The 54,036-nt window shown below is 42.5% G+C and overlaps 1 protein-coding gene and 2 pseudogenes across 1 annotated transcript; all 3 read left to right on the top strand.

The window, feature by feature from the left end:
- Positions 1-3,319, top strand: part of LOC129639470 (endogenous retrovirus group PABLB member 1 Env polyprotein-like) — an 11,168-nt pseudogene extending 7,849 nt beyond the window's left edge.
- Positions 3,320-29,447: 26,128 nt separating this feature from the next.
- Positions 29,448-32,897, top strand: LOC129639492 (germ cell-less protein-like 1). The gene has a single exon (XM_055564644.1). It carries the CDS (start codon positions 30,961-30,963, stop codon positions 32,464-32,466), a length of 1,506 nt encoding a protein of 501 aa, XP_055420619.1. The 5' UTR covers positions 29,448-30,960; the 3' UTR covers positions 32,467-32,897.
- A 7,062-nt stretch (positions 32,898-39,959) lies between these two features.
- Positions 39,960-51,127, top strand: LOC129639464 (endogenous retrovirus group PABLB member 1 Env polyprotein-like; annotated as a pseudogene).
- The last annotated feature ends 2,909 nt before the right edge of the window (positions 51,128-54,036 follow it).

Here is a 54,036-nt window from a genome sequence, read left to right as displayed (position 1 = left end):
CCTAATGACACCCGAGGAACACCGGGTATTAATAACTGTGGGGGGCCAATCAGTCGATTTTCTTTTGGACACTGGGGCACCTTTCTCTGTGCTCACTGAAGCCCCTGGTCTGCTTTCCTCCTGATCCACTACTGTAATGGGACTGTCAGGATGAGCCAAAGGCTATGACTGAAATATTCAGTCATCCTTTAAGCTGCAACCGGGACTCTGTGCTGTTTTCCCACGAGTTTCTGATCATGCCAGAGTCCCCCTCACCCCTTCTCGGGAGGGACAGACTGAGGAAGGTCCAGGCCTCTGTAGTCATGAATATGGAGTCTGCTCTTTCTCTCCCATTGATTGAACAAAATGTAAATCCTAAAGTGTGGGCTGACGGAGGAACTGTGGATCGAGCACAAAATACTGTTCTTGTCCTTATCAAGCTCAAAGACCCTGACCTATTTCCACATCAAAAGCAGTATCCATTAAAGCCCGAGGTTAAGGAATGGGCGAAATCTTACTGTACTGACTTGTCATGATGTAAGTGGGATCTTAAACTCTAAAGTTCAGAGCAACAACGCTCCACCTTTAAAGCTGCTGTAACTCAAGGGGTGTCGAAAGCTCTAGGAATCGAGTATCACTTACACTGTTCCTGGAGACCCTAATCTTCAGAAAAAGTTGAAAAGGCTAATGACATTATTAAGAGACATCTACGTAAATTAACTCAAGAGACACAGGACGATTGGCTTAAAGTTCTACCCATAGCTTTAATGAGGGCTCAGACTGCCCCTAAAAAGGAAGGACCGTCCCCCTTTGAATGTATCTACGGAAGACCCTTCTTATGCACAGACATTGTTATAGACCCTTAGAATTAGAATCAGCCTTAGAATTAACTATGTGACGCAGCTTTCAGCCTTTCAACAGACATTACGGAAACTCTGGGAGGTGACTCCTGACCCAGCCGGAGTCAAACAAGCCTCTGAACCAGGCACCGAGGTCTTGAAAAAGACATTGGGATCTGGAGATCAATCTCTCGAGCCCCTCTGGGAAGGCCCTTGCCAGGTTATTCTTTCTTCTCCCACAGCCCTCAAGGTGCCTGCAATTGATTCCTGGGTGCACCACACTCAAGTTAAGAAGTGGCACCCTGACCAAAACTAAACAATGTCATTTGACGTCTTTATCCTCTAAGCTTTTACCTCTTACTTTTCAGATGGGCCTGACAATCGACATGGGCCTGCTTCTGCTGACTCCAAACGTCCCGAGTCTGCCATTTGACCCTCAAGACAACGCCTTTCTGTCCTGGGCTCATTCTTATGCTGCATTCCACAATCGGTCTAATTGCTGGGTCTGCGGAGTGCTCCCCTCTTCATCAGTTGAAGGGTTCCCATGGTGGGTTTTTCCATTTCAAGGAAAAGACTTTCTTCAACTCTGTGAAAATATCTTCACCAACAACAATCACATGTGATGCCTCTCTTTAATCTGATGACATCTAGCAATCCTAAAATGGACTGGTGTAACACTCTGTACCTTAACTATGGCTATAATGTGACTTTCAACTTTGATCGTACAGCATCTTGATTTAATGTCTATTTTGCTGAACATTAAGAAAGTAAATGGGTCTAGATCTCATGGTTTCCTACCTAATGTTTATCAAATATGGGATGAGGTCATATGGCTAACTCCTGAAAAGGGACGCCTACTACCTAATGCTCCCAAACGCTGGGAACAAATAGAGCCATCCCCAGAGGTTAGCTGACAACTTAATTAAAACGATCGGAAACAATTGGGGGTTTTGCCTCAAGAAATATGCAATGTAATCATTCCTGTGTTTTCCAATTCCAGTTCAGGCCCTCTTTTTGCCTGGCCAGGAACTCATTGGGACTGGATCCCTCAGTCACGCTGGTTTGCTCCAAACAGGACCTATTGGATATGTGGCTCTTATCTATGGGCATGGCTTCCCCCTGGCTGGATAGGGAGGTGCACCCTAGGTCTAGCTTTTACTCGTGGCTTCATATTTTCAGAGCTTCCAGAGAATCCTGCTGATCTGCCACAGCTTAAAACTCGCTGGGCAAGGTCTGTATTTCACTGGTATGATTATCTGGCTGCAATATCCATCCCCTCTCTGGGGACACAGATGTTATGCTACGAGTTGATGCTCTGACTAAGTTAACTCAACAGGCTTTACAAGATTCTCAAAAAGCTAGTTCAGCCCTTAATGCTAAACAAATACAAATTAGAAAGGCGGTTTTACAAAACAGATTGGCCTTAGATATTCTAACAGCCGCACAAGGAGGAACTTGTGCCAGTATTCATACCCAAAGTTGCACACATATACCAGATATGAGTACTAATGCTACTCACATACTAAACACATGAACAAGATGATTCAGGCTATGGATTCTCTCAAAGCTTCAGACACCTCACTTTGGGAAAGGTTAACTAGCTCCCAATGGTAGAAAACTATCTTAATTGTAGTAATTCTAATTGTTCTGTTTTTACTGTTTGCTCCCTGCATCTGCAACTGTGTAACTGGATTTGTTTCTAACCGTCTGAAAGCTTTTAATTTACAAATGGCTGTCCAGGCTCCTAGGAGTGCCATAGCCTCCTTCAACTATTACTTGGGGCCCCTAGATCAGAGACCCTCAATATGAGGGCTAGGAGAATATGTTGCCTCAACAATTTAGGGATGACGCCCCTCAACAGCAGGAAGTAGTTATGGAACAAAAAACGACGCCCCTTTCCCTTGGCTACATCATTCTCCTAAAAGAAAAGCGGGGAATGAGAGAGTCAATTTCTAGGTAGGTTGGTAAAAGTCCGGGATCCCCAAAGAGGAGAGAGCATCTGGTGTTCTCAAAGAGGAGGTAGGGGTCTGGAGTTCTCAAGGAGGAGAAAAGGACAAACGAGTTTGTTTGTTTTATTCATAAAACATTTTTTTTTCCTTAGCCTAGAGCTGATGATTGTACAACAAAACAACTCAGCTTAAACTCTGTACTAAGGATTACATAACAACAATGTATCCTGCTTGAGGATATGTTTCTCCTTCCTGAGGACCTTCTGACTAATCCTGTTATCTTACAATGTACATTATGGGAGTGGGTCTGGTAAGATCTTTCTACTGTTAGTTCTAATCCTGTCATCTTAAAATGTAAATTATGGGAGTTGGTCTAGGAAGACCTTTACAACCTTGAGACATTCTTTTGATTTACTGTAATAACCAATTTAAAAAGTATAGAGCTCCCTTGCTAAGACTAGTGAGGGGGCATTCTCTGTCCCCCTTCTGATGTCTATATCAGAAGCTTTCTCTGTCCCTTTTCATACTTTAATAAAACTCTGCTACACAAAAGCTCTTGAGTGATCAAGCCTGGTCCCTGGTCCCGAAGCTAAATCTTCTTTGGAGATCACGAATCTGCCACCATTCACCGTAAGCTATCCTCTAAACCAGAAGAACAGCTTAGGTTAGGGGCAGGTAGACCCTTCTGAAAAACATCCGTTGCCACTGATGATGAAAAGAAATTGTGTGAAGAGGCTGATAGAAAAAACACCAGTTTTGAAGGGCTCTTCACTGCTCGGGATGGATTTTATGCTGCAGCTATCACCTGAGGGGTACCCTGTAGACCACACAATTACACAGTTCCTGCATGTAATGCCTGAGTATTCCATGCCATCATCTATGAATTCACCTGAGCCACTCACTGATACCATTAAAAGTATTGGCATACTTGCTTGATAAATACAGAAACTCCCAGACAAAAGGCTGTCTCCCATCATCAACTGGAATCATTCTGGCACTAGGGGGAGAACATGCACTGTCACTGCTGAAAACTGCTGCAAGTGGAATCCAGTGGAATCCCAGAAACCTGTACTGTGGCTTTTTGATGTATTAACACATCTGTGAAGATAACTAAAACATCTGATAACTGAATGACATTGTCCTACCTCTCGGGACATTTTGAGTCAGCTTCAGGTAGTAGGGATGGGACATCTTTTCCTATAGATTCCAAGTAGGGCTGTCTTCCTTACACGTTTTTCCCCTCAAGGGCTAGTGACTCCTCATTAAGTCAGTCTTATCACATCTAATCAAAACAGCAGTACCGAGCAGATGATTCAAGCCACGATTAAGGAAAACAAAAAGCCAAAGAACAAGCCTCTTCCAACTCTTCTCAAGAAGTTCCTTTAACTCTAGCTCCTGAGGAGTCTGGCTGAACACATCTATACTATGTCTATATCTATATCTATATCTATATCCATACCCACATCCATATCTATATCTATCTGCATCTTTTTTCTAGATGGTCCAGCAGTGAAAAAGAATTCATCTTGGCCAAGGGGACTCTGAAAGGACTAAAACAGGCATGATGAAAGGTCTCCAATTTCTCCCTTTCTTTCTTCCTTTCCTCTTCCTTCCTTTGCTTTCCTTTCCTCTCTTTTTTTTTCCCCCATCCTTTCCTTCCTTCCTTCCTTCCTTTCCTTTCTACCTCCCCCACTTTGCAAACTTTGGCTACAAGGCTTGCAAAAACTTTTCTCAGAAAATACTGCTCTGTTTTTTGAGGTTGCATCAATCACCGCAAGCAAACAGCACACAACCAGGAACAACCTCCAACTGTGACTTGCAGTTAAAGAAGAAAACTGCTGCCTAATCCAAAACAGCAAGAACATCTTTCTTGCTACCCTATAAAACTCTGACCTTGCTTAAATTGTCACTTACTCTTCATTTGCTCCTTGGTACATGTCAATGGAATACAGCCACATACCTCTATTTGAATCACATATCAGTCTGTTGTAACAGATCTTAAACCTTTCATCTCCACTTGATTATTTTAATAAGAGAAATATATTCCTTGAAATATTTATGAACAAGGGTATTCACTATAGTACTAATTATAGTAGAAATAATTAGGGAAGTAGTTCAATAATTATGCTAAAACATTTGATGGATTTTGGGTATCCATACAATTAATTTTTTCATTGTATTGAATGATAAAAGAGCATTTTAAATTCTTTTTATTCCAAAAGGTAGTGTAGATACAGTATGTATGTGTATGTATGTAGATATGTACCTATATAGATAGCTATATCTATATACCTACATACATGCATGCATTTCTGGAGAAAAGGAGTGAATGAAATGCAGTAACATCTTTGCAGTGATTTTCTCTGGGCAGAGAGATTCTGGGTGGTGAATGCAGTCATCTCAATGCCTCCCCAAAGTTTCTAATTGCCACAGTACATACACTGAGGATGGAGAGACTCTCTCACAGGAGCTCACAGAATGTTAGGATTTCCCTTCCACAGAGTCAAAATTGCAGCATACAAACTGTCAGTAACATTGGCCCAGGTATGATTTACTGCAGGCATGTAAATTTCGAACCTCAGTCCTTGGGGACAGCTCTATTTAGAGAAGAAAGACCACAACAGAAACACTGTAAAGAAGCTTAACAAAGCACAGAGAGAATTCCACCGGGAAAGCAGGCCAGACTCTTCCACAAACATGACCACAGGGCTACAAACACTACTTTTGACTAGTTTCTAGTCTCCCAACCAGGGGCGTGTGCTGAGACGTTAAGGAGAGTAAACCATATAAACTAGCTGGAGCAATTTAAGCTATACATAGGTATTCTGCTTCTGGTCAATATAGAATGACAGCACGAATAGGCATCCCTGTAATATTAATGATAGCAAACAACCTAAGTGTTCAACCTGTCGCACAGAGTCGGACACGACTGAAGCGACTTAGCAACAGCAGCAGCAGCAGCAGCAGCATGACTAAGAGTGAGCAAGGAAGAAGCTGCTATAGGGATAATCGTGCCAGCATGACAACATGTCCCTCGATCTGAGAGGATAGCAACCCATAAAACATTTACAGGGAGGGCAGGAAATGGGTAGATATGAGAAGGATAAAGGCACTAAATCTTCAGCTTTCATACAGGATAGCCAGTATATACTATTCTATTTCTGACAGTAACTGAAAATTAGAGACATAAACAAATTTTGTATACATTAGCAACATGCAGAGGGTGGGTTATGTGAAAACTCAGATTGTTATGATTTAGAGTTTCTGAGTGAGTGAGTCTGAGATGGGTACTGTAAATTCCCAGGTTATGCTGATGCTGCTGGTGCAGGTGCCTTGCACTGAAAACCACTGACCTAAAGACACCAAGAGTAGAGTTAAAGATAGGACGAATATGTGTGTCCATGTGTGTGTGTGTGTGTGTGTGTTCATTTGTATTATTTTTCAGGTTCCACATATAAGTGATATCATGCAGTACTTGACTTTCTCTGACTTATTTCACTAAGTATAATGTTCCCTAGGTCCACCCACGTAGATGCAAATGGCAGAATTTCACCGCTGCTGTGAGCATTAGGATGCATGTATCTTTTTGAATTAATGTTTCTGTATACACCTGAAATTAATATAATATTGTAAATCAACTACATTTAAAAAAAGAGATAGGCTAAGAACCTTACAAATGAGCAGAAAGGGTAAAAAGGAAATTGGCAAAAGCACCAATCATATAAAAAATTGAAGAAAACAAAGAAAACACAAGCATATATAGTATAAAGCAATATGATGTAATAATATGTGTCATGTCATAACTATAGTAGCAATATAGAGAAAAGACAAAGAGGTTAAGAATTTGTCTGTCCATTTTCCCTTGTGAGATTCTGTCTTTTTACTCAGAGAAAAGGATCTGGAATAAATAATTGGCCATAACTTTATCACAATCCAAAAAAAAAAAAAAAAGGGCAAAACAAAAAACCCCTGCTCCAGACAGGGTTCTGAGTCACTAGCCAGGATGAACTCTCGATGGGAGTGAGAGTAACTAGAGATGTCAAGAAGCCTAAATATGGAGCTCACAGCCAACCACATCCAGAAGTCAAGATAAAGAAGACAAGCAAAATCTGAGAAGGTAGGAGGAACACCAGGAAAAAAAATGGTTCTCTAGAAGCCAGGTGAAGAAAAAGTTTCAAGGAGGAAGCAGTGATCAATTGCCTCAAATGCAGCTGAGAGGGTCAAGTAAGATGAAGACCAGGGAAACAGCAATTGGATTTAGCAACAGGGAGGTCGTTTGTGACCCTGATACAAGCAGTTTCAGTGGAGAATTAAGAGAGAAAGCCTGAGTGGAGTATGTTTATGTGAGAATGGGAGGAAAGGATTTGGAGACAGTGAAAATAGATATGCATTTGAAGGATATCTGCCAGAAAGAGGAAGAGAAAAATGGTATGGCAGCTGGGGGGCGTAAGTGGGGGAAGTTACAGCATGTCTGTTTACTGACAAGAATGAAAGAGAAAAAGAAGGAAAGAGAGGGAGTGGGTGGGAGAATTTCTAAAGCAACTTCCTTGGGAAACTGTCAAGTATGAGTGGGACCCCAGTGCATGAGCGGAATGAAATGGCTTTAGATAGAAGCCCTGGAGTTCATTTGAAACACTGGACGAAGTGCCAAGTATCATGAGCACAGGTGGCATGCAATGACAGTGGGAGTTTGTAGACGTTCTTCTCTTATTGCCTCTATGTTTTTAGTGAAGTGGAAAACAAAGTCAGTGGCAGTGAATGAGGATAGGAGAGAGGATGACAGAGGTATGAGGAGAGAGACAATGTAGGAAAGGGTCATCCAAGAGAGCAAGAGAATGAATGAGCTAGGGCATTGGTTCTTAACTCCAGCTTCATGGTAGAATTACCTGGAGAAAGATAGGGGTCTAGTTTCATTCTTTTACATATCCAATTGCCCCAGCGCCATTTATTGAAGAATGACTACTCCATTAAATATTCAATGAATATTCTTGGCTCCCTTCTCAAATAGTAGTTGACCACTGAACTTGTGGTGATCATGATTTCACTATATCTATAAATCAAGTCATTATGCTGGACACTATACATTTATATAGTGCTGTATGTCAAATATATCTCAATGAAACAGAACAAAGACAAGATTTTTTTCAACCAAATACCAAAAAACAAACAAAAGAATCACCTGGAGAGCTGTTAATGGTTTGTACTACCAATTAAATGCAGACTTTCTAGACACAGAGTCAGAGCATTGGTATTACTAAAAGCTCTTATATCTTTTTCTAATATTCAGCCACGATTGGAAAGATCTGGACCAGGAAAGTGTAGTACTATTTTCAGACAACTTTAAAGACCCACTTGAGATTCATGGTCATGGATTTAAGATGGTACCATTCATCACGGTTTCTCTAGCTACATTCAACTGGGCATTGGAGACCTGCAGGTTTTAAGTAGGTATGGAGATGATCTGACAGAAATGGAACTTTGGTATGAGGTAGAGGGTGGGTGACACGGCGGGGGGTGGGGGGGGTGGGGAGGGAGATTTGAGGTTATTTATACATAGGAGAGGTATTTTAATAATTGATCAAAGGCCTGAAACTGGGTAAGGAGGGAAACAAGGACATAAAAAGTGTGAAGAACAGTAAAAATTTGCAGGGCTAATGGAGAGTAGGTCCCATTGGGGGTTGTCGAACTGTCAGTTTCAGGGCACTTGGGAAGTGGGTTGGAGAGAGGAAGTATTTATTGGGACATTGCAATGCTTGAAATTGACATGATTTGCAGTTATTGATGACAGAGTCCAGGGCAGTACTTTCAAAAGAGTGATAATTCCAAAACCTAGTGCATGTTTTGGAAATGTGTATGGGCGGTTTTGAATGTCAAAAGATAGATGTGGGGTGGGGCGGGCGGAAATTCCCTAGCGGTCCAGTGTTTAAGACTCTGAGCTTCCACGGCAAGGATCACGGGTTTGATCCTTGATCGGGGAACTAAGATCCTGTCTGCTGTGCAGTGTGACCAAAAACCAAAAAAAAATTAAAAAATGAGAGAGAGTGGAGGTCGGAGACCACAAACCAATCTCTAAAAAAGAAAGAAAGAAAAAAAAAGATGGGAGGGAATTACTGGTGATCAAGATCAGGGATGTGCAGAACATCCCTTAAGTGGAAGATAACATGGTCATCAAATAGCTTACTGAATACAAGTTGAAGTGAAAAAGCCATTTAAATGCATCCCAAGGTAGAAACAAACTCCATTTTGTGGATAACCGCAAATCATACAGTTTACACAGTTTCAATATGGACTGACATTTCTATATTATATATGAAATGATCATGTAAATCAAGGAAACATTGTATTGTGTTTATTCTTTCACAGTTTCACCAATAACTGTGTACCCGTTCAGAAAATCGTATCTCTGAAAGGCAACTGCAACGTGTGGCGTTGTACTGGAGTAGCCAGTACAGTACACCTGATTTGATATGATTTGGAATTCACAGGAATTTTGTGAATAGGGAGAGGAATAAAGGTATTTGGCCCTCATTTCACATTGGGTAAAATACAGTATCTACCCCACAGTGTCCTTGTGGCTATATATTATTTCCATACCAATCAACATTTTCAACAGTCCTTGGCAAGTAGGAAGACTTAGGCAGGTGTTAGCTGTTATTTATATTATCATCATCACCACTGTCTTTGTAGTCATTATTATTCTAGAGATCCAGAAGGTACGGGTTATTTTGAAGTTTGTGGCAGACACTGTCTCCAAGATGAGACAACTTCTTTTTCTATTCATTTGTCTCCCACCCCTCTTGAACACCAAAGAGGCAAGCCTGAGTATCAGCTGGTGCCTCTTACATAGAAAATGTATAAAGAGGCCCGATGTCAAGACGATACAGGGGGAAGTGCCTAGAAAGAAGAGCGTAAAACAGGCATGAAACAGGAAAAGTCCCCTCTGTTCACTGTTGCACATTCCGAGAGGGCTCAGATTTTATTTATCTTGGAATTCACATCATTCTATTTCCTTCCTCAGGTTTTCTTGCATACAAATTTTCCCATGAAACGTCTGTCCCTGTGCAAAGAATATTTTACTCAAACCCCCTTGTTTTCCTGGAGAACCTCTACCCTTCTTTCAAGCCCAAATTGAAGATGACATTGGTTAAAAGAGAAGAGGAACAACCTCTGGGAAATTATCTATTTCTTAAAAGTAATGAGAAAACTGGCAATCAAACTGCAAGCTTTCTGGTGTTTTAACTTGTCCCGTTTCCATTCCGTCCCCAGCTTCATGGCAACTTTGAGAAACAACAGCCTGAAACTGCAGTGAACACCAACAGCCTGGTAGCTGCCAGAGAGAACAGAACAGGACTGGAATTCCATCCAAGACCCATTCCCAGAAAATTGTTATTATTTGACCTGTCTGGTGATTCCCTGGAAGCCCCGGTGGACAATCACTCACAAGGTTGTCTTTATTTGGTCTGACTCAGAGCTCACCCGATGGGAAACAAATTTTCCCCAGGGACAATCGTCAAAAACTGTTAGAGGCAATAGGACCACAACTGCCTCCAGAAGTAGATAAACAGGTGGAGAAGACAGTAGGATAACCAAAATGTTAAAAGGAAAATTAGAGAATAGATATGTCCATGTAGAGCTTTGATAAGCTCCCATATATTCCTGGGGATGTAGAAGGCTGTGCATAAGATTGTGCCTGTGATCAGGAAAGACATGAAAAGACTGTAAGCTGTCTTATTCAGGCTGACCTTGAAGCTCCTTGCAAGGAGAAAGTGGAAGCTAAGGCAGGATTGTCAATGAAGGGTTGTGACTGAAGGGTTGAAGGTAAGTCCTAACAGGTACACAGAGCCCCATGGCACACTGGGAAACTTATTGATTCCAGGTATTTAAGGAACTCATCTCTGTCTGTCCAGTTGTTAACAGACCACTGGCTAACCATCAGAGCCTTTCGTGGCCACATATGACAAAGAATACAGACTTTACATAACTATTTCAGAAAATCGTCACACAAATAGAACTATGACAATAACAGTGACAAAAACCGGGGTGGGACTGAGGATCAGACATATGATTTTCATGGTTGCCGTAATATGTTATATAAAATATGCAGTTTTCAAGGGGAAAAAAAGAACCTCAGGAGACATACAAAATATATGAAAACAAATTCCAAACACAGGAAAAAGACACACTCAATAGAAACCATTACTGAGGAAGCCCAGACATTGGCCTTACTAGCCAAAGTCTTTAGTCTTCTATTTTAGCATGTAGAAATCTCTAAAATCATCTATTTTAACATGTGCAAAAAGAGAAACTGATGCAAAGAGAGTGATCTGAATCTCTGGACAGGGTGACTGGTGAAGGACTTTCTCTGCCAAAGCCAGCGTGTAAACACTGGAAGAGATGCCGACATCTCCAAATGAGCAGACACCAACACGAGGACACAAAGATCACAAATAATCAGGGAAACATGACAGGAAATGAATAAAGTTCCAATATCTGACCTTAAGGAAATGGAGAATGATGAACTGTCTGACAAAGTATTCAGAATAATCCTCTTAAAGAAATTCAGTGAACTGAAACAAAACACAGATTTTTTTTAAACTAAATGAAATGAGGAAAATAATACATAAACAAAATGAGAGGTGCAACAGAGAAATCAAAACCATTGAAATAACACCAATCAGAAGTCCAAGAGTTAAAGAGTACAATGATGGAACTGAAGAATGCAATAGAGAACTTCAACAGCAGACTCGACCAAGCAGAAGAAAAAGCCAGTGATCTCAAAGACAGGTTATCTGAAATTATCAAGCCAGAGGAATCAAAAAGAAAAAAAGAGAAAGAAACAGGTAAAGATAGCCTAAGTCAATTATTGGATACCATTAAGAGAAAGAATCCATGCATGACTGGAGTCCTGGAAGGAGAGAAAAGGAAGAAAGGAGCAGACAGTTTAATTAAAGAAGTAACAATAACCCTGTATACGAGACAGCAAAAGAGACACTGATGTATAGAACAGTCTTATGGACTCTGTGGGAGAGGGAGAGGGTGGGAAGATTTGGGAGAATGGCATTGAAACATGTAAAATATCATGTATGAAACGAGTTGCCAGTCCAGGTTCGATGCACGATACTGGATGCTTGGGGCTGGTGCACTGGGACGACCCAGAGGGATGGAATGGGGAGGGAGGAGGGAGGAGGGTTCAGGATGGGGAACACATGTATACCTGTGGCGGATTCATTTTGATATTTGACAAAACTAATACAGTTATGTAAAGTTTAAAAATAAAATAAAATTAAAAAAAAAATAATGATGAGAACTTCTCAAATCTGGGGAGAGATCTGGGCATCTAAGTTTATGAATCTCATAAGTCCCCCCCAAAAGACTCAATCTGGAAAGATATTCTCCAAGACATATTGTAATAAGAATGTCTGAAATCAAAGACAAGAGAAAAACCTTGAAAGAAGAAAGAGGGAAAATAATCTTCCCATGAAGGGAACACCCATAAGGCTAGCAGTTGGGGTTTCTCAGCAGAAAACTTGCAGGCCAGGAGAGACTGGGAAGCTATATTTAAAGTGCTAAAGAAAAACACTGCCAAATAAGAATACTCTACCCAGAAAAGTCATTCCTCAGAGATGAAGAAGAGATAAAGCCCTTCCCAGACAGACAAAAACTGCAGGCGTATACCCCACGACTAGACCTGCCCTGCAAGAAACACAAAAGGGAGTTTTTCAATCTGAAACAACAGGATGCTAATTAGTAACATGACAACTTATGAAAAAGCATAAAACTCACTGTAGAGGTAAGAATATAGTCAAATTCAGAAGCCTAATACTGTAACGGGGCTCCACTGGTGGCTCACCAAACAAGAATGTGCTTACTAATGCAGGAGATATGGGTTCAACCTCTGGGTCGGGAAGATCCCATGGAGAAGGACATGGCAACCCACTCCAGTATCCTTGCCTGGAAAAGCCTATGGACAGAGGAGTCTAGTGGACTGCAGTCCATACGGTTGCAAAAGCACTGGACACGACTTTGTGACTAACCACCACCACCACCAAATACTGTAGTACTGGTGCACAAATCACTTTAAACTCTAGTATAGAAGTTAAAAGGCAAACATATCAGAGATATGAAAATCTACTCTAATTTTTCGATGGATTCAGTCCAGTTCAGTTCAGTTGCTGAGTCGTGTCTGACTCTTTGCGACTGCATGAATCACAGCACGCCAGGCCTCCTTGTCCATCACCAACTCCCGGAGTTCACCCAGACTCACGTCCATCGAGTCAGTGATGCCATCCAGCCATCTCATCCTCTGTCGTCCCTTTCTCCTCCTGCCCCCAATCCCTCCCGGCATCAGAGTCTTTTCCAATGAGTCCACTCTTCGCATGAGGTGGCCAAAGTACTGGAGTTTCAGCTTCAGCATCATTCCTTCCAAAGAAATCCCAGGGCTGATCTCCTTCAGAATGGACTGGTTGGATCTCCTTGCAGTCCAAGGGACTCTCAAGAGTCTTCTCCAACATCACAGTTCAAAAGCATCAATTCTTCGGCGCTCAGCCTTCCTCACAGTCCAACTCTCACATCCATACATGGCCACAGGAAAAACCATAGCCTTGACTAGACGGACCTTTGTTGGCAAAGTAATGTCTCTGCTTTTGAATATGCTATCTAGGTTGGTCATAACTTTCCTTCCAAGGAGTAAGCGTCTTTTAATTTCATGGCTGCAGCCACCATCTGCAGTGATTTTGGAGCCCCCAAAAATAAACTCTGACACTACACCACCATATATGAAAGATGTAAACTGTGACATCAATAACATAAAATGTTGGCTGGGGGAGGTGGGTGTGGGGGAGAAGTTGAAGCATAGTGTTTTTGTATGTGATTCAAGTTAACTTGCTAGAGACTTAAAATTGATTCTTACACCTATGCGATGTCTATCAAGAGGCTCTTTAGTTCCTCTTCACTTTCTGCCATTACAGTTGTATCACCTGCATATCTGAGGTTGTTGATATTTCCCCCAGCAATCTTGATTCCAGCTTGTGATTCACCCAGCCCGGCTTTTTGCATGATGCAATCTACATATAAGCTAAATAAGCAGAGTGACAATATACAATCTTTTCACACTCCTCTCCTAATTTTGAACCAGTGAGTTGCTCCATGTTCAGTTCTAACTGTTGCTCCTTGACCCCACATACAGGTTTCTCAGGAGACAGGTAAGACGATCTGGTACTCCATCCCTTTAAAAATGTTCCACAGTTTGCTGTGATCCATACACTTTAGGGTATGCAATGAAGCAGAAGTAGATTTTTTTTTCTGGAATTCCCTTGCTTTCTGCATGATCCAACAAATGTTGGCCATCTGATCTCTGGATCCTCTGCCTCTTTGAAACCCAGTTTGTACATCTGGAAGTTCTTGGTGGAAGCCTAAGTTTGAAGGATTTTGAGCATAACCTTGCTAGAAAGTGAAATGAGCTCAATTGTATGGCAGTTTAAACATGCTTTGGCATTCCCCTTCCTTGGGATTGGAATGGAAAGTGACCTTTTCCAGTCTTGTAGAGACTACGGAGTTTTCCCAAGTTGCTGACCTATTGAGTGCAGTGCTTTAACAGCACCATCTTTTAGGATTTTAATTAGCTCCAAGCTGGAATTCTGTCACCTCCACTAGCTTTGTTCGTAGTAATGCCCACTTGGCTAAAATCCACTTGACTGCACATTCCAGGATGTCGGGCTCTAGGTGAGTGCCCACACCATCGTGGTTTTCCAGGTCATTAAGACCTTTTCTGCATAGTTCTTCTGTGTATTCTTGCCTCCTCTTCTTAATCGCCTCTGCTTCTGTTAGGTCCTTACCGTTTCTGTCTTTTATCATGCCCACCCTTGTTGAAATGGCCCCTGGATATCTCCATTTTTCCTGAAGCGATCTCTAGTCTTTCCTATTCTATCGTTTTCCTCTATTTCATTGCATTGTTCATTTAAGAAGGCCTTCATCTCTCTCTTTGCTCTTCTCTGGAAATCTGCATTCAGTTAGGTATAACTTTCCCTTTCTCCCTTCCTGTTCACTTCTCTTCATTCCTCAGCTATTTGTAAAGCCTCCTCAGACAACCACTTTGCCATTTTTCTTTTTCTTTGGGATGGTTTTGGTCACTGCCTCCTATAATATGAATGCTACAAACTTCTGTCCCTAGTTCTTCAGGCACTCTACCTACCAAACCCAATCCCTTGAATCTATCACACATATGCACCCATGCATGCACAAATGGACATACACACATCTCTTCTTGTGAGAGCACCTCACAACTGCAACTAGCTGTAGAACAACCATCAACAGGAGGATGCTGAACCCACCAGAAGAGATACTCCACATCCAAAGACAAAGAAGAAGCCACACCAAGATGGTGGAGGGGTGCAACCTTGAGTTAAAGCAAATCTGATACCCACCCGGTCGGTGACTCACAAACTGGAAAACAGTAATACCAAAGAAATTCTCACACTGTTGTCAAGGTTGTGAGCCCCACATCCAGCTTCCTAGCCTGGGGGTCCTGCAAAGGGCCTAGGAATCCCCAGGGAATCTGAGTCTGAAGGCCAGCAGGATTTGATTGCCATACTTCAACAGGACTGGGGAAAACAGACTCTACTCTTGGAGCACACATACAAAATCCTGTGTGCACTAGGACCAGGAAAAGAGCAGTGACCCCAGAGGAGACTGAACCAGACCTACCTGCTAATGTTGGAGGGTCTCCTGCAGAGGTATGGGTCAGCATTGGCTCACCACCAGGACTGAAGCCCTGGCAGCAGCAGTCCTGGCAGTGCCCCTTGACAGAAGCCCCCTTGGAGGTCACCATCAGCCCTACCATAGAGCCTGTAGACTCCAGGGCTGGGTCACCTCAGGACAAACAACCAAAAGGGAGGGAGCACAGCTCCACCCATCAGCACAACAGAGAACTGAATTAAAGTTTTACTGAGTATGGCCCTGTCCACTAGATCAGCATCCTGTTTTTTCCCATTCAAGTCGCTCCCATCAGGAAGTTGAGAGTACTTTGGAGAGCAAGGAGATCAAACCAGTCAATCCTAAAGGAAATCAACCCTGAGTATTCATTGGAAGGACTGATGCTGAAGCTGAAGTTCCAATACTTTGGCCACCTGATCTGAAGAGCCGACTCATTGGAAAAGACCCTGATGCTGGGAGAGATTGAGGGCAGGAGGAGAAGGGGACGACAGAGGATGAGATGATTGGATGGTATCACCGACTCAATGGACATGAGTTTGAGCAAACTGCAGGAGACGGTGAAAGACAGAAGCCTGGCATGCTGCAGTCCATGGGGTCGCAAAGAGTTGGACATGACTGAGGGACTGAACAACAGCAATTTAGCCTCATGCACCAGAGGGAAAACAGAGGAAACAAGAAGAACTACAGTCCCACAGGCTCATGAAGGAAAACCGCAATCACAGAAAGTTAATCAAAATGAAAAGGCAAAGAATTATATCCCAGGTGAAGGTACAAGACAAAACCGCAAGAAAAACAACTAACTGGAGTGGAGATAGCCAACCTTCCAGAAAAAGAATTCAGGATAATGTTAGCGAGGATGACCCAGGATCTCAGAAAAAGAATTGAGAAGATGCAAGAAATGTTTGTGGGCTTCCCTGGTGGCTCAGACAGTAAAGCGTCTGCCTGCAATGCGAGAGACCCGGGTTTGATTCCTGGGTTGGGAAGATCCCCTGGAGAAGGAACTGGCAATCCACTTCAGCACTCTTGCCTGGAAAATCCCATAGACGAGGAGCCTGATAGGCTACAGTCCATGGGGTCGCAAAGAGTCGGACACGACTGAGCAACTTCACTTTCACTTTTCACTTTCAAGAAATGTTTACCAAAGACCTAAAAGAACTAAAGAACAAAACAGCAGAAGAACCATACACTGGAAGGAATCAAAAGCAGAATAGCTGAGGCAGAACGGAGAAGTGACCTGGAAGACAAAATGGTGGAAATGACTGCTGCAAAACGGAGTAAAGAAAAACGAATGAGAAGAAATGAAGACAGCCTAAGAGACCTCTGGGAAAACATTAAATGCACCAATATTCATAATATAAGGGTTTCAGATGGAGAAGAGACGGAAAGGACCTGAGAAACTATTTGAAGAGATAATAGTTGAAAACTTTCCTAGTATGGGAAAGGAAATAGTCAACCAAGTCAACAAAGCACAGAGAGTTCCAGGAAGGATAAACCCAAGGAGAAACACAACAAGACACATAGTAATCAAACTGACAGAATTTAAAGACAAAGATAAAATACTAAAAGCAACAAGGGAAAAATGACAAACAACATACAAGCAAACTCCCATCAGGCTATCAGCTGATGTCTCAACAGAAATTGTACAAGCCAGAAGGGATTGGCATGATATATTTAAAGTGATGAAACGGAAGAACCTACAACCAAGAATACTCTACCCAGCAAGACTCTCCTTCAGATTTGATGGAGAAATCTAAAGCTTTACAGACAAGCAAAAGTTAGGAGAATTCACCACCACCAAACTAGATTTACAACAAACACTAAAGGAACTTCTTTCTCTATGCAAGAACAACACGAGAAGGAAAAGACCTGCATAAAATAAACTGCCATTAGGGTGGTGTCATCTGCATATCTGAGGTTATTGCTATTTCTCCCGGAAATCTTAATTCTGGCTTGAGCTTCATCCAACCCAGCATTTTGCATAATGTACTCTGCATAGAGTTTAAATAAGCTGGGTGACAGTATATAACCTTGATGTACTCCTTTCCCAATTTTAAACCAGTCTGTTGTTCTGTGTCAGGTCCCAGCTGTAGCCAGTTTCTCAAGAGGCAGGTTGTTGGGAAGCGTAGTGCAAAATAGCCATAAAAGGAGAAAGTCCTTGGGGAAATGGCGAAGGGCCAGAAATACCCGGCTTTGCACTGCGGACAGAAAAACATCTCCTGCCTTGGGTTATGCTCGGTGCCAAGAGTTAATAGGGATGTTACTTGTGAAAGCGGGTCATGGGATAAGCCCATGAGTCATTTAGAGCGCGCTGTCCTTGAAATGTTTATACTGATTATGTGTTAACTCCGTATGCACTCTGCTGACCATATATTTAAGCTCTTTGTTCCTGCTTCTATAAAAAAGCTTGACTGCAGAAATAAACTTGTCAGTCCTTGCAAGAGACTGTCCAAGTGTCCTTCTTTCAGGTTCGTCACTTCCAAGTCCTGGGGAGAAAATCCCCAACACAGGTAAGGTGGTCTGGTATTCCCATCTCTTTCGGAATTTTCCCCAGTTTGTTGTGATCCACACAGTCAAAGGCTTTAGTGTAGTCAATGAAGCAGAAGTGTATGCATTTCTGGAATTCACTGGCTTTTTCTGTGATCCATCGGATGTTGGCAATTTGATCTCTGGTTCCTCTGCATTTTCAAAATCTAGCTTCTACATCTGGAAGTTGGGTATGGGATTAACAGAAGCAGAAAATATTAAGAAGAGGTGGAAAGAATACACAGAAAAACTATACAAAAAAAAATTCAATGACCCAGATATCAGTCAATGACCCATGGTGTTGTGGTCACTCACCTAGAGCCCGATACCCTGGACTGTGAAGTCAGGTGGGCCTTAGGAAGCATATGACCAACAAAGCTAGTGGAGGTGATGGAATTCCAGCTGAGCTATTTCAAATCCTAAAAGATGATGCTGTGAAACTCCTACAGTCAATAGGCAATGTGGATGGACCTAGAGCATATGATATCACTTGACTTCACAATCCTGGATGTCTGGCTCTAGGTGAGTGACCACACCATCATGACTATCTGGACCATCAAGAGCTTTTTATATAGTTCTTCTGTTTATACTTGGGAACTCTCCTTAATCTCTCCTGCTTCTGTTAGGTCCTTACCATTTCTGTCTTTTACTGTGCTCGTCATTGCATGAAACTTTCCCTTCATACCTTTAATTTTCTTGGAGAGATCTCTAGTCTTTCCCATGCTATTGTTTTCCTCTATTTCTTTGCATCGTTTACTTAAGAAGGCTTTCTTATCTCTCCTTGCTATTCTCTGGAACTTTGCACTCAGTTGGGTGTATCTTTCACTGCCCCCCCACCCCGCTGCCTTTTGCTTCTCTTCTTTTCTCAACTATTTGTAAAGCCTCCTCAGACAATTTCTCTGCCTTCTTACATTTCTTTTTCCCTGGGATGAGTTTGGTCACTTCCTCTTTTACAGTGTTACAAACCTCCATCCATAGTTCTTCAGATACTCTGTCTACCAGATCTAATCTTTTAAATCTATTTGTAAACTCCACTGTATAACCATAAAGGATTTGGTTTAGGCCATACCTGAATGGCTTTGCAGTTTTCCCTACTTTCTTCCATTTAAGCCTGAATTTTACAAAAAGGAGCTCATGATCTGAGCCACAGTCAGCTCCAGGCCTTGTTTTTGCCAACTGTGTACAGCTGCTCTAATTTTGACTGCAAAGCATATAGTCGATCTGATTTCGGTTTTGATCATCTAGTGACGTCCATGCGTAGAGTCATCTCTTATGTTGTTGGAAGAGGGTGTTTGCTATTACCAGTGTGTTCTGACAAAATTCTGTTAGTCTTTGCCCTGCTTCATTTTGTATTCCAAGGCCAAACTTGTCTGTTACTCATGGTATCTCATGCCTTCCTACTTTTGCATTCTAGTCCCCTAGAATAGGACCAATAGGACATCTTTTTTGGGTGTTAGTCCTAGAAGGTCTCACAGGTCTCCATAGAACTGAGCAATTTCAGCTTCTTCAGCATTAGTCGACGGGGCATAGAATTGAATTACTGTGATGTTGAATGGTTTACCATGGAAATGAACCAAGATTATTCTGTTGTTTTGAGATTGCACTCAACTACGGCATTTCAGACTCTTTTGTTGATTAGGAAGGCTACTCCGTTTCTTCTAAGGCATTCTTGCCCACAGTAGTAGATGTAATGGTTATCTGAATTAAATTGGCCCACTTCCAACCATTTTAGTGCTCACTCTTGCCATCTCCTGCTTGACCACTTCCAATTTACCTTGATTCATGGGCCTAATATTCTAAATTCCTAGGCAATACTTTTCTTTACACCATCAGATTTTTTTTTTTTACTTTAACCACCAGACACATCTACAACTAAGTGTCATTTCCACTTTGGCTCAGTCTCTTCATTCTTTCTGGAGCTATTGTTCCCCTCATCCCCAGGAACATATTGGATGCCTTCGAACCTGGGGGGCTCTTCTTCCAGTGTCATATTGTTTTGCCTTTTCATATTCTTCATGGGGGCTCTCAAAGCAAGAATACTGGAGTGATTTGCTGTTGCCTCCTGCAGTGGACCACATTTTATCAGAACTCTCCACTAAGTCTCCACTATGACCCATCCATCTTGGATGCCCCTGTATGGCATGACTCATAGTTTCATTAAGTTATATCCATCTCTTTAAGTATTTTCCACAGTTTGTTGTGATCCACACAGTCAAATCTTTAGTGCAGCCAATGAAGTAGAAGTAGATATTTCTTTCTCAAAGTCCCTTGCTTTTTCCATGATCCAACAAATGTTGGCAATGTGATCTCTGGTTCTTCTGCCTCTTCAAAATCCAGCTTGGACGTCTGGACGTTCTGGGGTTCATATCCTGCTGAAACCTAGCTTGAACGATTTTGAGGGTTACCTTGCCAGCAAGTGAAATGAGCACAATTGTACAGTAGTTTGAACATTCTTTGGCATTGCCCTTCTTTGGGATTGGAATGAACCTCATCTTTTCCAATTCTGTGGCCACTGCTGAGTTTTCCAAATTTACTGACATATTTAGTCCAGCACTTTAACAGCATCATCTTTTAGAATTTTAAATAGCTCAGCTGGAAGTCCATCACTTGTTCATAGTAATGCTTCCTAAGGCCCACACACCACACTAAGTGACCTCACACTCCATGATGTCTGGCTCTAGGTTAGTGACCGCACCATCTTGGTTATCTGGGTCATTAAGACCTTCTTTTGTTTAGTTTGTCTGTGTTTTCTTGCCACCTCTTCCTAATCTCTTCTGCTTCTTTTAGGTCCTTACCGTTTCTGTCCTTTATCATGCCCATCCTTGCATGAAATGTTCCTTTGATATCTCCAATTTTCTTGAAGGGATCTCTAATCTTTGTCATTCTCTTGCTTTTCTCTATTTCTTTGCACATATACCATCTCCTTGGATTGAATGAATCAATATTGGGGAAATGACCATACTACCCAAAGCAATCTATAGATTCAAGGCATTCCTTATCAAATTAGCAATGGCAGTTTTCTAAGAATTATAATACTTTTTAGAAATGTGTATGGAAGCACAAAAGACCCTGAATAGACACAGGAATCTTAGGAAAGAAAATCGGAGCTGGAGAAATCAGGCCCCATAACTTCAGAGTCCAGGACAAAGCTACATTAATCAAAACAGCATGATGTTGGCCTCAAAACAGAAGTATAGACCAATGGAACAGGATAAAAAATCCAGAGATAAACCCATTCACCTCTGGTCACCTAATCTATGACAAATGGAGCAGGAGTTAACAATGAAGGAAATAATATCTCTTCAATAAATGGTGGTGGGGAATCTGGACACCTACATGTAAAAGAATGAAATAAGAACACTCCCTAACATGCTACACAAGGATAAAGTCAAAGTGGATTAAAGACTTACATGTATGACCAGATACTATAAAATTCTTAGAGAAAAACGTAGGCACGACACTCTCTGACATAAATTACAGCAAGATCTTTTTTGACCCACATCCTAGAGTAAAGAAAATCAAAATAAATTTTAATTGGTGATATCTGATTAAGCCTAAAAAAACCTTTGCATAGCAAAGGAAACCATAAGCAAAATGAAAAGACGGCCCTCAGAATGGGAGAAAATCCTTGCCACAAAGCTACCGAAAATGGATTAACCTCCAAAGTATACAAACATCTCCTACAACTGAGTACCCAGCACCCCCCCAAAATGGACGAAAGATCTAAATAGACCTTTCTTGAAGGAAAATATACAAATGGCAAAATACCACATGAAAAAGTGCTCAACATCACTAATTACTAGAGAAATGCAAATCAAAACTATAAAGTGTCACCTCACACTGGTCAGAATGGCTATTATCCAAAAATTTACAAACAATAAGTCCTACAGAGGGTGTGGAAGAAAGGGAATCCTTCAGCATAGTTGATGGGAATGCAAACTGGTGCAGTCACTGTTGGAACACAGTGTGGCGATTCCTCTAAAAACTGAAAATAGAACTACTGTATGATCTAGCAAATCCACTTGTGGGTATATATGGAAAGAAAAAAAAGTGAAATACTATTTTGAAAAGGTTCATGTACCCAAATGTTCATAGCCGCACTATTTACAATAGCCAAGGAATCAATGCAATCCAGGGGCCCATCAACAGATGATTGGAGAGGGTAGCCATGTTGTCAGTGTAGAAAGTCTCTGAGCTCACTGCCTCTTATGAGCACACCAAAATCACAACTATCTGCAGAACAACAATTAATGAAATGGACTGGAACCTTCCAGAAAATATCTTCTACAACAGGAGACAAAGAAGAAACCACAAGGGGATGCATAGGAGGGGTGAACTGGCAATATAATCAAATCCCATATGTCCCAGGTGGGCAACCCTCAAACTGGACGATAACAATATATTACAGAGTTTTCCCCACAGGAAAGAGAGTTCTGAGCCCCCCATCAGGCTCCCCAGCCCAGCGGTTCATCACTGGAAAGATGAGATTATTAAAAAAAAAAATCTGGCTTTGAAGGCCAGTGGTGCTTAATTACAGGACCCCACAGGACTGGGAGAAATAAAGACTTTACTCTTAAAAGGTGCACACAAAATATTATGCACATAGGGACCTAGGACAAAAGCAGTAATTTGGCAGGAGCCTAGGCCAGAACTACCTGCTTCTCTTGGGGAGTCTCCTGGAGAGGCAGGGTTCAGTTATGGCTCACACTTCAGACATGCACACTGATGACAGACATATTTAGGAACAGTAAACTACTTGAACACTGCTGCTGGTGGCTTCCACCTTGTCCTTGGTTCATTAGCTCCAAGACCTAGTCCCACCTGTAGCCTGTAGGCAACAGTGATGGTTCAGTTCAGTCCAGTTCAGTCGCTCAGTCGTGTCCGACTCTTTGCGACCCCATGAATCACAGCACGCCAGGCCTCCCTGTCCATCACCAACTCCCGGAGTTCACCCAGACTCACGTCCATCGAGTCAGCGATGCCATCCAGCCATCTCATCCTCTGTCGTCCCCTTCTCCTCCCGCCCCCAATCCCTCCCAGCATCAGAGTCTTTTCCAACGAGTCAACTCTTCGCATGAGGTGGCCAAAGTACTGGAGTTTCAGCTTTAGCATGGTTCACATCAGGCCAAAAAGCAAACTGAATGGGGACACAATACCTCAGCAGCAGAGAGGATGTCTAAAGACTTCCATAGTGTCATCTAAACATGCCCCAAAGCATGGCCTTGCCCTCCACAGGGCTAAGACCCAGTTCCACTCATCAGTGGACAGGCATTGGCCCTTTGCTCCAGGAAGCCTGCACTAGCCTCTAGAGCATCCACACCCACAAAGGAGCAGACACCAGAAACAAGAAAATTACGATCCTGCAGACTGAGTCTGACAATAGTAGGCCAGACCATAACCTGGGGACAGCTGGGTCCTGGCTCTGTCCACTATCAGGCCAACGCAAAGTGTAGGACTTCCTGGACCTCAAATCCCACTCTGTCAGGACTCCCTCATCCAGCAAAGATTTGAAATGAGTTCTGAGATCCCTGGGCCTATAACCAGACTCCTGCCTGCCAGTAGTAGTCCAATACGGTCCTCAGGATATGACTTCACTTGCCCTTGGGTGGAAACAACCCTAAAGTCTTTGGGATCCTGATTCCTTTCACCAGCGAGTCAGCACTAGCCCCAGAGCCACCTTGGGCTCTACAGCCAAGCACTTGTGACCAAGTTCTGATGAATAGCAACCAGCACCATCTGCACAAAGCAGGCCCTCATAACCAACAGGACTTGGGGTCAAACAAGCCTACCAGACCATCTACGTAGTCAGCCTGCGACAACAGAAGGACATGTGCAGCCCCATTAGGGGGAACCCCTAGATCATAAAACACGAGTGCTGAGAGGGGAGTACATGGCTGAGACACATAAGATTTCTCCTACATAAGGCCACTTCTCCAAGATCAAGAAATGTAGCTACTTACCACATATATGAAAACACAAATGGCAACTTGGGCAAAATGAGGCAGCAGAAGAATATGTTCCAGATGAGGGAAAAATATAAAACCCCAGAAGAAGAACTAAGTGAAGTGGAGATAGGCAATCTACATGAAAAAGAGTTCATAGTAATGATAATAAGATAACAAAAGAATTCAGAAGAATGAATGCAAAGGATAAGAAGCCACAAGTTTTTAACAAAAGTTAGAAAACATAAAGAACAAAAGTGAAATAAAAAATAACTTAGGAATTTTTTACAGTAGGATTCATACCTACTGTAGGAATCAACAGTAGACTAAATGTTGCAGAATGGACCAGTGTGCTGGAAGACAGAGTACTGAAAATCACTACCGCTGGATGACGACAACAACAACAAAGAACGAAAAGAAATGAGGGCACTTTAATAGACCTCTGGACTAGTGCACTAATATTCACATTATGCAGGCCCCATAAGGAAAAGTGAGACAAAGGGCCTGAGGAAATAATTGAAGAGATAATAGCTGAAAACTTTCATAACATGAGGAAGCAAAAAGTCACCCAAGTCCAGGAGTTGCAGGAAGTCCCTTAGAGGATTATCCCAAAGGGAATAAATCACACCAAGACAAATTGTAATCAAAATGAAAAACATTAAAGATAAAGAGAAAATGTTAAAAGATGCAAGGGGAATGCAAGAAATAAGAAACCAGGAATCTCCCATAAGGCTATCACCTGATTTTTCAGCTGAAACTCTGCAAGCCAGACAAGAGTGGCCCTATACATTTAAACTGAGGAAAGAGAAAACCACCACCTAGAATACAACCGAGAATTACTCTCCTGAGCAGGGCTCTTGTTCAGATTTGATGGAGAAATCAAAAGCTTTATAGACTAAGCAAAACCTAAAAGAATTCACTGCCACTAAACCAGATTTACAACAAATGGTAAAGGAACGTCTCTAAGAAAAAAGAAAAGGCCACAACTGGAAACAATGAGGAAATGAAAAAGCTCACTGATAAAGACAAACATACTGTAAAGGTAGGCAATTATCCACACAAAGTTGGTAGGAAGGTTAAAAGGAATTAGAAAAAAAAAAAAAAAAGAGTATAATCTACTGTCATCCTAGTAAGCAGTTAAGGTATCCACAAAGCAGTTAGATGCAAAATATGACTTCAAAAACAGTCATGGTGAGGGGAGGAGAGTACAAATGCAGGGTTTCTAAAATGTGTTTAAAATTAAGAGATCAGCAAATTAAAACAATCATGTATATATATGGACTGATATAAAAAAGCCTCATGATAACTGGAAGCCAAAAATGTATAATAGATATAGACACAAAAAAGGAATAGAAACATAACACTAACTATAGTCATCAAACCAAAAGAGAAGTGAACAAAAGACAAAAAAGGAAAACAAATCCCAAACAAGTAACAAAATGGCGAGAAAAACACACTTATCTATAATTACCTTAGATATAAATGGATTAAATGCTCCAACCAAAGACAGAATGGCTGACTGGATCAGAAACAAGACCTGGATATATACTGCCTACAAGAAACTTACTTCAGATCTAGAGACACATACAGGCTGAAAGTGAGGTGATTGAAAAAGGTATTCCAACAAATGGAAAATTTTTAAAAATTAATTGGAGAAGCCATACTTATATCAGGCAATATGTACTTTAGACTGCTACAAGAGGCAAAGAAGGACACTACATAATGTTCAAAGCATGAATCCAACAAGAAGATATAACAATTGCAAATATATATACCCAAAAAGGAGCACCTAGGTATATGAGACAAATACTAACAGAAATAAAATGAAAAATCAATGCTAACACAATAATGCTAAGACACTCTAACACCCCACTTACATCAACCCCACATCATCCAGACAGAAAATGAATAAGAAAACACAGGCCTGAATTAACACATTACATATTAAATGCTCTTAATTTTATCTTATCATATATATATATATATGCTGCTAAGTCGCTTCAGTCGTGTTCGACTCTGTGCAGCCCCATAGACGGCAGCCCATCCGGCTCCCCCGTCCCTGGGATTCTCCAGGCAAGGCCACTGGAGTGGGTTGCCATTTCCTTCTCCAATGCATGAAAATGAAAAGTGAAAGTGAAGCCACTCAGTCCTGTCTGACTCTTAGCAACCCCATGGGGACTGCAGCCTACCGGGCTCCTCCATCCATGGGATTCTCCAGGCAAGAGTACTGCAGTGGGGTGCCATTGCTTTCATATATATATATATATATATATATATATATATATATATACACACACACACACACACACACATAGAGAGAGAGCACGCACATTCCATCTGAAAGCAAGAGATTACACATTCTTTTTTGTATGAATATGAACCATTCTCTATAAGAGATCACAACCTAGGCCACAAGGAAGCCTCAGTAAATTTAAGAAAAATTTAATCATACAAACATCTTTTCTTACCACAGAGCTCTGAGACTAGAAATCAACTACCAAAATAAACAAGAAAACTGGAGAAAATACAACAGAATCACATGAAGGCTAAAAAATTCTGTTACAAAACACCCAATGGATCATTGAAGAGATTAAAGAGGAAACTAAAAAATATCTAGAGACAACTGAAAATGAAAACATGGCAATCCAAAATGTATGGGACAAAGCAGAAACAGTTCTATTATGGAAGTTTTTAGTGACACAAACTTACCTCAGGAGACAAAAAAAAAAAAAATCTAATATAAACCACCAAACCTTACAGCTAAACCAACTAGAGAAAGAAGAGCAAACAAAACCCCAAAGATAGTAGAAAGAAAGAAATCCTAAAGATCAGAGCAGACATAAATGATCTAGAAGCTAAAAGAAGCCAGTAGAAACGGTCACTAGTGTTATCACTAAAAGCTGGTTCTTTGAAAACATAAATAAAATCGATAAACGTTGAGCCAGACACATGAAGAAAAAAAGGGAGAGGGCCCACATCAATAAAAGCAGAAATAGAAAAGAAGCTACAACCAAGACTACAAAATACAAAGGACGATAAGACACTACAATGAGCAACTATACACCAATAAAATGGACAACATAGAAGAGGAAGACAAAGTCTTAGAAAGGTACTATCTCCTCAGACTGAACCACGAAGAAATAGAAAATAAAAACACACCAGTTACCAATACTAAAATTGAATCAGAAATTTAAAACGCCCACAAATCAAGGACCCAGGCTTCAAAGGTGAATTCTACCAAGCATTTAGAGAAGACTTGATATTGATCCATCTGAAACCATTCCAAAAAACTGCAGAGGAAGGTATTCTCAACAAAATACTAGTCAAGCAAATTCAATAATGCATTAGATCATAAATCATGATCAATTAGGATTTGTCTTATGGGTGCCAGGAATTTTCATTATCCACACACACACACACAAAAAATCACAGTGATATACCACCCCAGTAACAAAATGAAGAGTAAGAGCCCTATGATCATCTCAGTATCTGCAGAAAAATCTTTGGACAAAACTCAACATCCATTTATGATAAAAAGCCTCTCTAGAACATATATCAACAACACATTAAAAGAATTATACACCATGATCAAGTGGGATTTATTCCAGGGATGCACAGATTCTTCAATATATGGAAATCAATCAATGTGATACACCACATTAACAAATGGAAGAACAAATACCATATGATCACCTCAACAGATACAGAAAAATGTTCAACAAAATTCAACACCATTTATGATTAAAAACTCTCCAGAAAGTGAGCACAGAGGGAACCTACCTCAACAAAATAAGGGACATAAAAGACAAACCCACAGCAAACATCAGTCTCAACGGCAAAAAACTGAAAGCATTTTGTCTAAGACCAGGAACAAGACAGAGATGGCCACACTCGCCACTACCACTCAAAACAGTTTTGAAGTCTAGCCATGGCAATCAGAGAAGAAAAAGAAATAAAAGGAATCAAAAACGGGGGGAAAAAAGTGAAATTGTCATTGTTTGTAAATGAGATGATATTAACTATGGAAAATCATAAAGATGCTACCAGAACACTACCAGAGTTTATCACTGAATTTGGTAAATCTGCCAGATATAAAATGAATACACCAAAATTTCTTGCATTCTTATACACTAATGACGAATGATCAGAAAGAGAAATTACGGAAACGATCCCACTTTACATCACATTTAAAATATAATAAAAATACCTAAGAAGAAAACATACCTAAGGAGGCAAAAGACCCGTACTCAGAAAACTATAAGGATTGATAAACGAAATCAAAGATGACACAAAAAGGTGGAGAGATATACCATGTTCTTGGAGTGGATTAATCAATATTGGGAAAATGACTACACTACCCAAACTGACTAACAGATTCGATGCCATCTCTACCAAATTACAATGATATTTTTCATGGAAATAGAACAAAAATGTTTACAAATTGTTTGGAAGAAAAAAAAAGGCCCGGAACAGTCAAAGCAATCTTGAGAAAGAAAAATGGAGCTAGAGGAATCAGGCTTCCTGACTTCACAATACACTACAAAGCTACAGTAACCAAAACAGTATGGTACTGGCACCAAAACAGAAATACAGACCATGGGATAACAATAGAAATCCTAGAGATAAAACCAGTCACCTATATCAACAACCTCAGGTATGCAGATAATACTACTCTTAATAGCAGAAAGTGAAGAGGAACTAAAGAGCCTCCTGATGAAAGTGAAAGAGGAGAGTGTAAAGCTGACTTAAACCTCAAAAAAAAAAAAAAAAAAAACCACTCATTCAAAAAAACTAAGATCATGGCATGCAGTTCTATCACATCATGGCAAATAGAAGGGGGCAAGGTGAAAGCAGTGACAGATTTTCTTTTCTTGGGCTCCAAAATGACTACAGACAGTGACTGCAGCCATGAAATTAAAAGATGCTTGGTCCTTGGAAGGAAAGCTGTGACAAACCTAGTTCAGTTCAGTTCAGTCACTCCTTCATGTCCAACTCTTTGCGACCCCATGAACCGCAGCACACCAGGCCTCCCTGTTTGTCACCAACTCCCGGAGTTTACCCAAACTCATGTCCATTGAGTCAGTGATGCCATCCAGCCATCTCATCCTCTGTCATCCCCTTCTCCTCCTGCCTTCAATCTTTCCCAACATGAGGGTCTTTTCCAATGAGTCAGCTCTTTGCATCAGGTGGCCAAAATATTGGAGGAGAATATGTTGCTTCAACCACTTAGGGTCAGTGCCCCTCACCTGCAGGAAGCAGGTACTGACAGATTTCTCTGCCCCTTTCCCCTCAGCAACAATATTCTCCTAAAATAAAAAGGGGGAAATGAGAGACTTAACTTAGGCAGGTTGATAAGGAGTCAAAGCCTAAGGCCCCTTTAAGGAGGAGATAAACATTCTTTCTTTTTCACAGTCTTTCCTATAGATATGTAGGCCTCGTAGGCAGCAGTATCTCTTATTCAAGGACATGCCTTTTTTTTTTTTTTTTTTTTAAGCTTTGGATATATGTTATGGGAGAAGGTCTGGGTAAAAACTTCCACAGCTGTAGCTCTGGGTTAACCTGTTCCTTCTGGCTGATCTCGTGCTGATGTCATCCCAGGAGGTATGTTAGAGGAAAGGGTCTGGAAAAATTCTCGCAGTCTTGAGGTATCTTTTATCTATTCTCAGCAGCTAGTTGAGAAGTGTATAAAGCCTTGCTTAAACTAGTGAGGTGGGTTCTCTCCTGCTCCCTTCTGATGTCTATGTCTGAAGCTTTTTCTGTCACTTTCACTTTAGATAAAATCTACACAATGCTCCAAGTGACTGAGACTGTCTTGACTGAGACTGTCTTTGGTCCCGAGTTAAATCTTCTCCTTCGGAGACCACGAATCTGGCGGCACTGTTCACCATTCACCATAAGATGTCACAACTCTAGAGTCAGTATTCATGTTTGTCTCATGCCAAGCACCACTGAACCTGAAGCATTATATAGACCTTCTTATCAACTTTCTATAGCCATCTAACAGAGAATATTTAAAATGTGATTTAAGGTTATCCTGTCCTATTCAAAGTGTGTAAACATTCTACTCACATGATTTGAATAGGACAGAATCTTGGCGACCCCATGGACACTAGTTTGCAAGTCTCTGCTATTCATGGAATTTTTCAGGCATGAATACTGGAGTGGGTTGTCGTTTCCTCCTCGAGGAAGTCTTCCCAACCCATGCCCCATGCATCTCCTGCATTGGCAGGTGGATTGTTTACCACTGGGAATGTTTGGGAAGCCCCAAACATTCTACTTAGGCAAGGTCAAATGACCTGAGAGACTTACCATTTTCAAAGTTTTTTCCCTTGTATTGTACTTTCCTTGTCATTGAAAGGTCCAGACTCTCTCTACACCGTATAATCTGTGTAGCATGTAACACTTGTCAGTATTTAATATTATTAATTTCCTCAAAAATCAAAATCCATCTCATTCCCTCCTCATTTCTTTCACTGTTTAAGTTTGTTACATGCTTAGCTGGTGTCTAAAATAGAGACAAAAGCAAAGACTGGGCAAACATTGCCACTTTTATCACAGAAAATGTTTTCACAGCCACAAATGATGGGATACCCTAAGAAAATAATTACAGAAATTAAGGTGCATAGAGCACAGAGCTGGAACCAAGATGTAATTATCCAAAAAAAGGAGTGATCACTAAGTATTTCAAATGGGGAAGAGGAAATTATGTTCTTAAAATTCATGGGGAAAATTCATACACAAAGTCCTCTGTTCCACCATTATCCTATGAAGGGAGCCCCAGAGAAATCATCCCTGGAGGGAAAGATACACAGAGTGGAATTCCTGGTACAGAGTGCACTTCTCCTGTGATGGGGAGTGGGAGGGGTCGGGGAAAGCCTCGTGGGCGTGGCTTTGCGTGGCGTCCAAGATGACGTCACAAACATCAACCGTATCCCACGACACCATGGGCTGAGCTAGTGCCAGCGGCAGCTGCGTCTGGTGAGGAAGCTTGCCCTCTGTACCCATGAGGTAAAAGCCATGGGAGCAGTAGAGAGTCGGATGCCCTCGAACAGAGTGGGGCATGCCCCAGAGGAGCCAGGTGCTCCTGAGGGGGAGGAGGAGGCCGAAGAGGTAGCAGGGGCAGTGATAGAGGAAGGGGAGGAGAGGGAAAATGCCAGACCCACCACTAGTCAAGGGCGCCACAAGCGGAAGACAGGCCCAGAAGGGCAGCTCACAAAAGCGACCCACAGGAAGAGAGCAAAAGACAGATTCGAGTCCATTTATAAGACACTTTTTCTGAGAGGAGAAGGGAGTGACGTGCAGATCCGTGCCCTGGGGGAGGAGTGGAACTTGCACAAGGTCTACTTGTGCCAGTCAGGATACTTTGCTAGCATGTTCAGTGGTGCGTGGCGTGAGACAACCATGGATATTGTAGAGTTGCAGATGCCTGACGAGAACATTGATTGTGAGGCACTGCACGAGGCCTTAGGTTTCCTGTACCGAAACTCTGTGCTCATCCCACCCGGTCGAGTGGTCCCCATGCTGGCCACAGCCAGCATGCTGCAGCTGGACAAGCTGATTCAGCAGTGCGGGGAGGTAATGAAGGAGACGGTCAGTGATCAGACCGTGTGCAGCTACTACTGCTCTGCTGAGAGCTACGGACTCCAGAACATCAGGGCCATGTGTCTTCAGTGGCTGCTGGACAATCTAATGACCCAGCATAGTGAGGAGTTATTGAGAGAAATTAGCCTGGATCTCATGAAAGAGGTCATTGCCTCTTCAGAGCTCATCGTGATGGAGGTAGAGATGGATGTGTACACGACGCTGAAAAAGTGGATGTTCCTGCAGCTGCAGCCGACATGGAGAGGCCCCCGCAGAGACCTACTGCCTGACGCCGACTCGTGGTTTGCCAGGTCCAGGCAGGAGTCAGAGGGCACCGCTTTCCTGGAGACCGAGCAGGGCAGAGCCTTCGTGCCAGCGTTCCAGCAGCTGCGGCTTGCCTACATAATCTGCGACCTGCCGTCAGCACGCATCATCGACCAGGATGCACTGATCCCTGCCACGTGGCTGGCCCCAGTGTACAAAGAGCAGTGGCTTGCCCTCCTCCGGGCTGAGCAGACCAGAGACCTCGGGCCCGTGGATGTCTTCGTGTCCGACCTCCAGAGGACCAGCATGCGGTGCGGGGGCCGGCTCCTCAGGGATGCGCAGCGCACCTGGCGGTGGGCAGGCTTCAACTTCGGCTGGGACTTGGTGGTGTGCTATGCCAACCGGCGCATCATTTTCAAGCACAGCGCGCTGAAGAAATCTTGCGGTCTCGGGGTCAGCTTACTCTGGCAGAGAAAGGTCGCGTTCCGCTTGCGCCTGGCCTCCTTGGACAGGGCTGGAAGAGCCATTTTCCGGAAGCAGACAGAATTCCAAGTGCTTTCACTGGGAAAGGATGAAGAGCTAGAGGTGGTGAATCTGGAGAACGAAGATGTGGTTTTCCCCATATATGTGACCTGTAATTTCCTGTACCTCCCCAGAGAGGGGCGTTTTCCTCAGTGAGGACTCCTGAAAACAAAATCTCAGAGAGGTGAGCAGCTCTTTCCCTGGGGTCAGGGACGACCAGCTTTGTCCAGATGCCAGCTCCTTCTGCGGGACCAACCGGACTTGCCCACCTCTGGTGGCCCAACTCTGTCAGAGTCTTTGTTGAACTGTAGCTCATAATACTTGAGGTTGTTTACCTGAGCCTATGAAGAGGAGAAATTTTAAAGCCCTGCTCCCCCAACACCTTTAGAACTTATTTGTGCTGTTAAAGTGGCAACCTGTCCTCCTGGTTTACCATCCATCAATGCCCCCTCCCATCATTTCTGCCAAGTCAAAGACCAGTTGACTTGAGAGAGCAACCTGTGAACCTACCTACTCTACCACTGTTAGGGAAACTCTTTTAAAATATGCATTTCCTTTAGCTTGATTAAAGGAACGTTAAAGAAACAGTTTGGTTTCTCTTTCAGTTCGCGTGTTTAGAGCCACTCTGCCCCACTCATTACCACCACTACCGCTAGCTTCCTTTGGATTGCTTCCCTTTCCCCATTCCCTGCCACTGAGTGTGTAGTACTTGGTTCCCATGATCTCTCACTCTGTGAACGCACCCAGGCTACACTGATGATCTTCTCTTTATTGGTTGTTCCTCAATATTCTTAGGTTAGTTGACTTTATATCATATCTGATGTTAGTTTGGCTTTATTTTGACTTTCCTAGCATTTTAACCCTAGAAGGACGTCTCAAATCTTACACAACCCTATATTGGGGGTGGAGTGGAAGGCAGCAGATTGATTCTATGAGGACATCTCGGTACTAGACAGACTTTTTCTGCGGCACACAGTCGTGAATTATTTATGCACCAGAATGCACTCTTTAAGCACGTTGATGGCCTTTGCCCTTCAGAAACATTTGACGTTGGAATTGTACTTGGAAAGACTCTTTCCCGCTTAAAAACAGGTCTGGTAACCTCTGGAAAGGAACGCTTTTGAATTATAATGGGAATTATTTGGCATCTGGAAGTGGGATCACGAGATGTCCACACTGGTAATCAAAAGGGTAAGAAAAAAAGTGTTTTTGTCACAAAAGGAGAAGCACACTAGTCACGATTTGAATTTGTTAGTTTCTGATTACTGTTCACTTACAAATTGTCACCATCCCATTCCCTCCATTGAGTCATTTTGAGGTCAAAGAATGGAAAACTCTATTTAAGAAGCCATATAAATAATAAATACATGCTTGGAAAGAGTGTGATAAATTAATACAAGATGAACAAAAAAAAAATAGTATACTGTATTGGTGTTTGGCAGATTCATGTTGATGTATGGCAAAACCAATACAATATTGCAAAGTAATTAGCCTCCAATTAAAATAAATAAATTTAAATTAAAAAAAATAGTCACCAGATTTTAATGCTTTACTTAGTTGAAATCAGAATTTACCTTACTGGTGGTTTATGTTTCTCTTCCCAATTAGATTTTACCCATTGTCGTTCAGTGAACAAATTACTTCTGACTTTATCCATTCATTCATTCCTTTTACTCTTTAAGCAGATTTGAAAGGCTTCGTTATCCCAAACCCACATTCTAGTATTAGAGTAATATTTACATGACAGTTACTTATATGAAATGGTTCAACCAGGAAGCTGCTGTTGCATCCTTCGATGTTTTCCCTTAATTTTGCAGCCCCCTACCCTTTCTCGTGTTCCCTTATATTCCGTTTACCTAACCAACTACAAACAATAGACTTCATTTTATTTGTGTTTCAAAATAACTGGGGAGAAGAGTAACTCATGATTCAGTTGAAAGGTAAAAATTATTATTATTATTTTTTTTTTTTGGTAAGAATTTCACTTTCTTTATATAAACTCTCTAAACAATTTGAAATTCCTTTTTCTCGAGCTGAATGCCAAGATGCCATTTCATCTAAACAGAGGTATCCTCAGTTGGGAAATTCAGAGACTACTTAGCTACAAGTGTACCTTGACTGAAAGGTCTGCTTTTGTTTTCCTACCCAACTAGCTTTAAATCCTTAAATTGCTTGTTGCTGCTTACAATAGAAAGATGTTCAATAATGTACAAACAGTGACAGCTGAAATACACTCATTTAAACATTTAAACTCTCACAAACCCTGACTGTTGCCATTTGCCAGTTTGGGCAATTTATCCAATACCTGTCTCTATTTTTTCACTTTTTTTTTCTTTTCTTTTTGACTGCTCAGGATGAGGAAGAAACCTTTTCCCATGTTGATACTCATTTTGTTAGCCTCTTCGTAAAGGCATGGGGAGATGGGGAGGCAGGGCAAAATGTATAGTCATGGTAACGCTACAGGAAACCATCAAGCTAAATAACAGCAAACTAAACACCACACTAAAGGAGATGTACCCCTATGGGATACCACGTGGTCCTTGACAATGATGAGGATTTATCCCTGTCTCTGTCTTTCCCTCTCTGTATGTCTGCCGCTCTCTCTGTCTTCCCCTATCTCTGTCTCCATTATGTCTGTCTGCATCCCTGTCTAATTACTATCTACCTCTTTCTTTGTCTACCTCAGTCTCTGTCTCAGACTGCCTATCTTTGTCACTGTCTGTCTCTGTCTTACTGTCCGTGTCTTTCTGTTTCTCTCTGTTTCTGACAATCCCTTTTTTGTCTGGGTCTCTATGTTTCTGTCTCTGTCTCTGTATTTCTCCAGTGCTTCTGTATCCGTCTGTATCTGCATCTTTCTGTGTCTCTTTCTCCATCCGTCTGTCTTTGTCTTTCCCTTTCTGTCCCGACCTGTCTCTGTCTTTCTCCCCACCCCCAACCTTGTTTCTCTCTGACTCTCTCTCTCCCCATCACTATCTCTATGTCTGTTGGCTCTCTTTCAGTGTGTGTCTGTCTTTCTCTGTCTCTCAGTCTGTCTGTCTCTGTCTTTCTATCTGTGTCAATCAGCCTCTGCCTGTCTCCCTGTCTCTGTCTGCAACCATCATTCTTTGCCTTAGTTTGAATGTGTGTCTGTTTGTCCCTGTCTGTGCCCGGCTTCCTCTGCCTCCCTGTCTCTGTCTCCATCTATTTCTACCTGTCTCTGTCTGCCCCTTTCTGTGTATGCCTTTCTACCTGTCTCTTTTGGGGGAGGAGGTATAATATCTGAGTCTGTCCCTCTGTTGGGCTTTCTCAGCCTGCCTGACCAGCTATCTCTGTTTTTCTGTCAGGCTGTCCTGTCTCTGGCTGTTTCTGCATCTGGTTCTGTTGCATCTTTTGATAGTCCATCTCTGCTTCTGCCTGTCTTAAGGAGACAGGAATGAAATGTTATTACAATTCGGTCGACAAACCCTCTTCTGTCATCTTCCCTTCCGGTGGTGTCCTAGAGATAGATGCTGTAAGAAGACAAAGGTTAGCATTCGTGTTCAAAGACACAAGAGACTTAAATAAACAATGACTTATGAAGGAGAAAGCAGTGCCCCAGGGAGGTAAGTGGGATGGACACAGACAGCAGACCAGTGTAAATTATGCTACTGTGGAAAGGGTCTATATATAAACAGCACAAAGATGACACTGAAATTTTGATGAAAGATAAATCATGTGCTGGAAAAAGAAAACCATCTTTTTAAGAGGAAAATAAAAAGAAGAGGGAGTGTCCAGCCACAAGGTCTACAGGAAGGTACTTGCCAAGTCTCAGCCACAGATTTTGGACATGAAACTGCCTGGTGAGAGTTAAAATAGCAAAATTCACCTATTTTATATAAGCACATCACATAAGTTTAATCATGCCATTAAACTTAAACTTTTGAATTGGGGTCAGCAAACACACACACACACACACACACACACACTGAAGTAAGTGGATTGAAGCAGGATCCAAGGTTTTTATGTCATCACGTGTTCAGCTAGTAACATGACTCCTAAGACATTCATACACACACACACACACACATTTATATTTTATGAGCCCACATGAGGTTCCACCCTTTCCTTGTCCACTCAGCTACCTGGGCCTTGATGCCCTTCCCTTTATTCAAGATAAATCTCTTGAAAGGGGTGTGTCATCTGCCCCCTGTTCTAAGGTTTACTTGCTTGAGTCCAGGCACCATCTATATGTCATAGACTCTCAAATTCATAGCCCATGCACAGACCACTTCTTTGGATCCAGACCTATAGCCAGCAGTCTGCCCCACCACTTGGAAATCTCAAAGGTGGTGCGATCTACAAAGGAACCAAATAGAACTAATAGTCCAGGCAACCAATTTTAATCTAAATGTAGATTCCTTCCTCATTTGAGTAAATAAATAGAAAGACACTGATGCTGGTAAGGAGAAAATAACCAGGATGTTAGCGGAAACTTATACTTCTTCAAGTGTTTGTGTTTCAGAAGTAAAATTTGTCTATTCATGACATTCTAAAGAAAGGTGGCAATTTTTTTTTTTCCTAGTAGGTAAGAGAATTGAAATTTACCTCATTTATTTAGACAATACCCAATTGATATATGAACAGTCTTCGGGAATGATTTGTTCTAACAGTGCAGATCAAAGTTTGGTTTAGTCTGTGAACACGTTTTCCATGTCAATTGCTATGATTAGATTCTGAGATCAGACACCAAAGGATAAATTTCACTCCACAGTGTAGCAAAATTCAACTATCAAACTTGGTTTAAAGACTAGCAGGGTAATAAGATGCAGTGCAAGGAACAAAACTATCTGGGCAGATTCAAGGTAAGATTTGAATACCCAAAAGATCCTTAATTCTCTGAGAACTATTCATCACATAAACACACTGCATTACATTGGTGATGTCTGTCAATTATTTTAAAAAATAAAAATAGTACATGGTGATGGCAAAAATAGGAATCTACAAGCAGCTGATGGTTTTGATTAGCATGTTTGCAGTACATGGGATTTTATGATGAGTGATGACTCTAAGTGAATTAAAATCATCCAAGCGGTCACGAAGAACATGTTTTGGGTGAAGGCAAGTGGCTGAGTATGGTCCACCACAGGTGAGGAAGACTTCCTGTAGAGGTATATTCTTTAAAATGGTAGCTCCTAGTCATATGTGATTACTTAAATTGATTCAAATTAAATAAAATTGAAAATTCAGTCTCACTCGCAGCATTTGAAGTGCTCAATGGCTACATGTAAACCCGTGGCTACTATACTGTGCACAGTGCAGATATGGAACATCTCTATCAGCGCAGAGAATTCTGTTAGATAGTGCTGTTCTATAATCAGTCATTCCAAGTAAAATTTACGTTTCTTTCTACTTCTGAATACATAGGTCGCCTGGATAACCTATGTGGGGGTGGGTGATGTTTGTGGGGATGGGGAGGAGTTAGAAAAACAGACATACAGAATGGTCACATTTGGATTTACAGGGTCTCATCAAGGTCTTATTTGTCTCACTGTGCTTACTGAGATGTTATGGAGGCTGGGGACAGGGCTTGAGGAAGGTTGGTAGCCACCCAAAGGAACCGTTTGTTTTGGAACCCTGTGCTTTGAATGTGAAGAATTTGATCTAAACTTCTGTGGCCCATACAACATCTGACCTGGTGGTCAGGCCATCATCTCAAACTCATTGTCCAAAACTCAACCTTGGCTTTCTTTCTCCCATTCCACTATCATGAATATCTATTTTCAATATATTTTATGGTTGGTCTTTTACTGTTCATATTGTTACTATCTCCACCAGTATACTAGCCCTCTTCTCAGTCTCTAGGCCTTGAAATCGCTGGTTGAAAGGATACAAAATAAATGTCTTTGTAAACTGAAACTTACATTAGAAATAATAGCATGTGGGGTTATTGTAAATACATTTAGATACAAATACATAAATACATAAATCAAATACATTTGAGTCTTCTGCTTTGCTTTGCCATCAGGTTTAACGTGATGTGATAGTTCGATGCCTCCCAGCTAAAGACCAGCAGGAACACATTTGTAGTTGAACAATTTGAGTTTGTTATTCTGTGCAGTGAAGGAGAACATACACAGTGAAGGAACTGTGGGCCACACAAGTACGTGGGTGATAGAAAAGGGATGTTAAAAGATTTGGGCTTGGGACTTCCCTGCTGGTCCGGTGGATGAGACTTTGCCTTCCAAAGTAGTTGGTGTGGGTTCGCTCCCTGGTTGGGGAAACTAAGGTCCCATATGTCTTGAGGCAAAAACCAAAACATTAAAGAAAAAAAAAAAAAAAACAGAAGCAATATGTTAACAAATTCAATAAAGACTAAATAATGGGACCACCTCAAAAAAAAAAAATAAAGAAATAAAGAGGTGGGCTTGTTTTAGGTGATTTGGGTGAGGTTTTAAAGAAGCAGAGCTTTGATCTGGATTGGATACTGTCAGGAAAACAGGGTATTCCTATGACAGTATCTTAATAAACCTTTTGTATAGAGAGAATAGATTAGAGTGAGGTTAAAGCTACAATTGCTGAAAACAAACAAAGAAACAAAGCAAAGGGGACAACAAAACCCCCAAACTAGCAGTCACTCATACTAGCTAGGAGAGGGATATACGGTGATTTCTACAGTGATTTTGCTTTTGTGTGTACTTAGGAAAAAAAATCACGAAGTGGCCTTTGTTTTGTCTCACTTTATCATGATCTCAGAGTGACAAGGTCTCATGATCTCACCTGAAGTTGGCATTCCCTGAGATGTTTTTCAGTGTCTAATGGGAGAATAACATGTCCTAGCCTGGATGTCAAGAGATATTTTTTCGTACCCCCTTTTGGCCACAAGCCATTAATCCATGTTATCTAGATTATCAACACTGCTCTGATTTTGATGATCAGGAATTTGTTTAGAGAATGTAGTCTGTAGTAGGACATGGATTGGTCTCTCCTGCTCCTTTTGTAGTAGAATGCATCATTGAATACTCTGGTGTGACACGGGCTGTGCAATAGCATTTAAGACTCCAGACAGGATGCATTGGCCAACTGCAAAACAAGTAATCAGACGAAACACAATGATTATTAGTCCTTGAAACAGGACTTGAAGTCAAGGGCTTGGATTATAAAAACCAGGCAATGAATCCAGCTGGGTTCACCTTTGAGCACCACATGACTTTTGTTAGAATCAAAGACAAGTTTTGGACCACCCTTGCTAGTTATTATTTTCCCTAATGTGAGAATATCAATTCACAAAGCCTATATGAATACGGAGTCAGTTATTCTTCGTGTGTGTGTGTGTGTGTGAGAGAGAGAGAGAGAGAGAGAGAGAGTTGCTCAGTCATGTCTGACTCTTTGCAACCCCATGGACTATAGCCCACGAGGCTCCTCTGTCCATGGTATTCTTCAGGCAAGAATACTGGAATGGGTTGCCATTCCCTTCTCCAGGGGATCTTCCCGACCCAGGGACTGAACCCGGGTCTCCTGCATTGCAGGCAGATTCTTGACCATCTGAGCCGCCAGAGAAGCCCTTCCTGGTGAGTTTTTAAAAGAAATTGGCTTGACTGTTACTGGATAATCCCTCTCTCTCTAACCCCTCCCCCCTCCCCCACCCGTTTCTGGAAAACAAGATCTGCTGGAATGTTTAGTTTAACAGATCACAAAGTCTCTAGCAATTATCCTGAACACACAAGATAAGTTAGCATATGCCATATGGGTGTTCTATAAGATGTTACATAACAAATAGTACCTCATTGTGGCACGGCCTCTATCAGGAGAATAAGCATCATGTATTACAACTAGAGAAAGCCGATTTTGTGTTCCTCAAGGTAAGTGATGTATTTAGCAGAACTTCCCTTGTGTGGCTCAGCTGGTAAAGAATCCACCTGCGGTGGAGGAGACCTGGGTTCGATCCCTGGGTTGGGAAGATCCCCTGGAGAAGGGAAAGGCTACCCAGTCCAGTATTCTGGCCTGGAGAATTCCATGGACTCTGTAGTCCATGGGGTCGCAAACAGTCCAACACGACTGAGTGACTTTCACTTTCAACCAGTTTCACAAAGCAGGCTGACTATCATGAACAAACGGAATGCCATGAGCAAATTTGACTATCAGGGACAGGGTGACTCCAGTAATGGAGCCTACTCTTGATTGAGTGGGATTTGCTGAGAGGGCGCAGGATTGGCCCAGAGGAGCTACCCTGCGTCTGAGGTCGGGGCGGCGGCCGGGAGAAGCTACCTGACGCCCCCACGCACGAGGCCAGGGGCGGTGGCCAGGAGAAGCAATCCCAAGTCCGAGGCCAGGGGCGGCGGCCGGGAGGACCAACCCCACATCCAAGGAGCTGTGGCTGCCCGGGCGCAGGAGGGCCTAGAGGAGCTATCCCACGTTGAAGGTCAGGAAGGGCGATGGTGAGGAGATACCCCTCGTGCAAGGTAAGGAATGGCGGCTGCGCTTTGCTGGAACAGCCGTGAAGAGATAACCCACGCCCATGGTAAGAGAAGCCCAATAAGACGGTAGGTGTTGCAAGAGGGCATCAGAGGGCAGGCACACTGAAACTATACTCACAGAAAACTAGTCAATCTAGTCACACTAGGACCACAGCCTTGTCTAACTCAAAGAAACTAAGCCATGCCCATGGGACAACCCAAGACGGGTGGGTCATGGTGGAGAGATCTGACAGAATGTGGTCCACTGGAGAAGGGAAAGGCAAACCACTTCAGTATTCTTGTCTTGACAACCCCAAGAGCAGTATGAAAAGGCAAAATGAGAGGATACTGAAAGAGGAACTCCACAGGTCAGTAGGTGCCCAATATGCTACTGGAGATCAGTGGAGAAATAACTCCAGAAAGAATGAAGGGATGGAGCCAAAGCAAAAACAATACCCAGCTGTGGATGTGACTGGTGATAGAAGCAAGGTCTGATGCTGTAAAGAGCAATATTGCATAGGAACCTGCAATGTCAGGTCCATGAATCAAGGCAAATTGGACGTGGTCAAACAAGAGTTGGCGAGAGTGAGTGTCGACATTCTAGGAATCAGCGAACTCAAATGGACTGGAATGGGTGAATTTAACTCAGATGACCATTATATCTACTACTGCGGGCAGGAATCCCTCAGAAGAAATGGAGCAGCCATCATGGTCAACAAAAGAGTCCGAAATGCAGTGCTTGGATGCAATCTCAAAAACGACAGAATGATCTCTGTTCGTTTCCAAGGCAAGCCATTCAATATCACAGTAATCCAAGTCTATGGCCCAACCAGTAAGGCTGAAGAAGCTGAAGTTGAATGGTTCTATGAAGACCTACAAGACCTTTTAGAACTAACACCCAAAAAAGATGTCCTTTTCATTATAGGGGACTGGAATGCAAAAGTAGGAAGTCAAGAAACACCTGGAGTAACAGGCTAATTTAGCCTTGGAATACGGAATGAAGCAGGGCAAAGACTAATAGAGTTTTGCCAAGAAAATGCACTGGTCATAACAAACACCCTCTTCCAACAACACAAGAGAAGACTCTACACATGGACATCACCAGATGGTCCACACCGAAATCAGACTGATTATATTCTTTGCAGCCAAAGATGGAGAAGCTCTACACAGTCAGCAAACACAAGACCAGGAGCTGACTGTGGCTCAGATCATGAACTCCTTATTGCCAAATTCAGACTGAAATTGAAGAAAGTAGGGAAAACCACTAGACCATTCAGGTATGACCTAAATCATATCCCTTATGATTATACAGTGGAAGTGAGAAACAGATTAAAGGGCCTAGATCTGATAGACAGAGTGCCTGATGAACTATGGAATGAGGTTCCTGACATTGTACAGGAGACAGGGATCAACACCATCCCCATGGAAAAGAAATGCAGAAAAGCAAAATGGCTGTCTGAGGAGGCCTTACAAATAGCTGTGAAAAGAAGAGAAGTGAAAAGCAAAGGAGAAAAGGAAAGATATAAGCATCTGAATGCAGAGTTCCAAAGAAACACAAGAAGAGATAAGAAAGCCTTCCTCAGCGATCAATGCAAAGAAATAGAGGAAAACAACAGAATGGGAAAGACTAGAGATCTCTTCAAGAAAATTGGAGATACCAGGAGAACATCTCATGCAAAGACGGGCTCGATAAAGGACAGAAATGGTATGGACCTAATAGAAGCAGAAGATATTAAGAAGAGGTGGCAAGTATACACAGAAGAACTGTACCAAAAAGATCTTCACGACCCAGATAATCACGAGGGTGTGATCACTGACCTAGAGCCAGACATCCTGGAATGTGAAGTCAAGTGGGCCTTAGAAAGCATCACTAAGAACAAAGCTAGTGGAGGTGATGGAATTCCAGTGGAGCTATTCCAAATCCTGAACGATGATGCTGTGAAAGTGCTGCACTCAATATGCCAGCAAATTTGGAAAACGCAGCAGTAGCCACAGGACTGGAAAAGTTCAGTTTTCATTCCAATCCCAAAGAAAGGCAATGCGAAAGAACGCTCAGACTACCACACAATTGCACTCATCTCACACGCTAGTAAAGTAATGCTCAAAATTCTCCAAGCCAGGCTTCAGCAATATGTGAACCGTGAACTTCCTGATGTTCAAGCTGGTTTTAGAAAAGGCAGAGGAACCAGAGATCAAGTTGCCAACATCCGCTGGATCATGGAAAAAGCAAGAGAGTTCCCGAAAAACATCTATTCCTGCTTTATTGACTATGCCAAAGCCTTTGGCTGTGTGGATCACAATAAACTGTGGAAAATTCTGAGAGATGGGAAGACCAGACCACCTGATCTGCCTCTTGAGAAATCTGTATGCAGGTCAGGAAGCAACAGTTAGAACTGGACATGGAACAACAGCCTGGTTCCAAATAGGAAAAGGAGAACGTCAAGGCTGTTCATTGTCACCCTGCTTATTTAACCTCTATGCAGAGTACATCTTGAGAAATGCTGGACTGGAAGAAACACAAGCTGGAATCAAGACTGCCGGGAGAAATATCAGTAACCTCAGATATGCAGATGACACCACCCTTATGACAGATAGGGAAGAGGAAGTAAAAAGCCTCTTGATGAAAGTGAAAGTGGAGAGTGAAAAAGTTGGCTTAAAGCTCAACATTCAGAAAACGAAGATCATGGCATCCGGTCCCATCACTTCATGGGAAATAGATGGGTAAACATTGGAAACAGTGTCAGACTTTATCTTTTTGGGCTCCAAAATCACTGCAGATGGTGACTGCAGCCATGAAATTAAAAGACGCTTGCTCCTTGGAAGGAAAGTTATGACCAACCTAGATAGCATATTCAAAAGCAGAGACATTCCTTTGCCAACAGAGGTCTGTCTAGTCCAGGCTATTGTTTTTCCTATGGTCATGTATGGATGTGAGAGTTGGACTGTAAAGAAGGCTGAGTGCCGAAGAATTGATGCTTTTGAACTGTGGTGTTGGAGAAGACTCTTGAGAGTCCCTTGGACCACAAGGAGATCCAACCAGTCCATTGTGAAGGAGATCAGCCCTGGGATTACTTTGGAAGGAATGATGCTAAAGCTGAAACTCCAGTACTTTGGCCACCTCATGCGAAGAGTTGACTCATTGGAAAAGACTCTGCTGCTGGGAGGGGTTGGAGGCAGGAGGAGAAGGGGACGACAGAGGATGAGATGACTGGATGGCATCACTGACTCGATGGACATGAGTCTGAGTGAACTCCGGGTGTTGGTGGTGGACAGGGAGACCTGGCGTGCTGTGATTCATGGGGTCTCAAAGAGTCGGACACGACTGAGCGACTGAACTGAACTGAACTGAGCTGACACTCCTTTGTCTTAGTCACATAAAACATTATTTCCTTTCAGCCCAGAGCTGACGATAATACAACAAAACAACTCAGCTAAAACTCTGTACTAAGGATTACATAACAACAATGTATCCCACTTGAGGACATGTTTCTCCTTCTTGAGGACCTTCTGACTATCTTATTGTTATCTTACAATGTATATTATGGGAGTAGGTCTGGTAAGATCTTTCTACTGTTAGTTCTAATCCTGTCATCTTAAAATGTAAATTATGGGAGTTGGTCTAGGAAGACCTTTACAACCTTGAGTCATTCTTCTGATTTACTGCAATAACCAATTAAAAAAGTATAGAGCTCCCTTGCTAAGACTAGTGAGGGGGCATTCTCTGTCTCCCTTCTGATGTCTATGTCAGAAGCTTTCTCTGTCCCTTTTCATACTTTGATAAAACTCTGCTACACAAAAGCTCTTGAGTGATCAAGCTTGGTCCCTGGTCCCAAAGCTAAATCTTCTTCTTTGGAGATCATGAATCTGATACCGTTCACTGTAAGCTAACATCTTGGGGCTTCGTCCAGGATCTTCAGGACAAGGTAAACACACTCAGAGCTCTAGTCTCTGCTTTCTCAGTATACACGCTTTCTGCTTTACTTTACTAACTCTATGGCGTGCCTGTCTGTGTGAATGTAGAATGAAAGAGACGTACCGAAATGAGTATGAAATGAGCACTGAGCCCTGCTCTGCAGTATCATGGTGCCTCGTAATGCCTGAGGCAGCCCCCCAAAAGGGAGCCTTGTTGGGAGTTTATACCGACCTGCCAATGCCAAGAGACACCCAATGTCCTTGCGAGGGGAGTGGCCAGAAAAGGGCAAAGCACGTGGGCTGAACTTTCCTTCCTTGGTCACCTTTTCCTGGTCTCTTCCACCATTTCGTAATTGCATGGGGAGTTAGAACTACTAACCTAATCCGTCAGATCTTAGACTTTCAAGGGACTTGTGATCCATGCCATTACTGTGTACTTTTACTTAGACCCCAAGCTTGGTAGTCATGGGGAACCCAGACTTGCTAGGAGCACGTTCAGGAACGGGGTGGAACTCTAGCTCCAGCAGCACCTTTGGGAACTAGGTGAAGCTCTAGCTTCAGCGGCGTCTCTCTCTTGACTGCTTCCATAGGGGGCCAGAGTTCTAAAAGCGAGTCCTTGCCATACCTGTGCCTCCGAACTACATGGATGGAAGTGCTGCTAGAGAGCATGAGGTTTCTAAGAACATAGGTCAGGAATTCCAGACTGGAAGTACAATGGGCTTCTTCCTTTGGTAGTGCTAGCTCTTAGCAGACCGGAGAAAGCTCTCCAGTGCCTTCTGTCTCAACTCCTTAGATATTCCTTTTGTGGAATCTGTGAAAATGAGCTGGAAGGATTGGCCCTAATAGCTTGAGGACAAAAGTCACTTTTTCCTCACGGGCCGACCCTCTACCACCTCTTTTGCTGTCACATACACTGGTGTGGTGACACAAAGAAGGGACGTATTGATTGTTGTTTGTCCCTTTATAACTCACTGCTTCTACTGTGGTCAGGACTGTACTCAGGAATGTGCACAGGCACTCGTAAGATGGATGCTTCCCCTAGCAGTCCCAGCTTGGGAAACATTCCAGGAAACTACTCTGTTACACCCCAGGTGGCATCAGAGGAAAAGCACAAATCAAACAAAGGTCGTGGTGGTATGGAACTAGAAATCAATTTGGGATGCCATCAGGTCTACCCCTGGTGCATCTCCCCCTTGCCTCGATGGTAGAATGAGCGGGCTGAAGGGAAGGCGCCTGAGTCAGCAAGTGACAGACTAAGTCCGTCTAGGGAAGGAAAAGCTTCGGTGGAAAGTCTGTCTCCACCCCCATCTAGAGCAGGGAGGGACACCTCCGATGGAAAGAAGCAAAGGCGCTGGTTGCTGCTTTTTTCTCTCTTACCGATGCTGCTGCTGCTGCTAAGTCGCTTCAGTGGTGTCTGACTCTGTGTGACCCCACAGACGGCAGCCCACCAGGCTCCTCTGTCCCTGGGATTCTCCAGGGAAGAATACTGGAGTAGGTTGCCATTTCCTCCTCCACTCTCAAAGTTCCAGACCCATACCCTTGGATTGTGTCCTGAAAACCTGGGGTAAGTTTGACCCCCAGAGCATAAAGAAGACACACCTGACTTTCCTTTGCAAATCTGCATGGCCACAATATCCATTGGAGGGTGGCAGACAAGGGTGGCCAGTTGAAGGGTCTCTTAACTACGATATTGTTTTACAACTAGACCGGTTCTGTAGAAAACAAGGGAAATGGGTAGAAGTGCCATATGTGTTCCCCTTTTTCTCTCTGTGAGATATACCAGACTTAAGTCCTAAGGGTACAGATTTGGGTGTAAAGCCTTCAGCTCCCTCCTATCCTCTTACTCTGCCTCTGCTTCTGTATCTGGGGCTCACAACTGAGCAAGCTGAGGGTCAAGGCACCCCTCCAGGAAGGGTTGCCTCAGTCTCGATAGAAGTTCAAACAACCCCAGTTCCAATGCAGCCTCAGACTGCTCTGGTTTCAATGGGAACTCAGACAGTCAAAGTAGAGAAGGTGCAGATAACCAAAACTAAGGTAAAATACGAGAAAGAGGATGAGGATGAGAAAAAGCAGGTTTCTCTAATCTATCCCTCGGAACGTATGTGAGGCGTAGCTAGAGGGGCTGAGGAACAGCCACACAACTTACTGCCTCTGCAGGAGGCCCCCACTGGGAAAAATAACCAATCCATAAAAATCCATAAGCCCTTTTCTTACCCAGAGGTACAACGGATAAAGAGAGATCTGGGAGACTAGAGGATCCAGAAAAGTACATAGAAGCCTTTACAGGACTCACTTTACTTTATGAGCTTACTTGGAGAGATGTAATGTATGTCTTGGGACAGACGCTGACTCGTGACTCGAGAGCTTGAGTTTTGGGGGAAGTTACTATTTTTGGAGATGAATGGCTTGAACGTGAGACAAGGCGAAAGAGGGAACACGAACTAGCCCTCCTCCCTACAGGGAGCCAAGCAGTTCCCATAGCAGAGCCAGACTGGGATTATCACAAAGAGGAAGGGAGACAGGAGCAGACCCTCTTTGACAATTGCATTATTGAAGGGCTTAAGAGAGCTCGAACGAAGCCTCTAAATTATGCTAAGTTGGCTGACATAGAACAGGTAGAGAAGGAAACTCCTGGTAAATTCCTAGATAGGCTACGGGAGGCTCTCCACAAGTTTACTGACATTGATCCCAAATGTGCAGAGGAGAAATGATCTTAAAAGATAGATTTCTCACTCAGTCACCCAGTCGGCTCCAGATATCTGCTGTAAGTCACAAACACAGGCGTTTGGGCCAAATCAGTCTTTAAAACACTGTTACAGCTGGCTCAGACGGTATATTGCAGTAGAGAATATGAGAAGGGGGAAGGACAACAGAAGAGAACCAAAGAAAAGGCTCAGGCTCTAGTGATGGCTATGAAAACTGCTATGAATCAGCCTGAAGAGAAAAATGTCCAGAGGAAGCCAGGTGAAAAGGGATGGGCTTGCTATTACTGTGGAAAGGAGGGGCATCTCAAGCGAAGTTGCTCTCAGGTGTCTAAGCCGCCCCTGGCTCCCTGTCTGGTCTGTAAAGGACCACCCTGGAGTAGAGACTGCCCCCAGAGGCACAGGTCCCAGGGGTCAGACTCTCAGGACAATCAGGACTGAAGGTGCCCAGGGATCCCCACACAAGCTCCTGTCCTAATGACACCTGAGGAACACCGGGTATTAATAACTGTGGGGGGCCAATCAGTCGATTTTCTTTTGGACACTGGGGCACCTTTCTCTGTGCTCACTGAAGCCCCTGGTCTGCTTTCCTCCTGATCCACTACTGTAATGGGACTGTCAGGATGAGCCAAAGGCTATGACTGAAATATTCAGTCATCCTTTAAGCTGCAACCGGGACTCTGTGCTGTTTTCCCACGAGTTTCTGATCATGCCAGAGTCCCCCTCACCCCTTCTCGGGAGGGACAGACTGAGGAAGGTCCAGGCCTCTGTAGTCATGAATATGGAGTCTGCTCTTTCTCTCCCATTGATTGAACAAAATGTAAATCCTAAAGTGTGGGCTGACGGAGGAACTGTGGATCGAGCACAAAATACTGTTCTTGTCCTTATCAAGCTCAAAGACCCTGACCTATTTCCACATCAAAAGCAGTATCCATTAAAGCCCGAGGTTAAGGAATGGGCGAAATCTTACTGTACTGACTTGTCATGATGTAAGTGGGATCTTAAACTCTAAAGTTCAGAGCAACAACGCTCCACCTTTAAAGCTGCTGTAACTCAAGGGGTGTCGAAAGCTCTAGGAATCGAGTATCACTTACACTGTTCCTGGAGACCCTAATCTTCAGAAAAAGTTGAAAAGGCTAATGACATTATTAAGAGACATCTACGTAAATTAACTCAAGAGACACAGGACGATTGGCTTAAAGTTCTACCCATAGCTTTAATGAGGGCTCAGACTGCCCCTAAAAAGGAAGGACCGTCCCCCTTTGAATGTATCTACGGAAGACCCTTCTTATGCACAGACATTGTTATAGACCCTTAGAATTAGAATCAGCCTTAGAATTAACTATGTGACGCAGCTTTCAGCCTTTCAACAGACATTACGGAAACTCTGGGAGGTGACTCCTGACCCAGCCGGAGTCAAACAAGCCTCTGAACCAGGCACCGAGGTCTTGAAAAAGACATTGGGATCTGGAGATCAATCTCTCGAGCCCCTCTGGGAAGGCCCTTGCCAGGTTATTCTTTCTTCTCCCACAGCCCTCAAGGTGCCTGCAATTGATTCCTGGGTGCACCACACTCAAGTTAAGAAGTGGCACCCTGACCAAAACTAAACAATGTCATTTGACGTCTTTATCCTCTATGCTTTTACCTCTTACTTTTCAGATGGGCCTGACAATCGACATGGGCCTGCTTCTGCTGACTCCAAACGTCCCGAGTCTGCCATTTGACCCTCAAGACAACGCCTTTCTGTCCTGGGCTCATTCTTATGCTGCATTCCACAATCGGTCTAATTGCTGGGTCTGCGGAGTGCTCCCCTCTTCATCAGTTGAAGGGTTCCCATGGTGGGTTTTTCCATTTCAAGGAAAAGACTTTCTTCAACTCTGTGAAAATATCTTCACCAACAACAATCACATGTGATGCCTCTCTTTAATCTGATGACATCTAGCAATCCTAAAATGGACTGGTGTAACACTCTGTACCTTAACTATGGCTATAATGTGACTTTCAACTTTGATCGTACAGCATCTTGATTTAATGTCTATTTTGCTGAACATTAAGAAAGTAAATGGGTCTAGATCTCATGGTTTCCTACCTAATGTTTATCAAATATGGGATGAGGTCATATGGCTAACTCCTGAAAAGGGACGCCTACTACCTAATGCTCCCAAACGCTGGGAACAAATAGAGCCATCCCCAGAGGTTAGCTGACAACTTAATTAAAACGATCGGAAACAATTGGGGGTTTTGCCTCAAGAAATATGCAATGTAATCATTCCTGTGTTTTCCAATTCCAGTTCAGGCCCTCTTTTTGCCTGGCCAGGAACTCATTGGGACTGGATCCCTCAGTCACGCTGGTTTGCTCCAAACAGGACCTATTGGATATGTGGCTCTTATCTATGGGCATGGCTTCCCCCTGGCTGGATAGGGAGGTGCACCCTAGGTCTAGCTTTTACTCGTGGCTTCATATTTTCAGAGCTTCCAGAGAATCCTGCTGATCTGCCACAGCTTAAAACTCGCTGGGCAAGGTCTGTATTTCACTGGTATGATTATCTGGCTGCAATATCCATCCCCTCTCTGGGGACACAGATGTTATGCTACGAGTTGATGCTCTGACTAAGTTAACTCAACAGGCTTTACAAGATTCTCAAAAAGCTAGTTCAGCCCTTAATGCTAAACAAATACAAATTAGAAAGGCGGTTTTACAAAACAGATTGGCCTTAGATATTCTAACAGCCGCACAAGGAGGAACTTGTGCCAGTATTCATACCCAAAGTTGCACACATATACCAGATATGAGTACTAATGCTACTCACATACTAAACACATGAACAAGATGATTCAGGCTATGGATTCTCTCAAAGCTTCAGACACCTCACTTTGGGAAAGGTTAACTAGCTCCCAATGGTAGAAAACTATCTTAATTGTAGTAATTCTAATTGTTCTGTTTTTACTGTTTGCTCCCTGCATCTGCAACTGTGTAACTGGATTTGTTTCTAACCGTCTGAAAGCTTTTAATTTACAAATGGCTGTCCAGGCTCCTAGGAGTGCCATAGCCTCCTTCAACTATTACTTGGGGCCCCTAGATCAGAGACCCTCAATATGAGGGCTAGGAGAATATGTTGCCTCAACAATTTAGGGATGACGCCCCTCAACAGCAGGAAGTAGTTATGGAACAAAAAACGACGCCCCTTTCCCTTGGCTACATCATTCTCCTAAAAGAAAAGCGGGGAATGAGAGAGTCAATTTCTAGGTAGGTTGGTAAAAGTCCGGGATCCCCAAAGAGGAGAGAGCATCTGGTGTTCTCAAAGAGGAGGTAGGGGTCTGGAGTTCTCAAGGAGGAGAAAAGGACAAACGAGTTTGTTTGTTTTATTCATAAAACATTTTTTTTTCCTTAGCCTAGAGCTGATGATTGTACAACAAAACAACTCAGCTTAAACTCTGTACTAAGGATTACATAACAACAATGTATCCTGCTTGAGGATATGTTTCTCCTTCCTGAGGACCTTCTGACTAATCCTGTTATCTTACAATGTACATTATGGGAGTGGGTCTGGTAAGATCTTTCTACTGTTAGTTCTAATCCTGTCATCTTAAAATGTAAATTATGGGAGTTGGTCTAGGAAGACCTTTACAACCTTGAGACATTCTTTTGATTTACTGTAATAACCAATTTAAAAAGTATAGAGCTCCCTTGCTAAGACTAGTGAGGGGGCATTCTCTGTCCCCCTTCTGATGTCTATATCAGAAGCTTTCTCTGTCCCTTTTCATACTTTAATAAAACTCTGCTACACAAAAGCTCTTGAGTGATCAAGCCTGGTCCCTGGTCCCGAAGCTAAATCTTCTTTGGAGATCACGAATCTGCCACCATTCACCGTAAGCTATCCTCTAAACCAGAAGAACAGCTTAGGTTAGGGGCAGGTAGACCCTTCTGAAAAACATCCGTTGCCACTGATGATGAAAAGAAATTGTGTGAAGAGGCTGATAGAAAAAACACCAGTTTTGAAGGGCTCTTCACTGCTCGGGATGGATTTTATGCTGCAGCTATCACCTGAGGGGTACCCTGTAGACCACACAATTACACAGTTCCTGCATGTAATGCCTGAGTATTCCATGCCATCATCTATGAATTCACCTGAGCCACTCACTGATACCATTAAAAGTATTGGCATACTTGCTTGATAAATACAGAAACTCCCAGACAAAAGGCTGTCTCCCATCATCAACTGGAATCATTCTGGCACTAGGGGGAGAACATGCACTGTCACTGCTGAAAACTGCTGCAAGTGGAATCCAGTGGAATCCCAGAAACCTGTACTGTGGCTTTTTGATGTATTAACACATCTGTGAAGATAACTAAAACATCTGATAACTGAATGACATTGTCCTACCTCTCGGGACATTTTGAGTCAGCTTCAGGTAGTAGGGATGGGACATCTTTTCCTATAGATTCCAAGTAGGGCTGTCTTCCTTACACGTTTTTCCCCTCAAGGGCTAGTGACTCCTCATTAAGTCAGTCTTATCACATCTAATCAAAACAGCAGTACCGAGCAGATGATTCAAGCCACGATTAAGGAAAACAAAAAGCCAAAGAACAAGCCTCTTCCAACTCTTCTCAAGAAGTTCCTTTAACTCTAGCTCCTGAGGAGTCTGGCTGAACACATCTATACTATGTCTATATCTATATCTATATCTATATCCATATCCACATCCATATCTATATCTATCTGCATCTTTTTCTAGATGGTCCAGCAGTGAAAAAGAATTCATCTTGGCCAAGGGGACTCTGAAAGGACTAAAACAGGCATGATGAAAGGTCTCCAATTTCTCCCTTTCTTTCTTCCTTTCCTCTTCCTTCCTTTGCTTTCCTTTCCTCTCTTTTTTTTTCCCCCATCCTTTCCTTCCTTCCTTCCTTCCTTTCCTTTCTACCTCCCCCACTTTGCAAACTTTGGCTACAAGGCTTGCAAAAACTTTTCTCAGAAAATACTGCTCTGTTTTTTGAGGTTGCATCAATCACCGCAAGCAAACAGCACACAACCAGGAACAACCTCCAACTGTGACTTGCAGTTAAAGAAGAAAACTGCTGCCTAATCCAAAACAGCAAGAACATCTTTCTTGCTACCCTATAAAACTCTGACCTTGCTTAAATTGTCACTTACTCTTCATTTGCTCCTTGGTACATGTCAATGGAATACAGCCACATACCTCTATTTGAATCACATATCAGTCTGTTGTAACAGATCTTAAACCTTTCATCTCCACTTGATTATTTTAATAAGAGAAATATATTCCTTGAAATATTTATGAACAAGGGTATTCACTATAGTACTAATTATAGTAGAAATAATTAGGGAAGTAGTTCAATAATTATGCTAAAACATTTGATGGATTTTGGGTATCCATACAATTAATTTTTTCATTGTATTGAATGATAAAAGAGCATTTTAAATTCTTTTTATTCCAAAAGGTAGTGTAGATACAGTATGTATGTGTATGTATGTAGATATGTACCTATATAGATAGCTATATCTATATACCTACATACATGCATGCATTTCTGGAGAAAAGGAGTGAATGAAATGCAGTAACATCTTTGCAGTGATTTTCTCTGGGCAGAGAGATTCTGGGTGGTGAATGCAGTCATCTCAATGCCTCCCCAAAGTTTCTAATTGCCACAGTACATACACTGAGGATGGAGAGACTCTCTCACAGGAGCTCACAGAATGTTAGGATTTCCCTTCCACAGAGTCAAAATTGCAGCATACAAACTGTCAGTAACGTTGGCCCAGGTATGATTTACTGCAGGCATGTAAATTTCGAACCTCAGTCCTTGGGGACAGCTCTATATTTAGAGAAGAAAGACCACAACAGAAACACTGTAAAGAAGCTTAACAAAGCACAGAGAGAATTCCACCGGGAAAGCAGGCCAGACTCTTCCACAAACATGACCACAGGGCTACAAACACTACTTTTGACTAGTTTCTAGTCTCCCAACCAGGGGCGTGTGCTGAGACGTTAAGGAGAGTAAACCATATAAACTAGCTGGAGCAATTTAAGCTATACATAGGTATTCTGCTTCTGGTCAATATAGAATGACAGCACGAATAGGCATCCCTGTAATATTAATGATAGCAAACAACCTAAGTGTTCAACCTGTCGCACAGAGTCGGACACGACTGAAGCGACTTAGCAACAGCAGCAGCAGCAGCAGCAGCATGACTAAGAGTGAGCAAGGAAGAAGCTGCTATAGGGATAATCGTGCCAGCATGACAACATGTCCCTCGATCTGAGAGGATAGCAACCCATAAAACATTTACAGGGAGGGCAGGAAATGGGTAGATATGAGAAGGATAAAGGCACTAAATCTTCAGCTTTCATACAGGATAGCCAGTATATACTATTCTATTTCTGACAGTAACTGAAAATTAGAGACATAAACAAATTTTGTATACATTAGCAACATGCAGAGGGTGGGTTATGTGAAAACTCAGATTGTTATGATTTAGAGTTTCTGAGTGAGTGAGTCTGAGATGGGTACTGTAAATTCCCAGGTTATGCTGATGCTGCTGGTGCAGGTGCCTTGCACTGAAAACCACTGACCTAAAGACACCAAGAGTAGAGTTAAAGATAGGACGAATATGTGTGTCCATGTGTGTGTATGTGTGTGTGTGTTCATTTGTATTATTTTTCAGGTTCCACATATAAGT

This window comes from Bubalus kerabau, chromosome X, assembly GCF_029407905.1.
Source record: "Bubalus kerabau isolate K-KA32 ecotype Philippines breed swamp buffalo chromosome X, PCC_UOA_SB_1v2, whole genome shotgun sequence".
NCBI lineage: Eukaryota > Metazoa > Chordata > Mammalia > Artiodactyla > Bovidae > Bubalus > Bubalus kerabau.
The sequence above is the reverse complement of the archived record's forward strand: the minus strand, read 5'-3'. Positions and strand labels throughout refer to the sequence as shown.

Excerpts from the sequence above, each read along its gene's own strand:
- LOC129639492 (XM_055564644.1), top strand. The coding sequence starts at position 30,961 with ATGGGAGCAGTAGAGAGTCGGATGCCCTCGAACAGAGTGGGGCATGCC.